This window comes from Phocoena phocoena, chromosome 2 (genome assembly GCF_963924675.1).
Source record: "Phocoena phocoena chromosome 2, mPhoPho1.1, whole genome shotgun sequence".
NCBI lineage: Eukaryota > Metazoa > Chordata > Mammalia > Artiodactyla > Phocoenidae > Phocoena > Phocoena phocoena.
Window position 1 is genome coordinate 102,738,621 of NC_089220.1, and position 72,089 is coordinate 102,810,709.

General features: G+C 37.8%; 1 protein-coding gene and 1 non-coding gene across 6 annotated transcripts; both read right to left on the reverse strand.

Moving 5' to 3' along the window:
* Window positions 1–6,553: 6,553 nt before the first annotated feature.
* BNIP2 (BCL2 interacting protein 2) lies at window positions 6,554–27,100 on the reverse strand. 5 transcript variants are annotated; one of them, XM_065871212.1, is made up of 10 exons: window positions 26,920–27,100; window positions 20,387–20,493; window positions 19,194–19,261; window positions 18,535–18,711; window positions 16,556–16,732; window positions 12,873–12,975; window positions 12,067–12,198; window positions 10,624–10,710; window positions 10,408–10,506; window positions 6,554–7,034 (listed from the first exon to the last, which is right to left on the reverse strand). In XM_065871212.1, exons 2-10 carry the CDS (start codon window positions 20,434–20,436, stop codon window positions 6,983–6,985), a joined length of 945 nt encoding a protein of 314 aa, XP_065727284.1. In that variant the 5' UTR covers window positions 20,437–20,493; window positions 26,920–27,100; the 3' UTR covers window positions 6,554–6,982. The 5 variants fall into 5 exon arrangements, with proteins under 5 accessions (XP_065727284.1, XP_065727283.1, XP_065727285.1 ...); XM_065871211.1 differs by lacking the exon at window positions 26,920–27,100 and adding an exon at window positions 9,646–9,681 and having other exon boundaries at window positions 6,983–7,034; window positions 20,387–20,436; XM_065871213.1 differs by lacking the exons at window positions 12,067–12,198; window positions 26,920–27,100 and adding an exon at window positions 9,646–9,681 and having other exon boundaries at window positions 6,983–7,034; window positions 20,387–20,436.
* A 34,640-nt stretch (window positions 27,101–61,740) lies between these two features.
* LOC136119491 (U6 spliceosomal RNA) lies at window positions 61,741–61,847 on the reverse strand. Its single transcript, XR_010655491.1, has one exon. It is a non-coding gene; the product is annotated as a U6 spliceosomal RNA (small nuclear RNA).
* Between the last annotated feature and the right edge of the window lie 10,242 nt (window positions 61,848–72,089).

The following is a 72,089-nucleotide window of genomic DNA, read 5'->3' on the forward strand; positions in this document are numbered from 1 at the left end:
ACTCTGTAATGACCTATATGGGAAAAGAATCTTAAAAAAAAAAAGTGGATATATGTATAACTGATTCACTTTGCTATACACCTAAAAGTAACATTGTAAATCAACTATATCTCCCCCCCCAAAAAAAACCCCAAGAAGATACATGCATTTTTCTTTCACTGCAGCATTATTTACAATAGCCAAGCTACACAAACAATCAAAGTGTCCATCCAGGGATGAATGGATAAAAACAATGCGGTAAATACAATGGAATATTATTCAGACATTTAGAAAAATGAAATCCTGCCATTTGGGGCAATGTGAATGGGCTTTGAGGTCATTACACCAAGTGAAATAAGTCAGAGAAAAAAAACACCACGTGATCTCACTTACATGTGGAAACTAAAAAACAAAATAGAAGAAAATTAAGCTCATAGATAGAAGATTGGGGGTTGGGGAAAAGGATGGGTGAAACTACAAACTTGCAATTATAAAATAAGTCATGGGGATATAATGTACAGGATGGTGACCAGAGTTACTAATACTGCATTGCATATTTGAAAGTTGCTAAGAGAGTAGATCTTAAAAGTCCTCATCACATGAAAAAAAATTTTTTTGCAACTATGGTGACGGTTGTTAACTAGACTTATTGTGGTGATCTTTTCACAAGGTGTGCAAACATTGAATCATTATGCTGTACACCTGAAAGTAATGTAGTCAAGTTATATGTCAATTACACCTCAATAAAAAATTTTAGAAATAGCTGTTATTTAAATGTTTGTTTAAATTACTTGCTTTAATAATCTCAGATTTCTAAAAATTCCCTGTGAAATGTTAAATTCTTTCAGATGTGGTATGAGCCACGTAAATTTAGTACTACTACATTTTGCAGTTTAGAAAATTGAAGTAGAAGGCTCCACATTCGGAAGTAACCTCACAGTCCTAGTCTTTCTTGAGCAAACCATCCAGTTTAAATTCATTCCGGTACGAGTTCACATGAGGTTGGAAAGCGGACTTCAAGCACCGAAGACACACAAGAATGAGACACTTAAGAAACGGGCCGCCCGCCCCCGCAAGCCCGCCCCGATACTGTGGGGAAAAATCACCATGTAAGCTTTAAGACGTTCATCTGGCTAAAAATATGGTGCTGGGCTGAGGACCCCTGCCCCCCAACCCCTCACCCTCCGGACTGTTCACAGGGCGCTCCGAGTACAACAAGCCGCCTCCCGGCCGCCTCCCTTTCCTTCCCTTCCCACCCCGGGAAGCGCCGCGAGGCCATCCCGGCAGCGAAGTCGGTAACGGGCCGAACCCAGGCCGGAAAGGCCCTCGCAGAAGACCCAACGGACGCAATGCTTGCTCTGAATGGTGGCAGGGAGCGCGGGCAGGCTCACCCAGTACCTGTGGAAAAGGCGCTTCCCGCCTCGGAGGCAACAGAAGTGGTTCGGCCAGGAACCCAGGAAGAGATACCTACTTCGCCAAAGTACCTCTCGTTCCGCCGCACATAAAGCGGCGCTGGGTCGACGTCCCGGAAGCACTCGCAGAAGCTGGAAATGACGTAGGCCCGTGAGCCCCGCCCATTCCTGCTCCCGCCAGCCACTCAAGTCTTGTGAGAGGGGAGGGATGTGGAGAAAGGAGCGTGCGGCCGCAGCTTTCAAGCCTCAGACCGCTAAACAGGTTTAGCTCCCAAGTAATTCACCAGGTTCAGTAAATCGTTAATAAGAGAATTACAATTTTACAGACTCTTCTCCACTGTTAGACGCACAATTAGAAAATGTAAGGCAGTCACATTTTATGCCGCAAGTGTGTTCAGCGTAATACTGTTGAAGACCCAGTAATACAGAATTGAAGCCAAATTCTGAGAAGTTTATAGCCAAGTATTTCTTAACGAACCAGGGCGGCAATTCATTTAACTCTGCAAGCGTTTAGTTTGTGAATCACAGAATTTCAATTCGGGAGAATCTGTATTTAAAATTTATGCTTAATGCAAGACAAATACTTCAGTTTGTATTTGCGTTTACGTAATCCCAAACGGTATCCTAACTGGATTAAAGGCAGCAGTAATGTGCACAGCTGTTTGCCGTTAAGCAGTTGAACAGTGATTAAGGAGTAAATGCAAAACAACTGCAACCAACTTGAACCTCTGCGCAGGTCCACAGAGTAAACAGGTTATTTTTTTATGCCATGTTTTCAGCCACTTATTGAACTGATTTCACTGGTGGATTCCCCATAACTAAAATAATTCTAAACTATGAAATACAAAGTGTGCTTATAGTTAAGATAATGTTTAAAATTGAAGCAGGGTGAACTCTTCACCCCCTTGAATAGGAAGCAGCACCCAAACTACAGAAACAAAAGGTTTAAAACTATCTGAAAATCTTACAAGATAAACTTTGTAAAAATTCAGTAGTGAAATGGGAGACAGAAAAATGTGACAAATGAGTCAAAACCAAAACTTTCCAATTAATTTATTTAAATTCATTAACCTTGCAAAAATACGATGCGCAACAAATCAGGACACAAGTTATTCCTAACAAGTCAGAGAAAAAGAAAATATTACATCTTCTTAGTAAATCAAGACCAACCTTAGTATTTCTTACAGGGACCACATCAACATCTTGCACACACAGTCTTCAGAACTGAATTTCTCTCACTGTAAAAGGAGAGCACTAGGCTATGCAACATTATCTGTCAACAGTGATAAAATGATCACAGTACATTAACTGTGTCTAAATGACAGCATGTGAATTTATGGTAAGAAAAATGTATTAATCTTTGAAACATATATCAAAGTGCATTAGTGTCTAACGAACTCTGAATTGTGTTCCATGTGCCCCAAGGGCTGTGCAAGTCAGTGCCCTGAACACCACAAATATTTACTAGCTAGTTTATGTAAATAAACTGTTTAAGGGACATAACTTCAGAAAATTCAAATACAAAAAGTGCAGTAGAGTAGCTAATTAACATTATTTTCCAAGTTCCTCCTTAGCTACACTGAATGTGAGAAAGCATAAAAATTTCAAAATGCAAATGTTTTAACCTCTTGTAGAATGTCTTATAAAATAGAATGAGACAGATATTATAATAATTCTTTAGTAACATGAAAGCATTAAACTTTGATTTTCTTCTGGTGTTTGATGTGTTATATTAAGTGCTTCATGTAAACTTTTCATAAAAGTAGTTCTCAAAACATAAGAAATTAAGTAGATCTATCATATATAGCTGCAACAAAGTAACAGTTCTGTTCAAATTTTAGTGTCACTCCTTGCTGGTCAACACATTATTTTCAATTACCATTGAGAATTTTAAAGGATCACATTACTGGGACTCACCACTGATATGATTCTAATTCATTCTGAATCTTGGGATGGGAAGAGGGGGATGAAAGACTCTCCAGGTAATTCTTCCTTACTATTAGAACATTGAGAATCTCCCACTTCTCTTACCAGCTGACCTTCTCATGCAAGTCTAAGTCCTTAACTCTTTCTCCCAGCAACTCAAATTACACAATCCCTGTTCCTACAAGATAAACTCTAATGGAATAGTTGGTCTAACTTTTAAGTACATTAATTCCTCTAGCTATCCCACCCTTCTGACATTTGTGATCCACTTCTCAAATAGCTATACAGGATGAGAAAAAATAGGCATGAAAACAAAACAGAATGTGGTAGCCATATCTACCTATTTTCAGTCTATTTCCTCCTCCTCCTGTAGGAGCAATGTTAGCAATTTTCCACATATCACATGGGGAAAAGGATGAAGCTACTGTCACCTTATATACAACTTTACCAATCTCATTAGGAAACTGGACATATCCTAATGCTAATTTTTAACTATCAATTGAAGAAATCTAAAAAGCCCCTTCTCCTTTAATTCAAACACTTTCAAATTCCCTGAGCAATCACGTAAAAACAGCCAGAGTAACACAGTCATTTAAAAGAAGACTCTCAAAAAAGCAGATTCCTTACCTTTTTAAATTCTGGAATTGCAGTTGAAGAAAGTCTAGCAACCTATATATACCTGTCAATCAGCAAATTTCAGTATTCAGTATAGTTACTAAAGAGTGATGTCCATTTTGGAACAATACATTAAATGTTTACCAGCTATGAATGTCAAAAGTAACGTAACCCTACACTTTAATTTGAGCATTGTAATTGCTGACCCTCCCTGTTTAAACTTGCTTTTGTATGAAGAGACAAAGCAGAGGAAAATATGAATTTTCATGGTAAGTATTACCAGCCTTTGCCCCCTTCACTCCACAGTCTTATTCACATATTCTGTATGTAGCCTGCAGGTTTTCCTGATTGATACAAGAAATGGTACCAACTGCTGCCATATACAGCACTCCCCTTAACAAGGACACATTCAGTGGAATCTTAGCTAACTCACTATCCCTTTATAGTTTTCTTTCTCTTACTTCCTTGTTTTGTTATCTTCCTTTCCAGGTCCTGCTAGGCCCTACTTGGAATCATATTTCTTTACACTCCCCCCACCTGCAGTTAAAGACTATTAAGCTTAAACTGTGGGATCAATAAAGTATCTTCCCTTGGTGCTAATAAGGAATATGACCAAGGAGAACACAATCAGATTAGTTTATAAAAGAAACTTTTGACTAAAAAGAGGCACTCAGAACCTAAACACAACAAAAAATAGTGGCATAAGCATCAAATTAAACAAGTTAGAACCATGATCCCAGCAGAAAGATAAAATAACACAATTATATGTACTTTCACCTCAATCACTAATGGAAAATTAAAACTGAATATGGGGAAAATGTCACATAGCTAGTAATTACAAATAACCAGTTTAATAAATGCTTTTCCTCTGACCTACTTGTTATGATCTTAAGTCTCACAGCTATGAAACATTACGGGGCATGTCCCTATACCAGATTTCATCAAGGTATAGGTTAGAACAGGTATTCTTTTAAATCTAGTGATTCACAGCACATCCCTTTGGTTATATCCCAAATGGTATCACTGTTCCCTCTAAATTTTAATGTTCTGATAGAATATAGGCTATCTCTACTTTAAAAAAATATGTAGGAAAATGCACCACTTTTGCAACGAGTTGTATCTATAATCAGGGACAATGCTTGGAAATGCGAAAGTCAATAAACAGTAACGTGTTGAAACTGAAGAACTGGGTATTTAATGTGGAGGAAAGCCACCTATTTAAAAAGCTCAGCCAGGTTTGACTGAGACACAAATTTATAGATGAAAGACTACTTTTACTGATGAAAGGTCACTTAAAGCACTCTACAAATATAGACTCTAATCACAATTAAATTCAATATGATCTTTTATTCGTAAATTCAGAAGGAATGCCTAAACTGTTACTGTTAATTTGCTTTTTGAACACAAAGTATTTCTAAGATCTGAGCAAGCAATAATGGTTTTAGCTTTATTGACTATAATGACATTAGTTCAGGATCTGCCTACAGCAGCTGGATCCAAGTGAAGTCAGGAGGCTGCTAAAGAAAGTCTCATCCTGGGAATCCTCCAGCATCTGCCATAATTGGACTTAGGTTACTGTGTCAAGTGTATGACTGAGGAGGACAAAAAGTAAAGGAAATTCTCTTTTGTAATAGAAAACTTTACACTAAAAACAGCAATGATAAAAGCCAGTCTAGGATAGAATAAATCCTAGAGGTTTAGCTCCTGCACTTCAATTTTAGTACTCTGTTGTAAATTACCTTATAAGAAGGGCTGGAGTGTGGTGTGACCCTTAAATCAGGCAGGTACTAAGTTTACCAAATGTATAAGCCACACAAGTATATGACACAGTATTAGACCAACCTGTTGTTTTTGAGTGATTTTGTGGGTAATTAAGTTCTATCTGGGGCATAAATACAATTTCAACGCAGAGTCAAGGTACTTACCAAATTAAACAAGGAGTTCATATGCTGACACCAAACGCAAAACACCATAATATGATGATGCTCTCAGACTTACAAAGTAACTTAATTTACAGTACTGTCAACGTAATTCAACAGAAAATGGGAAAACACACCTTATCTGACTGGGTCAAACACCTGATATGAAAGTATTTTGGTAAAGTGCCCACATTGAAAGTAGTTAAAAAAGCAGCCCCTATTTTCTAAAGAAAAGTAGTGACAGTGAATAACTCGTCACATTCTCTGAATATTACACTGCACTCACACAAATTCAGGAGAGTGATACCCTGGACACACAGCTTATTTCACATTAGTGAACAAACCTACAATTTTTATGAAGTTCTGGCTTTTGGCCAGAAGATAAAATGTCTGATATATACATATATACAAGCCCCAATTCTTAACCTCTTAAATTCTCTAATTCTAAAAATGGCTTTTTGACTTGTCTTTATGTTTAAAAAAAAAGTGTGCAATACACTTGTATTTGTGTCTGAATTAAGAAATAAATGTTAAGTGAGAAAAAAACTCAGAATGGTACTAATCTACTTAGATTATGTATATGACCTTTGGGTATTCATGAGAACCAGTTTAACTGTCCCTCACCTTATGAGCATATTTTCTAAGTGACCCAGGAAGTGTATTTAACCATTTAAAAAACAAATATTTTAACATGCACTTTACAAAATCATGGTCTTATTTACCTGCATATTCTTCCATAAGAAAGATATACATTAAAAAATACTGCTCAAAAACATAAAAATATATATTATCTCTTTCCTTTTCCATTTAGGCATATAAATATTTTACTGAAGAAAATGCATCATTTAATAAACAAATGCAAAAACTGCTTTATATAAAGTGTGGTTCTCTGCTATTTAGCAATATAAAATATAAAATGATTACAATATAATTAGCTAGTAAAGAGCTAAATTCAAGAGATCTGCAAACCAGTACAGCAGTGAACAGTCCCTTATACAAAAGTCCATTAAGAAAAAGTCAAGTCAGTTTTGTAACAGGTTACATAAAAATCAGGACCAATAAATGCATTATAAATGCAAAAAAGCACTGCTTCATCAGCACATTCTTCAGTGTTTGGACTAGATGCCAAACTTACTGTTCACTTTTCGGCTCATCTTGTTTTCCATTAAGCTCTTGATCAACTCTATTTAATGAAAAACAATATAGATAATAAGATATCAGCAAATGAACAATTCTCTTTCTAAAAATAATGGCTGATTTTACCATACATTATTATTCTGTTATAAACAAAGCTTTGCAAAGAAGCAGACATAGTAAAAGGGTTACCAAACATTTTCCCAACCAGGAAAGATAATTTTTAAAGGTAAGAGGACACTGGCAAGAATGTGATTACTGTTTTTTTTTAAAGATTGTATGATACTTTATATACAAACGCATATAAACTTTATTAAAAGTTCAAATCACAACAGGCATATTAAAATGTTGAACTGTAGCATGGCTGAGGCAGGGAGCTAAGTGATCTGAGTGGCAGGAAAAATAATTCCCTCAAAAATGATGTTGTTAACTGAAATATTTAAATGCCACTAATGCCATCAACTGATCAACTTTTAAGTTCAGTGGTAAAAGTACATATTTATGGATGCCATAATTATTCTCCAAAATTTATTGGTACACTTAGAATGTGAATACTTTTTATTTATCTTGATAGTAAGAAGCCACAGAATTTAATAATCAGAAGTATCTAGATGTAGATTAAAAATATGACTGGATCAGGAGTGGGATGCATAGAGATCACATCAAAATTTAGGCAAGTGGGGATTAGAAGAATTATGTAATTACCACACAAAAATTATAGACAACCCTTCACAGATAATGTACAACAATCTCTTACTATTATATTTGTATATTTATATTTGTAGTAGTTTGAATCAGATGGAGGAGAGTTTAAAACAACTTGGTATGATATATGAAGATACTTTTCACACTTGTTTCCATTACTACAATCACCTGAACATTAGTGAGTCAGACCTAAAAGCCTTGGCCTGTGTGGTAAAGCCAGATTAACAACATTTTAAAATATTTTTTATATTGGTAACAAAAATCTGAAAGGTACATATTCTTGATAAGGCATGCAAAACACATCAATCTTTTCAACATGTGAAATATCGGTATGAACTAATTTCATAATCACTTTATTTTTAAACTCTGTTCAAATATTTTAACAATCAACATCTACCTGGCTACACTTGCACTGAGTTATTTGAAACAAACATCTAAAACATTTAAAACTGCTATATTTCAGCACACTCAGTTTTGAATCCTTATCACCAGTACTCATAGAAATTTCACCTTGGGTAATAAGCTCCCCCATGCAGTTTCTGTTAACTTGGTTTTAAAAACATGCCCTTCTATTTTTAAAACTTGAGTGTTACCCTTTTCAAGCTGACAAGGATTTATTATTTTTCAAGGCTAAAGAAACTCTGTACAAAAACTCAGAAGTGCCTAAAAGATATATGTAATGATTCTATTTAAGATTAAATGAAACGAAAATTTTTTAAAAATCAAGATAAAATAATATTGGTAGGTTTCAAACAATACATTTAAATAAAAAGTACAATTCTACTTTTTTTCTGATGCCTAAGTTACTTAACTAAGAATTTTGTAAAAAGGCACAACATAGCAGATTTCATCAACAAAGGCAATTCATTTTGAAATCCATGAAGCAGCTGGCTTCAAAATACCCTACAATTATAGACTACATTTTAAACTTCAGCCTCGTCTGGCAAATTCACACCAATGTCTTGAGAGGAACGAGAAATTAGCAAGATTTAAAATCACTGTCCTTATCTCTATCTTAAAATGTTTAGCTGTAAAGTGTCACATAGAAATGTAAAGCTATGACTCTATCACATGGTCAACTGAATTCTTGCTCATCAACAGAGCCAAAATGTGTTCGAAGTTAAGAATATTCCAGCTCCAGTTCCTTACAATGGTCCAAATGATAACTACATACAGATCTCTCACCTCAACTCTTATGAGACTGTATCAATCTGTTTTGCTAATTTAGTTGTTAATATTTTAAAAATCCATTAACAAGTTAGATCTAAATCCTGTAATTTTCTAAATTACTATATAAAATGGTAACTATTTTATACACTTGCCTTTCATCTTCTATGCAAAGATATTAACAGATGACAGTTTGTTATGCTCAAAGCAGAAGTATTCAAAATTAAATTAAAGATGGAAAGCAGAGTGTTTAACTATTAAATGGTACATTGAACTTTTAGGTATTTTATCACATGTAGAATTTGACTAGTTAGCAGGCCATTTAAGCATACAAGAAAATCAATGTTGGTTAGCCAAAGAACATGTGCATTGCAAATATAATCATCAACCCCAGGGGGAAAAACTGATACATTAAAAAAGTGCACAAATATTTCAAAAGCGCAAGTTAGAGATTTAAAGTATGGTGAAACTGATAAGGTATTATAAATAATTGGTTTTCCAAATAGTATTCTTAGGAATTTACTGTCAGTATTTATACCAAAAGCAGGGAGGAGGAGGTGTGGTCTTTATTTTGTAACTGGCATTATTATGGTGTTAAAACAGAGTGAATCCAAGCCATACTCAGCATCAGGAACTTTGGATTCACTCTACATTTGAATCCTGGGGTATATTTATATTTACAAATGCTATTATCTTTGTTTACGAGCTAACCAACCAATAAGGAAGAGTTAGTCTGTGCAATGCAAATGGACTAGTCTAGATGCAACCCAGTCAAGGTGTGCATATACCTTTTCTGTTTCTTTTTAAACTTTTCTTCTTCATACCTTGGTAGGGAAGAGTTATTTTAGTAAACATACATGTTATGAAGATGAACAAAAACTCAAAAAAAGGCACTAAAAATAAACTCAAAAGTTTGCAGGCAAACCCAAAAATATTTAACATACTGCACAGGAAGTCAGAACTGACTTAAGAAATGTGGTTTTGACACATTCAACAGACTAAAACATCACATTAATAGAACAAAGAAACATTTTTCTATATTATAGCACTATGATACTCAAGTATTTATGTTAACAGTCTTCTACCAATTCCTTTTAGAAGTTAGATAAGTGAATTTGGTAAACAGAACAAACTCCAGCCACTGGAAAGTATTAAGATTAGACAGATATAAATATTTTACTTCCCTAATAATATTATTTGATGCCGTGACAAGCTTACTCAAATTTGGAGACCAGCATGTTCAAGTCTGGAGAATGTTCCTTAGTACTAACCAATCAAGAGACCATCTCTTAAGACTGTAACTATCTTTAAAAATATAAATGAACCAAACCAGAAACAATTCCTCCTACTCAACTGATAGCCTAAAGAAAATGGTGACTTATGGGGAAAGTGTTGGAAAGTGTCTTCTTCCCCCTTTTGTTATATAAACAAGAGCAGTTATAAAATAATTATAATATATGAAGGGAGAAAGAATGAGTACTGAAATATTTACCTCTTGCACATCAAAATATAAAGATCCAATACAATTAAAGAAATGAAACAAAACATACTGTTTTATGCATTCTGGTATTCCAACATATTCCATGGGGACAAGTTCCGCTAGTTCTGCCAAATTAAAGACGTATCTAATTTTTTGGCTGAATTTTGAGCTATGGAAAGAAATAAAGATAATTACCTTAATATTTCTGACCAACAGAACGGACAAGAAATTCATACAAGGAGTCTGTGGGGGTTTCTTTAAGAGTCAATAGTTCTCAGAAAATTACCTAATAAATGGTCTTGTAACAGCCAGAAGTGTTCTGATAAACCAAGAGGGATGTACAATAATGAGAGACTTTAGGTTTTTCCGTAACCTGGAGTTTAAAAGAAAAAGAAAAACTTATAAGTTCTACAAATTCTAATGCTAGAAGAAAAGCTAGGATATCAGTAAGTATGTGCAAATCTATACAAAAAATTGAAAAAATCCTCATTCAAGAGCTGTCATTTGGATATGATATTCCTAAAGACAACAAAAGATAACAAACAAAAGGAAATGCACTCCTGAATTCCAATGGTCCTTCCCACTGCCACAAAATGAACTCTACTTCATTTGCCTAAATTTATGTTCACAGTGTAGCCTGTTATTAAATGTCTCCTAATATACATTCACTTGTCTTCAAGACTGTCAACCAGGGGTAGAAGCCAATACTGAATATAAAAGTAAGCTCTTTTCATTTTTCAGGATGGAGGGGAAACTGTTATTAATTTCTTCAACACCATGAAAGGCACTGGGCAGGCAGAAAGGTGAGAGGAGAGATCACCACAGGAACAGGCAACATGAATCAGATCTAATGTATTCTTATGGAGTCTAAAATTTTGATTAAAAGTTAAAAGCATTATTCTAGGGCTTCCCAGGTGGCGCAGTGGTTGAGAGTCCGCCTGCTGATGCAGGGGACACGGGTTCATGCCCTGGTCCGGGAAAATCCCACATGCCGCAGAGCGGCTGGGCCCGTGAGCCATGGCCGCTGAGCCTGCGCGTCCAGAGCCTGTGCTCCGCAACGGGAGAGGCCGCAACAGTGAGAGGCCCGCGTACCACAAAAAAAAATAAATTAATTAAAAAAAAGGATTATCCTAGACAACTTAAAATGATGAAATAAAAACTGCTGTTTTTATCATCATATTTCACACTTACAGTGATGACTAAGTATTAAAAAAAAAAAAAAATCACAAGAACCAGCCAATGTCATGTTCAGGTATGAAGAGAAACCTGTTACTGGATCTGAGTTGATTAAACCTAGTTTGAATTAGCTGTGGTCAAATCAAACCAAATAGAGGATCAAAATTCCTTTCATTAGCATGGATGACTAACTCCCAAGAGTACATTTCTAGAACTCATTCCAAAGAAAGATTACAGCTAAATAAGCATCTTAACTAACAAAATATACTAAGCACTATAAATGAGGCAAAATCCAGAATGTAATAAAATAGGAAATGTACTAAATTCTCTATCCTTTCCCAAAATGTAAATTATAGGAAAATGTTTGATGTGGTACAAACGAGAAATAAAGAGCTATTTTATAAGTTTGAAAATAGAAACTTGTTATGAAATTAATAAATGTAATTTCTGAAGAAATACATGGTGACTTCAAGTGGCAACAGAAATAAAATTTAATCTAATAAGGACATAATAAACATTATTCAGACTAGCTTTCCACTTGCATTTACAATACCTTCTATCAATTTGTTGATAGCATTTCCTGAGCCATCCCAGACTGGGCATTTTTCTTCGAGTTGTTGCACCATTTAAATAAACGATCATGTAGTTTTCTGCTACTAACAGCTCCAAAGTGCCAATAACATACCTGTAAAAATAAAGTCTTAGAAACATTGCTATGCAGAACCAAACCAGGTTATCCAAATAACACAATTCCCTTCCCTCCCCTTCAGTGAGAGCAAAAATTTAAAACAGCATTAGTTGGTACTATGGTTATTTAAAGAAAAAAAGTTCTTTTCTTTTAGAAATACATCTTAAAATGTTTATAAATGATATGATGTCTGGGATTTGCTTCAAAATTATGCCATGGGGAGGTATTTGTGGGAATAAAGTATAAACTGATAATTGTGGAACTGGGTGATTGTTGTTACACAAAGATTTAATATACTTTTCTCTGCCTTTGTATATGTTTGAAATTTTCCCCAACAAAGCACTTAATGTGTCCTCAAGTGTAAAATGAAGTTGGAACACATAATCTGTAATATCTCTTCCAGTTTTAAAATGACAATTCTTCTGTTGAGTTGGAAAATGGATAGTTTTTATAATGCCAAGGGACAGACGTAAGGAATTAGAACTAGGATTATTTATATTGAGTTGGCCAAAAAGTTCCCTCAGGTTTTTCTGTAACATCTTACGGAAAAACCCGAATGAACTTTTTGGCCAAGGCAATAATTTCTACCCAGCTAAATAAAGTTCTCTTCCTTAAACTGGAGATCTAATGTACTCAATTCTGTCCAAACATTTTTGTGATGATCTACTTACTTGAAGAGATTGTCCATCAGGTATCTATAGTTAGGTTGACCACTTTCAGGCATAAAACAGACAGCAAACACAACAATGGCATTTAATCCATCCCCATAATATCCTGAAAAAGACACCAGCATGATTATACTCTGAAGATGTTTCAGGGGATATCATTTATGGTTGATAAATTATAGTGGTGCATGTTCCACACATTTCTGAATCAAAAAGTATGGTTTTTTTTGTTCTGACCCTGTATAGTCTTACAGAGCTCTTTAAATCCTCTTTTCTCAAAAAGAGAACAATAAAATTTAAAGAGGAAAGAGTGGGCATAAAAACCAGAAACCCACTTAAATTAGCATACTCAGAAAGCTGCCTTATTTTAGCAAGTAGATAGATAATAATCCAACCAGATACAACATCTGCAATAAAACATTCTTATGCAACTTCTGCTTAAAGTAGTTGCTCTTTAAAAAATAGTTTTACATTCGATGATGTCTAGCATTTTGTAGCTTTTAGGGTATTAAAAAGAAAAGATTATGTCTGACCTAAGTCTAAGTGAAGAAAAAGAGCACTAAAATATATGTTTTAATTACAATCTCTAAAATATAAATGTTTTAATTCTCATATAGATATTAAGCTGTAACCAGCAACAAATACTTCTGCTTTAATTTTCATTCCTATTGTTTACAAACATGCACTAAAAAGGAACATTTCAAGTACATTAGAATATTCACTACCTTTCTTAATCCCTTAGTCACAAAACACCTTGTGGTAACTCAATAGGATAAAATGGCCCTAATTATGTTCTCCTAAAAAAATAAAGTGCTATTTCTCAAAAATATTAGGTTTAAACAATGAGGCAGGTCTCACAACTTGCTTCCAATGAACTAGATGAATTAATACATGTCTGTGGACTTCGTGATCCATATTATCCTGTTTTCTTCACTGAGTAAGACTAAATTAGGCAGAATAATGTAACTGCAAATATTCAAGAGATCTGCTTTCAGATGAATGAAGACTACAGAAATAAACAGAATGCATTTGGCAGAGAGTAAATTAAGCAGAAACGACTATGTGAAAAAACCAATCTGCTTGACCTATGTGGCCCCCTGTCCTGAATTAGGAGGATTTCAGGTAGTATGACATGCTCTATAGAGTTGTAGTTTGACTACCACTAACATTCTGGTGCTATTTACACAGTGACTATGTAAACTTCTACATACAAGACAGTCAGACTGATAGATGTTATAACCGCACTTCATAGCTTTTCCTATTTGACTTGTAAATTTCTTAAGGAACAAAGCCTTATTTTTATATATTCCATAAATATGCAAAGTGGGTGTTCCAAAAAAAAAAATGTGGAATGAACTAACTGTCTACTTTGTGGTAAAGCTAAATGATTTGTTCAGGGTTTTTAGGCAAATTAAGATTCATATTTTAAAGGGCCAGGTTGTATTTATAAGCGCAAAAGAGTATAACAACGTTCACAGGGGACTTCCCTGGTGGTGCAGTGGTTAAGAATCCGTCTGCCAATGCAGGGGACACGGGTTTGATCCCTGGTCCTGGAAGATCCCACATGCTGCAGAGCAACTAAGCCCGTGCGCCACAACTACTGAGCCTGCGCTCTAGAGCCCGCGAGCCGCAACTACTGAAGCCCCCGTGCCAAGAGCCCGTGCTCCACAACAAGAGAAGCCACCACAGCGAAAAGCCTGTGCACTGTAACGAAGAGTAGCCCCCACTCGCTGCAACTAGAGAAAGCCTGCGCACAGCAACGAAAGAAACCTGTGTGCAACCCAACACAGCTCCCCGACCCCCCGCCAAAAACGAATGGCAAAGCCAAAAAAAAAAAGTGTTCACAGCAGTTTTAATCATAATAGCTCAAACTGGAAAATAACTCACAAGGCCATCAAAATAGTGATGGATAAGCAAACCGGCAGTAACAAGGAATGAACTATGGATACATGCAACAACATGGATAAATGTCAAAATCATTATGCTGAGTGAAAGTAGACAGAGTGTAAACTATGATTCCAGTTACATGAAATTCTTTAACAAGCAAAACTAATCACGGGGTAGGCATGAGAATAGTGGTTATTGGAGAGAGGGTATTCATTGAGAGGGAGAACCAGAGAATTTTCTGGGGCAATGAAAATGTTCTGTCTGTCTGGGGGTGTAGATTTTAAGTGTATATACTTTATATGGGCATTCATCAAAATTCAGTGAACTGTACACTTAAGATTAGAGCATTTCTTGTGAAGTAAGTCAGACAGAAGAATGACAAATACTGTATGTCACTTGTATCTGAAATCTAAAAGAGCTGAACTCACAGAAACCGAGACTAAAATGGTGGTTACCAGGGGCTGGGGTTAAAGGGGAGATGTTGATCAAAGTAAAAACTTCGAGTTAGAAGATGAATAATTTCTGGGGATTAATGTACCACATAGTGACTATAGTTAACAATACTGAATTATGTACTTGAAAGTTGCTAAAAGAGTAGACTAGACCTTAAATGTTCCCAACACAAAAAAGAAATGGTAATTATGTGATGTGATACAGGTGTTAGCAAATGCTATGGTAGCAATCACTCGCAGTATATAATGTATCAAGGACTTTCCTGATGGTCCACTGGTTAAGAATACGCCTTCCAGGGACTTCCCTGGTGGTCCAGTGGTAAAGAATCCGCCTTACAATTCAGGGGACTCGGGTTTGATCCCTGGTCAGTGAACTAGGATCCCACATGCTGCAGGCCAATCCGCGTGCCTCAACTAGAGAGTCTGCGTGCCGCAAACTACAGAGCCCATGTGCTCTGGAACCTGCGCGCCACAACTACAGAGCCCAGGCGCCCTGGAGCCTGCTCACCACAACTAGAGAAGAGAAAACCTGCACGCCACTGCTAGAGAGAAGCCCACGCACTGCAACGAATGATCCCACATGCCACAACTAAGACCCAACGCAGCCAAAAATAAACAAAATAAATAATACAACTTTTTTAAAAAAAAAGAAAGAAAAAGAAAAAAGAGAATCCACCTTCCAATGCAGGGGACGCATTTTCGATCCCTGGTTGGGGAATTAAGATCCCACATGCCGTGGGGCAACTAAGCCTGCGCGCTCTAAAGCCCACATGCCACAACTGAGCCCGAGGGCCACAACTAAAGGGAAGCCCACGTTGCAACGAAAGAGCCCACGTGCTGCAACAAAAGATCCCACGTGCCACAAGTAAGACCTGAGGTAGCCAAATAACTAAATAAATATTAAAATTAAAAGAAAAAATATATATAACGTATCAAATCAACATATTTTACACCTCAAACTTACACACTTTGTCAGTTTTATCTCAATGAAGGTGGAAAAAAAAGGAATATACAAATGCTACAAAAAAAGGATTAGAGTAGTTCACTGTATATAAATTATAAATGGAGAAAAAAGGGAGAAAGTCCCAGTTTAGGGGTGTCTAGGGATAAGGGTGGAAGGAGACAGTTTTCACCGTACACTCTTACACCTTTTGAACTTACTGTATGCACATGTTAACAATTTTTAAATGTTGGCTTTAGCCTTTTACTTCAAACCTGTTACATTTCTAAAAGAACATGATGTTTATTATGCTTTCAAAATTATGTAATACCTCAAAGGAGAGATTCTCTTAAGCATTCAGATTTCTGATATTGTATTAAAAAATCTAAAAAAACTTTGGTAACCGTTACCTCCATGGCTAATAACTTTTTTATAGGGTTCAATTGCTTTCATATCAACCCTGTGGTCCTGTTCTCCAATTCTGAACATACGCCAGCGTCGTCCATCTTCTTTTTCCTCTGCTGCTGTATATTCAGTAATTGAGCCTTTCCTAATAACTTCAGTAGTCTTGGGTTTTGGAAGATCATCTGTCAAAATAAAAGGTTTTTGAATCACAGATTGTTATTTATAAAATAAAAATCAAATTACATGTTAACCACTTTACTATTGAATTAGATTGTTCAGAGAATTTTTTTATTATACCTTCTGTGGAATTTTATTTATTTTTTAACTTTTTATTTTATATTGAAGTATAGTTGATTAACAATGTTGCGATAGTTTCAGGTGTACAGCAAAGTGATTCTTTTCCCATTTAGGTTGTTACATAATACTGAGCAAAGTTCCCTGTGTGTGGAATTTTAAATATTTCTTCTGTAATAGAGGAAAAGGCTTATTCTTGATATAAGGCCATTTTGTTTTTTGGAAATCATGGTTCTTTAACTTTTTTTGAATCGCTTAATTCAGAAAGGACCTAATTGCAGTACAACGTACATCCACAAATTCAGAAACGATAATTCACACAGCCATCAAAATCTTAGTACACTGGCCCTACAATGCCTTTCCAGATTCTATTTACAACACTGTCCTTGACAGACAGTTACCACTATAGGTTACTTAAAGCTCTGGGAGCCAATGTTTTTTGTTGTTGAGCACATAAATTATTCCCCAAACATTATAATACCAGATAGAAAGTGGTTAACGAGTCAATGATTATTTCTCATTTGATCAGTCTTATAAAGCAGAAAATTACTGATAATATTCTGAAGTGTACATGCAAAAGTCTATTTTAAATTGACATTAGTCAAAGCACAAGCACCAATGATTAGGTATAATTTACATTTTAAGATTGCACTTTAGCTGATTTTTAATGAAGCAATGATTTTCGAAATTTTAGTATCATAGTCCTTACCAAAAGATGGGGGAAGGGGAAACCTACTGTATGTTAGTTGTTTGTTTCCAAGACAAAGCTGTTAACGGAAAATATCCTTCCAGGAAATGACTACAGCAGCATTAAAGAAAGAAGAGACAAAACACATAGGCAGAAAACTATTTCAGTATCTTTATAAAATATTGCTTATTACCGGATTGCATATTGAACGAGTGAAACAGGGAAGAAAAAAGGAACAGAAGATAACAGCACATTAAGGATCTTACTCTTTACTGCAGATAACATACCTAGTGATAAACACTGCTTTGAAATAAAAATCACTTTAAAGATGAACTAAACATATATAAATTATTAACAACTATAAAGACACTGTAGACAGCAATTATCTAATTAAAGAAAGCATGCAAAGCAAAACACATGCCAATTCCTTTCAATTCCAAATAACTAATGATAAAGAATATAAGGCTGGAGGCTAGGAGAACACATTAATTCAAGGTAGTTGTTTACAAAGTGCAGCACTATCAGGCAAACCTATTTTTAAAAAAAAACACCCTCAAAAAAAACCCACTCCCTTCAGAACTCCCTCTCTGCAAAGTCTTAACTACTTTTAGCACATTCCCTAAAGCATAAGTTTCTTCAAAGCTTTTCTTCTTAGTTATCTACTGAATAAAAGAACATGCCATAATTATCAAGCAATATCGGGAGCTACATGGAAAAACATAAGTTTACAGCATTGGGCAATTAAGAAAAAAATAAAGCCACATGTGTAATCTACTATAAACGGTTTTGAAAGCCATCATATTCAGTGTTTAGCCGAATTTCATATCTTTGCAACAAATATATGAACTTTAGAAAGTGTAACATTTCAACAAAATCCCTTAGCTGGTTTCATGATCAAGTTTTAAGTTTTTCCAATTATCCTAATATGAAAATGCTACTATGTATGTATATAAACACGAACATTCATTAATAAAAGTCAGGTAAAAATAATGAAACACTTACCTTCCCACTCAAATTCATTACTGTCCTCCGATGGTGTATCTAAGTCATCTAAGTCAATCTCCCCACTTTCACCCAAATCATCTGACCACACAGAGCCATCACTAGGATCCAGGGTTAGGCTAATGTCAGGAGCCATTAGTTTCTTTCTCACTTTATTGCCATTAACTTCTAGTGAGCCTGAAATGGGTTAAAAAAAAAAAAAAAAAGTGAAAGATATATTTAGAAAAAATGCTTAGATGTATAAACTGAATAAGAGAAAAACTTTAATCACTTTATTCTTGAGAAAATAACATTAATTAAACACAATTCCAAAGCACTTATTTACAAACTTTGGATTTTGATCACTATTGCTTCTGTATCACAGCAAGATGACACATCCCAGCAAGGATATGCCTTTTTAAATAACAGCAGCAGACCTCATAGTCACCTTTTACTATTAAAAACAATCTCCTCTCACCCCTTTATGGTTGAAATTTCTAAAACCCAAAGGTATGTTTCTGAAAAGTATTCCACAGCAATCCAAAAACGCTTTCCTAAACATTCAAATTACCCTCTGGCACCCTATGATGTAATAAAAACTGAGTATATTTTTTATCTTGACAAAGAAATGTGTTCAAAAAATAGCACAGTTAGTCTATTGCTAAGTGTCAAGTTCTTACCAGGCTGACTCTCTGGTCCAGTTACAGCTAATATATCTGCTTCAATACTATCATCTTCCGGTAAAGGTCTAGAACACACAGACACAATTTTTAACCCAGAAATTAAAAAAAATTTTTTTTGAAGTTCAAAGATCTATTAAAATAGCTTATAGAAACAATTATGTGGAAAACTGAATAAACCAATGTTTCTTAAGGTTTACTAATTTATAAACCACTGTCAAAGAAAATTTTCAGACTGTCTGAATTGACTTACATATTTACATAAGCAACACATAAAAGTAGATATATATTCCTTATGTAACTGCTCTTAAATACAACTACAAAACAAATTAAGAAATCATTAATCTACAGAACAAATATATTTCAAATGCATGAATTTAATGCGATGCATGATACAATGTATAATGAAGCTGAATTGTCACTCACAATGGGGATATGGTAATGATGATTACATATTTTGAGCTCTGCATTTCTTTATTACTATTATCATGCTATGCTATGCAATGACTCAGTACTCTCACCAGCTGTCCATATTCCAAATGCTAAGGAACCTTCTTATGCACTGGGATGGTCTTCTGACCAAGATGGCATGGAAGCATCACTTAAATATAAAGTCTGCCTTTGCTCTTTTTCTGTTAACCCAACTGGTGCCAATACAATTGTAAACACAAATGCAAATGTGTCAAGGTAGCTCGCCAGATAACCTAGAAAGCTCTTCCTTGTTTACTTAACAAGCTTTTTCTCAAAATAAAAGCATACAACTTACCAATTCCTATAGACTTCTAAAGACCACCTTCCCCTAGAAACCCCTCGGACTCTATTACCAGCATTAAATGAATACTTTGCAACACTGGGTTTCTTTAAGAAGCCTGATATTCATTTAGTAAGTCAGCAATCCCCAACCTTTTCTGCACCAGGGACCGGTTTCGTGGAAGACAATTCTTCCACAGACAGAGGGGCAGTGGGGGGATGGTTCAGGCGGGAATGCGAGTGATGGAGCGGCACTGAAGCGGCAGATGAAGCTTCACTCACTCGCCCTCCGCTCACCTCCTGCTGTGTGGCCGGGTTCCTAACAGGCCACAGACCGGTAGTGGTCCATGGCCTGGGGGTTGGCGACCCCTGTAGTAAGTGACATCTCAATAAAGAAACTGTGAAGTTTTGTTTACTTGTTTTCATTTAAAAGCATTGCTCACATTGGAAAATCTTCATCTTGCCATTCTTCCTTAAGCTCAACACCTTCCATCCTCAGCCTGGACTCAATGTCAACTACAAGCTCCCGATAATCCAGAGAGCCAAGGTCCTGTAAAAAACGAAAAAAAATTTTATAGGCTTATTTTTCACTTTATCTGCTGAAAAGATGCAATAATCTTATACCTTAGTTCATACTTCCATCCTGATCATGAAATAAATTTAGTTGGTTGCAACTACAACTTTTTTCCCCCAAGAATTAGAACAGGAAACAGAGTGTATATATTCCAGTAATTACTGTTTGTAATAAGGGTATTGTGCAGTGAAGTACCTGCTTTCATTTGCATATATGCATGTGTGCCCCAGGACACGATTTAAAATTTATTAGGTACTGTAAATTATGTAAAAGCAATTTGCGGGATGGGGGGCACAAATAATAAAAGTAAATAAATATATGCTCTATTCTACACCCATAATTAAATTTTCTGTCGTTTGGAGAGAGGTTAATTCTAGAAATTGAACACTAGGTAAATAGCATTTACACTCGCTTGATTCAGCAGAGTCCAAGTGGTGTGCTGTCTCTTATATTACTTCTCTATAGTTCCAATGACATAACTCCTGAGCCACTTAAAGAAGGCTATTCAGTACCTGTCCAGTAAATGAATTATGCTACGTTCTGATTTGCTTCATATCTGTAACAAGCTTTTCTCATGTAGTTTAGCATGAGTTTTCAGACACTGAATTTGGTGAATGTTTCTTTTCACGCAACTCCATGTTTTAACTTAGTTTCAGTTTTTCCAAGAAAGGATATGAGTGTTACTATCCTTAGTTTATAAAATGAAGGATCTAGAGTTTGGTATGGTTGATGGAATAAGAAATACAGGTTTAAGTATATTATTTAAGAAGTCATTAAGATCAACTGGTTAACAGTGCAACAAAAATCGTGGCAACTTTAGGGGGCAAGAGGTATAAACGGAATATTTAGTTCACTTACATTAGAGTAAGTCAATAGATGTCTAAAGTTATCTTTTAAAAAAGAAGTAAAACATAGATGTCTTAAGAGATAGAAAGTATTACTAGTTATCACTAGCAGTTTTAAAACAAAGTTAAAAGTGGTTGACACCAGTGGAAGAAGAAATAAGGTGGGAGGGGGAGAAGATGCTATTCATGGTAAATCCTTCTAAATTATTTAACTTTAAAACCATGTATGTATAACTTGTGGTCATATTTTATGGTTGCCTTATCTGCTGTGTCATTACAACATTCAAAAGATACACAAAGTTGTACCAAAAAACCATTATGTTCCAGAACAACAACAAGAACAAAATTACATTGGAAATTTTCTAAAGTGTTAGATTTCACATAATAAACTACATTCATATCTCTGCCAAGACTGGGAGGCTCTTTTCCCAGTTTGAATTCTTACTTATGCTCAAGAGATTTCAAACATTCTCAAAAGGTCTTGCAAATAGAAAAAAGCAAATGCTGTCTTTTCTTCACCAACATGTTTGCTGGGAAAAGTCAGTTAATTTATACATAGTAGAAGTAAGGCATTTTTAATTCTCCGGGAAAAACTGAGCCAGGCAAGTTTGAGAAATGAATGGAAAACACACTTAAAATATAATAATCTTGACTTATTTAGCAGTTTCTCTGTTTCTGATACATAACCTATAAAGTAATCTGACACACCTTCAAGGACCACTTCATAGACTGTTCTCTGACAGCAACTCTTCCTCTCTGTAGAGAGGAAAACAAACAAAAAAGGGATACCTACTTTAACAAATAATTTTCTATTTAGAACACAGAATTATTAGAAAAGACCCCCAAATTATGATCAATAAAACCCAAATACTTAATATTTATTACTCTAGAATTCATGTTCAAGTGAGAGTGCAGCATTCTATTACTTAAGGTTGAAAACTGAGTCTATTCCAACTTCTATAACTTTTTTTCTTTTTTGGCTGCATTGGGTCTTCATTCCTGCGCACTGGCTCTCTCCAGTTGCAGCAAGCGGGGGCTACTCTTCGTTGAGGTGTGCAGGCTTCTCATTGCAGTGCCTTTTCTTGTTGCAGAGCACGGCCTTCAGGAGTTGTGGCTCACGGGCTCTAGGGTGCAGGCTCAGTACTTGCGGCACACGGGCTTGGTTACTCCGCGGCATGTGGGATCTTCCCAGACCAGGGACCGAACCCATGTCCCCTGCACTGGCAGGCGGATTCTTAACCACTGTGCCACCAGGGAAGTCCCTCAACTTTTAAATTCATTACACTTCTCAGTGTTTTTTCAAATCTTTGATACTCACTATGAAGTGAATTAATGTTTTTTCCTAGATTTAATAATCAGAGCTTTCATTATTTAGTTTCACATTTTTACTGGGTGTTGGAAAAATAATAGGATGTTCTGAGTGTTTTTTTCAAATATCCCACATACTCAGAAAAACATTTAATATTTCAAAAATATAAGCGGTGACTGGAAGTTGCTACCACTATACTCCCAGCATCTAGCACAGTGTCCGGCACAGAATGGGTCTTTAAACATTAGTTAAATTTAAAAATAAACATTTAATTGTAAGGTTTAACACTGAATAGTAACCATTTGTTTTGCTCAACCTGTTACGTTTTTTTTCCTAATTAAACTACATAAATAGTCTTCCTGTTAAGTTTTACCCCTCAAAAAGAGTAGTGAAAATATCTGGGGCAACCTACACACAAGCAGTGTCTATTTCCGTTGGTAAAATTATTCCTTGTTTGTAAGAGAAAATCCATACCTTGTGAAATTCTAAAAGATAAACCATGTCTTTTAGCTGCTTTACCACTTGAACAAGTCAACCACATGAAAATACTTCTCTAGACACAGGCAGCCAGAGTCTGTTAGCTCATTTAGCTGATTCATTCAACTTTTACTTTAATATCATTGAGTCATGTGATGTTAATACACCCCGGCATATGGACATGGATATTTAGTTTGGGCATAATTAATTAAGCTAGTTAAACGAAACCTAGGAGGAGAGAGAAATACAGATTCACTCTTAACCATTTCATCACAAATTTTAGGGGAAAAGTACACTAGGTAAACGACAGAGAGGACTGTTCTTAGAAGCACAGCAGCTGTAAGAACAGGAAACAAGACAGGAGCAATATAAGCACAACTACTCTGAAGGAAATCAGGATACTGCTGATTCACAAGTTAATCGTGGCTGTTTCCCGTTTTTTGTTCATTGATTTGGTAAGTCAGAATGGGGAAGTAATACTTTAAGATGCCAACTGTTAAAATAACCAAATGCAAGAGGAATACCCTGATTTCTCAACAAATGTGTGGTAGTGGTGGTACATCATTACTTATGCCAGTTAGCAGTGGAGGTCACAGAGACAAATTCAAAAACAGTAGCTGACCTCAGTGAGGTGTGGTGGTAAATTCAACCAAGATGAAAACGGGGATTTCCCCATGCAGCCTAACAATATAAGCAAAAATTAAATATTAAGATCATATTTAGAACTGCCTGAATTATAACTTACAATTTTACATGACAACTTTACTATTATGTAGTTTAACCTAGATGCTGGAATAGGTGCTAATAACCAACATGTATGCTGAAATCAATCTGGCAAAAGGAAATGCTTAGGCAAGGCTTTCACATCCCCATTTAAAGGAAAGGGCTTCATTCTAAATATTTATGTTCACTTTTTCCTGTGAAGCTGGCAATGCTGGTAGCACTACAAGAAAATACTTTAGGCCCAGCCTACGTGTTTAGGAAGGTCACCAAAACACCTGTAAAAATCCTATATGCTTGTCATTGTTTCCTTGAGAGCAGAGTCATGCAGGTTTTTAAAAATGAAATGACACGAAGATATCATATCGCCTCACACCTTAAGACGGCTATTATCAAAAAGACCAGAAATAACAAACGTTAGCGAGGATGAGGAGAAAAGGGAATCCTTGATGGGAATGTAAACTGGTGCAGCCACTACACAAAACAGTAAGGAGGTTCCTCAAAAAATTAAAAACAGAACTCCCATATGATCCAGCAATTCCACTTTTGAGTATTTATCGGAAGAAAATGAAAACGTTAACTGGAAAAGATATCTGTACCCTCACATTCACAGCAGCATTATTTACAATAACCAACATATGCAAGTAACCTAAGTGTCCATCGATGAATAAACACACACACACACACACACACACACACGCACACAAAGGAATATTATTCAGCTATTTAAAAAAAAACTCTGCCATTTGCAACAACACGTATGGACCCTGAGGGCATTATGCTAAGTAACATAAGTCAGACAGAGAAAGATGAACACCATATGATCTCACTTATGTGTAAAATCTTAAAAAAAAAAAAACCAAAAAACAGAAAAAAACCCAAACCCCCCGAAACCAAGCTCATAGATACAGAGAACATACTGGTGGTTGCCAGAGGTCGTGGGGTGGGAGGTGGGTGAAACGGATGAAGGGGGTCAAAAGGTACAAACTTCCAGCTATAAAATAAGTCTGTCCTGGAAATATAATGTACAGCATAGTGACTATAGTTAATAAAACTGTATTAGATATATGCAACCTGCTAAGAGAGTAAATATTAAAAGTCCTCATCACAAGAAAAAAAATTTGTAACTAAGTGTGGATGTTAAGTAGACATATTGTGGTGATCATTTTGCAATATATTCAAATATCGAATCATGATGTTGTACACCTGAAACTAAAAAGTCATGTCAATTATATATCTCAATTAAATGTGACACCCTATCAGAAATGCTAACACAAAATTCAAGAGAAATTACAATAGTGCTGTTTCTCAAAATTGTGACGATAAAGCACAGGGTAATTATGCCAACTATACAAGGTACATTATATTATCAGTATGCAGAACGTACTGGAAATGCTCTGAGACCTTTAAGAAGATTAAAGTCTAAAAACTGATCTGTAACACTTTGCTGTGGAGTTACAAATACTGGATGTAACATAAAATTATAACTTTGGAATATTATTATCATCACATTATACTAGCACTCTGCTTTATAGGATGCAAACTTCACATGGCATCTTTTGATCCACTATCAGCCAAGGTTAAATTATCGGATCTGGCTATATATATACTTCCTTTCTTAGATGCCTTTCTCCACCACTGCTCCTTCTACGAGCATTACACCAGGAGAAGGAAGAGAACTACTTTCCCAAAGAGGGCTTTTCCCCTTTACTAACCACTTGTACATCCATCATCTCATGCATTCCACCCAAAAACTTTGTGCCGTATAAAACACTGATGTTATTACCCCCATTTTATCTTATATATGAGGCAAATAACACTACATTCTGGTTTCCAGATTAGACCTAGACTGTTTCTAATACAGCACACCGTCTCCAGTTCGCTGGCAACTTTCTACAGAATAAGCCTGCAATGCCAGATATGGCTACACTTAGCTTCAAAGGTCCTGTAATGCCTAAAGACTACAATAGCACGGACTTATGATGATCTAGTTCAAGCCCCATGTTTGCAGAAGTGGACCTGTCATACTTCCCGTCTAAACCCAACAATATTAGGCTGCAATAGAGGAGATCATAAAAATCAAAAAGATTGTGTGGAGAAAATGTAAAATGATAAGAACTAAGGAGAAGATATGCAAAATCATAAGAAAATAGTCTGTAGGGTAACTAGACACGGTAACTTCAGTTATAATTTTGAGGAAACAACACCCATTTACAAATGGCAGAAATCCTTATATAATTTTAGAGAAAAAATACGTTTAATTTTAAAAATTAAGTAAGCATTGGGAGAAATAGCCTGATTTTTTTTAAAAGGGCGAAAAAAAAAAAACCCCACCAAAACACAATCACACTTCATTAAACTAACTATATGCAAGGCGCTACGACTACCTAGATGACAAAAGCCGTGGTCTCAAAGAGCTGCCCAGAACAGGGAAGACCAAGGGGGTTTCAAAGCAATGTAACAGACTCCAATACATTTCTGATTTAATAGAAGTTGCTCTAGTAGATCTCCAATGGCATCAAAAAACTCAAACCACTTTTGCCAGGTACGGAAGTAAAAGGCAGTGTCTGAATCCACGCAGGAATTGGGCTTTTCACCTATCAAGGTCCATTAAAGCCCTGATTACGGATGCCGCTTCCGTGTCTATATTCCCGGAGGATGTGGAGCACATTAGACGTCCAAGTTTCTTTGTTCTGCACCAGGACCAACGCTGGTGACAAACAAGGGACCAACGTGCCCCCAGAGCGGGGAATGTGCAGAGGGGCAGAGAAGAGAGCACCACCCCTACAAACGGAAAAGGGGTGGGAGAAGGGGGGACGCAAGGGTGGCAAAAAGCAATCAGAAGACTGGCCAAGGGCGGGGGCCTAAGCGGGGCGGGGATCCGGGAAGCGCCTCCGGGCAGTTTCCGCGGCGCCTCCTACAGCGGATACCGCTCTGGGCTTCCCTTGTCGGGCGGTCCGGGATACGTGCCCCTCGGACGTCCCCCCGGTCCACCCCAGGACTGTTCCCAGCTCAGACCCGCCGTGCCCAGCCTTCCCGAGTCTCACTGACCCCGGAGGAACCCTTGGCCTCCTCGTCTTCTTCGCCCCTCCAGGCCGGCGACGCAGGGCTGACGGCCAGGTCGCAGAAGGTAGCGCCGAGCGGAGCCCGCTCCCCTCCGACGGTGAGACCCGGGCCCAGTCCCTCAGCCACAGCGGCAACAGCCGACCCGGATGCAGAGAGCGGCTCCGGAGGAAGTGACAACATCCCGACCTTCTCCAGGCGCCGCAGCTGGCGGAAGCCGAGGCGGAGCCGTGGCGTCTTCGGAAAGCCTCAGGGCTCCTTCTCCCGACCACACCCTCAGCCGTGGGGTGGGAGGAAGGGAGGGAGGAGCTAATGCCTGCGCGCAGGCGCCCGCGACTTGGCCCGCGGGGCTGTCAAGCGTTTCTGTCCGGCGGGCGACCTGTTAAACACCCCTGCGGCCCTTGAGAGGCTACAGGCGCTTCCTCGCCCGGCTCAGGACCGCCGCCCTCGAGTCTCAAGGAGCCATTTTTATATTCTTTATGTTTGCTTTACTGATCATTATGATAGCGCTATATAATAAAATAGATGCAAAAAGAGGAGGAAAAATATCAAATGTCTCACTGGGGAAGTTAACCTCAGAAGAAATCCTTAGAGTTTGGTAAAATTGTCCCGGGCGAACAGCTTTATAACAGTGCTTTTCAAATTGTTACCAGAAAATTGGGTTCACCTCTTAGAGGGAGTTGAGCCAAAAGACAACCAAGGTAAAGATCAGGAGAAGGAAGGATTTATTACTGGCACCAAATAAGGAGGAAGCTGGGGAATCTTTCCCAAAGCAGTGTCTGCCAAGCAGAGAACTTAGGGAAGTTTTAAGCTAAAGGTTCATGCACAGTCATGAAGGGGCTTGAGCAGAGGAGACTGCGGCATAGAATTGGGGTAAAGGTTGACGGAGTCCAAGCTTTAGTTGATTGAAGTCACTTGAGGCTGAGAAAAGGTCAACATCATCATCTCTTAGGTTCCAGTTGATCTGGTGGTTGAGTGCTTCCGGCTAATCTTCACCATTGAAACGGAGCTGGGAAGCTGGGAGTCTTCACAACTGACATATTATCTTTGCTATTGTTTCTTCTCTTGCCAGATAACAGTCATTTGTTCTTTTGTTCCTGTAAGATCCTTATTACTGACACCTGTTCAATGGCAAGCATTGTGGCCAGGCTTGGATCACAAAAGGGCTTAGGCCTAAAATGGCTTCTCTCATGTCAAAAAAGCTGGATCTAGTTCTTTTTCTCCGGGGACCCACTACCCTATCTGCTTACAAAAATATATGTAGAGAACGATCAACTTATTATTTTTACAAATTTCCAATTAGTTGTGGACCATGCTTTGGTAAGATAAAAAATTAGAAACATTTCATCATTAGAGTCAACAGCCATAAAATTACCTGCAAAATCACCGTAAAGTTTCCTAAGCACTTATTCTCAATTTCTGTACTACCTGTCTCGCCGTGGACCAGTAACAAACAGTTCTCTGAAGGGTTCAGGTCAATGGGCCATATTTTGAGTAGCAACACTGCTCTACAGCTTCAAGGAACTAAGATTAATTTGGAGAATGTAATGATCCCTCTTAAATCCCAAACACTAAATCCCTGCAAAGGCCCAGTAGTCAACCCTTTGGGCAAGGCATTATGGAATGGTGGGGTTTGAGGGAACTGAAAAGCTCAAAATTTTAAATCATTGACGCAAAATGCAGCTCGTGGGTTTACATTGCTTTGGCAACATTTACTGCTAGCAGGGGGTTAAACTCTCTGTGTCTCATCTATAAAATGGGGAAAAAGTAATACCTACTTCATAGGATCTTTGTGAGATAAAGTCCTATGTATATTGGAACAGTGCACGGCATTGGAATTATACATGTGTTAGGTATTATTATTTTCCTCCTATCAATTTTGTTAAGTAGCTGGCAGAGTGAACAAACAAAACTGATCATAATAGAGGGTTTTTAAAAATAAATTTATTTATTTTATTTATTTATTTTTGGATGCATTGGGTCTTCGTTGTGCCCAGGCTTTCTCTAGTCGCGGCGAGCGGGGGCTACTCTTCGCTGAGGTGCGTGGGCTTCTCATTGCGGTGGCTTCTCTTGTTTCGGAGCAGGGTTCTAGGCGTGCGCGCTTCAGTAGTTGTAGCATGCGGGCTCAGTAGTTGTTGCTTGCGGGCTCTAGAGCGCAGACTAAGTAGTTGCGGCGCATGGGCTTAGGTGCTCTGTGGCACGTAGGATCTTCCTGGACCAGGGCTTGAACCCGTTGTGCCCTACACTAGCAAGCAGATTCGTAACCACTGCGCCACCAGGGAAACCCTAATAAATCGACCTTTAAACAACTTCTTGGGCCATGCCCCTAGGCAATTTCATCCTCAGTTATATTTTTAATAGTTCCATGTCCTGCAATGAGTAGTATTCTCCACAGGGTGGCAGAAAATCATTTGAAATCGTATACAGTTATGTGGTTTTGCAATCTTTAGTTTCTTCTTCATTTCACTAACTTTATTGTTTAAATAAGTTTGGTCAGTATTTGCTTTGGTTTTGAGTAAGCCATTCTACTATTTGACTTTTTATCCCCATCTCATGAATTATCTATTCTTATTGCTGAAACATTAGAAACTCAGATAAGGCAAGAAGGGTAGTCACTATTATCACATTTATGTATATCCTTTCAGATTTTTGTATACATATAACTATAAAAATAGCATATATTTTATAAAAATAAAATAATTTACCTAACAGTTTATAATCTCATATTTTCTTTTCATTTAAAAATATATCCTGGGGACTTCCCTGGTGGTCCAGTGGTTAAGAATCCGCCTGCCAATGCAGGGGACACAGGTTCAAGCCATGGTCTGCGAAGACACCACATGCCACGGAGCAACTAAGCCCATGTGCCACAACTACTGAGCCTGTGCTCTAGAGCCCGAGAGCCACAGCTACTGAGCCCGTGTGCCACAACTACTGAAACTCGCGTGCCTAGAGCCCGTGCTCCACAACAAAGAGAAGCCACTGCAATGAGAAGCCCGTGCACCGCAATGAAGAGGAGCCCCCGCTCGCCGCAACTAGAGAAAGCCCGCGTGCAGCAATGAAGACCCAACACAGCCAAAAATAAATAAATTAAAAAAAAAAAAAAAGAATCTGGCTTGCAATGCAGGGGACACCAGTTTGATCCCTGGTCAGGGAACTAAGATCCCACATGCCGCGAGGCAACTAAGCCCGTGCGCTGCAACTACTGAGCCTGTGCTCCACAACTAGAGAGAAGCCCTGCACCGCAACAAAAGACCCTGCATGCCACAACAAAGGCCCAATGCAGCCAAAAAATAAACAAATAAATATTTTAAAAATATGTCCTGAATTCCTTTTCAGGTCAATACGTGTATTTCAACACCATAATTTTTATTATGGATAATTTATGTACTAACAAGTCCGCATTGAACATTTAGGTTGCTCAATTTTGGATACTCTATGCACTGTTAAAGACAACACTGCATGGAGTATCCAAAAGGTCAGAAACATAGGACTCACTTATTTTCAAACAATATACTAGTTATATTTTCAAATAATATGCTCAATATATTTTCCTTCAACCTTTACGTGAAATACCTTGAAGCAACGGGTTCAATTATTAATCTGAAAAAAGAATAATAGACACTATTTTCCCTGTGTTTCCAAAATTTTGGACAACGTTTAGTGTATTGTTACAATCACTTATTTTTCCTACGTGGCTCCTTGAATAGGCAGATATTTAGACTCTTAACAATTGGAAAATAATTCAGAGGTGCCAACTAAAGAATGTTGCTAGCCATGTGGTCCTACAAGGATTGAGTCATTAGCCATTGCAGTTGCTGACTTTTAACAGACTCTGAAAGGAGTTCAGGGCAGAGATCAGGAATGAGGCGCTCTGTGCTAAAAAGCTAGCAGAACAGACCTTTAGATAATTAGGTATTTTCAGGAGAAATTTTTTATGAACCTGGATTGTTGCATCTGCCCATACTTAGAAAAGCACTAAAACCTTTAAGATGTGTGTTCCTCGTGATTAGCAGCAAACTTCTCCCAAGATGTGTGCTTGGTTGCACATACCCCCTTTGCCAGACTCACATGTATACTGACCTCCCCCTTTACCTCTTTGGAGCAGCTTCTCAGAGCTATCTGAAAGGCTGTCTCCCAGGCTATAGTCTTCAGGAAGACACTGAATAAACTCTACTAGCAACTTTTACATTGTGAGTTTTTTTAAGTCCACAAAGGAAAAAAGTATGTCTTCCAGACCCTAAGCAGAAAGTGATACATTTGGAAAAGTGATACATTAGCTCAGAGCCACCATCAATCTTTTCCTTTGTGGTTTTTGGTTTTGGTGCTATGTTTAAATAGGCCCTCCTCACCCTAAAATTATACAAGTAGTCATAGTTGTTTAGAGTTCATTTTTTAAAAAATACGAACATTAAATCCAATTGAAATTTTGTACATATGCTTATGATATGAGGTAGGGAATCTGATTTTTACTTTACTGACAAAATATTCCACCTAACATCATTTATTAAATAATCCAGTAATTTTTTAAACTTGACTAGGACTCAATCAAGTGAATGTTTACCTTCAAAGTTATCATCTAAGGCAATGGTCCCCAGCCTTTTTGGCACCAGGGACTGGTTTCATCAAAGACAATTTTTCCACAGACCGGGGTGGGGCAGGGATAGTTCAGGCGGTAATGCGAGCAATGGGGGGTGGCAGATGAAGCTTCGCTCATAGGTCATTCACCTCCTGCTGTGTGGCCCGGTTCCTAACAGGCCGTGGACCAGTACCGGTCTGCAGCCCAGGGGTTGGGGACCCCTGATCTAAGGTTACCAACTTCGTTCAAGTATCCATTCACAAACATTTTGACAAACCTTTGTATCCATTCACAAACCATCATTGGACAAACCTTTACTGGACAATATTGTGAGTCCTGAGGGTTGGGCCCTGAGGGTACAGATGAAAAAGACACAATGTTTGTCTTCAAGAAACTCATAGACTAGTCAGGGAGAAGGGCAAATGAAGACCTTAAACAATTTGGTGGATTGAGGTGATGTTGGTACTTCCAAGGTACAGCTAAATAGAAGGGAGCTAAACAGATTGGGGGTGGGGGAGTGGAAGGTAGGGTCAGGAAAGGAAGACTTTCTGAAAGAAATGATATTGACCTTAAGAATAAAAGGAGGCTCTTCCAAGCAGAGGGAATGGCATATGCAAATGCATGGAGTCTTCTAGGAAGTGCCCACCGTTCATCATGACTAGAGCACAAGCAGTGAGATAAGCAGGTATGAATGGCTAGTAACACTAATAAGTAATTAAAGGCCAGATTAAAAAGGGACTTTTTGGACTTCCCTGGTGGTCCAGGAGTTAAGACTCCACCCTTCCAATGCAGGGAGCACGGGTTTGATCCCTGGTCAGGGAAGTTCTGCATACCGCAGGGTGTGGCCATAAATAAATAAGTAAATTTTTTAAAAAGGGATTTTTACCTAAAAATAGGAATAGCATATGATCCTGCAATCTTACATCTGGGTGTATATCTGAAGAAGAACATAATTCGAAAAGATACATGCACCCCCATGTTCATAGCAGCACTATTTACAATAGCCAGGACGTGGAAGCAACCTAAATGTCCATCGACAGAGAAATGGATAAAGAATATGTGGTACATATATACAATGGAATATTACCCAGCCATTAAAAAGAATGAAATAGTGCTATTTGCAGCAACATGGATTATCATACTAAGTGAAGTAAGCCAGACAAAGACAAATATCATATGATATCACTTATATGTGGAATCTAAAAAAATGATGCAAATGAACTTATTTATAAAACAGAAACAAACTCACAGACATAGTAAACGAACTTATGGTTACCAAAGGGGAGAGGGGGAAGGATAAATTAGGAGTTTGGGATTAAAATATACACACTACTATATGTAAAATAGATAACCAAGAAGGACCTACTGTATAGCACAGGAAATTATACTCAACATCTTGTAATAACCTATAATTAAAAAAAGATATATATGTATAAAAAACTGAATCACTTTGCTGCATACCTGAAACTAACACAACATTGTGAATCAACTATATTTCAATAAAAATATTTTTTTTAAAGTAAAAAGGGATTTTTTTAATACTAAGGATTTTTTCAAGCCAATATAATGAATGACAGAGAAAAGCAATCAATTATCACTTTATAATTACCCTCCAAAAGAAGAAATTGAAAGATGTCCTACAGGACGGCAGCCTCGTTAGGATAAGTCCTAAGAGAACAACTCTGAGAGGGATAACACTCATTGGAATATATACTGTAGTATGTGTGTTACTTTGTCATACTTCATACATCAAAACAAAAGCACTCAGTCAAGATGGACTTAAGAGGTGCTGTCCTGTTCCACCCCCACCCCAACCTTGGACCAGAGGTCAGATGAGGGGTGATGAAGAAGAAGACATCTGAGACAATGCTAAGACAATGCTTGTGTAAATTCAAATTTCAGAAGACATAATGTACATTAAACAAAATTCCTGAATGCTGCTGCACTCTCCAGTGTATAATTTTATAGAGAGATTGTTGTTCTTGCTTATGAGCATACAAATTCAGTGATGTTTGGCAGCTCACTCACAATTTTGAAAAAAAATGAAGTATCCTTTTTACATGGGCTGAAGATGTCTCTGCTGGTTGAGCTTGAGGGTAAAACCGGATACAATTATATATTCAGTTAATTATTCATAACTTGAGTCTGAAATGAATGTGTATATATTTCTCACTTATTCACTTCATAAAATTCAAAACTAAACCCAGCAGCAGTTTTGTCTTTGGCATGGTGACAAGTTTCTTTTCTACAGTGAATCAGTAAAAGAAATTGTTCCAGAGAGAATTTCTGCTTCCCTATTTCAGAAAATTCAAACTGGACTGCATACATATATTACACTTCACTCCTGAGTGATGCATCCACATCCCACAGGATAGGTACGGGGACGCAGCAGCACACATTCCTATGAAATATTTTCACACGCAGAGTTAGGTTATGGCCATTTTAGAGGAAAACTAGGCTTATTTACTGGATAATTTAAGTCCGCAGGATTTTAAGGATTCAACTCATACAGGGAAATAGCTAGGTTATGGGTTAAAGTCATGTGAGAATAAGAGTTCAGATCTAGACACGGTCATGTTTGTTGGGGATGACAGGAGATGTGCATTTCATCCAGCAGAAGTTAGGAAAGACTAGTACTACCTCAGATTACTGATCAAAACTAATAGTGTGAACAAAGCTTCAAGTCCATATTCAAGTCCTCTGTGAAGATGTTAATGCAGTGTCATAAAAGAAATGGCAAGTATGAGTTAAAAACTATCTGACAGTATACATTTTATAATATAAAAGCACAAAATTTGGCAAAATCATGGCAACAAACAGATTGGAGATCGTGATTCTCGTTTGGAAAGAAGATGATGGACAGAGATCCATCTACCCTGAGTAGGGGTCGTTACCAAAAAATCACTCCACTTATTAATTAATGCTCTTGCAAAAGTATGAGACATAGTATTACCATGCTTGGTTTATTACTAAAATAAACATTAATTTTGAAGAGGGAAGTTGATTTTACTCTTCCTTCTCTCCTTTAAGATATGAAATGTTAATAGCAGTATGACCATCTATAATTAGAAACATACAAATAAGTAATAGCCTCCAATTACAAAAAGCAGAGTTGGATTGATGATGATGGTGATGGTGTTCATTTTTACCAATGACAATGCTTTTCTAATTCTTTATGGGCTGGGTAAAGAAAAGTGAGAATTGATAACTAAAGTGAACTGTCCCACAGCCAATTACAGTTCCTGCATCCAGATTAGCACAAAATTAGATATAGCATTGTCATTCAACAAAGCATTAACAATTTGTTCTGCACCTTTAGAATCAAAGTACAATTTTACTTGCTTCAAGAAGACAAGTAAGTGCATTTTAAAATACACAAACAATTACTGGGTCAACTGGGAATTTCATTCTATTTAACAAAATGAAGTGCTAACATGGCTCTATGTAAGGCAAATGCACTTTTTTTTAATTTTTAAATTTTATTTTTTTATACAGCAGGTTCTTATTAGTCATCAAATTTATACGCATCAGTGTATACATGCTAATCCCAGTCGCCCAATTCATCACACCACCACCCCTACCCCCCAGTGGCATTCCCCCCTTGGTGTCCATACGTTTGTTCTCTACAACTGTGTCTCAATTTCTGCCCTGCAAACCAGTTCATCTGTACAATTTTTCTAGGTTCCACATATATGTGTTAATATACGATATTTGTTTTTCTTTTTCTGACTTATTTTACTCCGTATGACAGTCTCTAGATCCATCCACGTCTCAACAAATGACTCAATTTCGTTCCTTTTTATGGCTGAGTAATATTCCATTGTATATATGTACCACATATTCTTTATCCATTCGTCTGACAATGGGCATTTAGGTTGCCCATTGACAACCTAATGAACATTGGGGTGCATGTGTCTTTTTGAATTATGGTTTTCTCTGGGTATATGCCCAGGAGTGGGATTGCTGGGTCATACGATAATTCAATTTTTTGTTTTTTAAGGAGCCTCCATACTGTTCTCCACAGTGGCTGTTTCAATTTACATTCCCACCAACAGTGCAAGAGGGTTCCCTTTTCTCCACACCCTCTCCAGCATTTGTTGTTTGTAGATTTTCTGATGATGCCCATTCTAACTGGTGTGAGGTGATACCTCATTGTACTTTTGATTTGCATTTCTCTAATAATTTGTGATGTTGAGCAGCTTTTCATGTGCTTCTTGGCCATCTGTATGTCTTCTTTGGAGAAATGTCTACTTAGGTCTTCTGCCCATGTTTGGATTGGGTTGTTTGTTTTTTTAATATTGAGCTGCACTAGCTGTTTATATATTTTGGAGATTAATCCTTTGTCTGTTGATTCGTTTGCAAATATTTTCTCCCATTCTGAGGGTTGTCTTTTCATCTTGTTTATGGTTTCCTTTGCTGTGCAAAAGCTCTGAAGTTTTATTAGGTCCCATTTGTTTATTATTGTTTTTATTTCCATTACTCTAGGAGGTGGATCAAAAAAGATCTTGCTGTGATATATGTCAAAGAGTGTTCTTCCTATGTTTTCCTCTAAGAGTTTTATAGTGTCTGGTCTGACATTTAGGACTCTAATCCTTTTTGAGTTTATTTTTGTGTATGGTGTTAGGGAGTGTTCTAATTTCATTCTTTTACATGTAGCTGTCCAGTTTTCCCAGCACCACTTATTGAAGAGACTGTCTTTTCTCCATTGTATATCTTTGCCTCCTTTGTCATAGATTAGTTGACCATAGGTGCGTGGGTTTATCTCTGGGCTTTCTATCTTGTTCCATTGATCTGTGTTTCTGTTTTTGTGCCAGTACCATACTGTTTTGATTACTGTACCTTTGTAGAAGAGTCTGAAGTCAGGGGGTCTGATTCCTCCAGCTCTGTTTTGTTCCCTCAAGACTGCTGTGGCTATTCGGGGTCTTTTGTGTCTCCATACAAACTTTAGGATTTTTTGTTCTATTCTGTAAAAAATGCCATTGGTAATTTGATAGGGGTTGCATTGAATCTGTAGATTGCTTTGGGTAGTACAGTCATTTTCACAATATTGATTCTTCCACTCCAAGAACATGGTATATCTCTCCATCTGTTGGTATCATCTTTAATTTCTTTCATCAGTGTCTTATAGTTTTCTGCATACAGGTCTCTTGTCTCCTTAAGTAGGTTTATTCCTAGGTATTTTATTCTTTTTGTTGCAATGGTAAATGGGAGTGTTTCCTTAATTTCTCTTTCAGATTTTTCATCATTAGTGTATAGGAATGCAAGAGATTTCTGCATTAATTTTGTATCCTGCAACTTTACCAAATTCATTGATTAGCTCTAGTAGTTTTCTGGTGGCATCTATAGGACTCTCTATGTATAGTATCAGGTCATCTGCAAACAGTGACAGTTTTACTTCTTCTTTGCCAATTTGTATTCCCTTTATTTCTTTTTCTTCTCTGATTGCCATGGCTAGGACTTCCAAAACTAAGTTGAATAATAGTGGTGAGAGTGGACATCCTTGTCTCGTTCCTGATCTTAGAGGAAACGCTTTCAGTTTTTCACCATTAAGAATGATGTTTACTGTGGGTTTGTTGTATGTGGCCTTTATTACGTTGAGGTCGGTTCCCTCTCTGCCCACTTTCTGGAGAGTTTTTATCATAAATCGGTGTTGAATTTTGTCAAAAGCGTTTTCTGCATCTATTGAGATTATCATATGGCTTTTCTTCTTCAATTTGTTGATGTGGTGTATCACATTGATTGTTTTGCGTATACTGAAGAATCCTTGCACCCCTGGGATAAATCCCACTTGATCATGGTATAAGATCCCTTCAATGTGTTGTTGGATTCTGTTTGCTAGTATTTTGTTGAGGATTCTGGCATCTATATTCATTAGTGATATTGGTCTGTAATTTTCTTTTTTTGTAGTATCTTTGTCTGGTTTTGGTATCAGGGTGATGGTGGCCTCATAGAATGAGTTTGGGAGTGTTCCTTTCTCTGCAATTTTTTGGAAGAGTTTGAGAAGGATGGGTGTTAGCTCTTCTCTATATGTTTGATAGAATTCACCTGTGAAGCCATCTGGTCCTGGACTTTTGTTTGACGGAAATTTTTAATGACAGTTTCAATTTCATTACTTGTGATTGGTCTGTTCATATTTTCTATTTCTTCCTGGTTCAGTCTTGGAAGGTTATATCTTTCTAAGGATTTGTCCATTTCTTCCAGGTTGTCCATTTTATTAGCATAGAGTTGCTTGTAGTAGTCTTTTAGGATGCTTTGTATTTCTGCGGTGTCTGTTGTAACTTCTCCTTTTTCATTTCTAATTTTATTGATTTGAGTCCTCTACCTCTTTTTCCTGATGTGTCTGGTTAATGGTTTATCAATTTTGTTTATCTTCTCAAAGAACCAGCTTTTAGTTTTATTGATCTTTGCTATTGTTTTCTTTGTTTCTATTTCATTTATTTCTGCTCTGATCTTTATGATTTCTTTCCTTCTGCTAACTTTGGGTTTTGTTTGCTCTTCTTTCTCTAGTTCCTTTAGGTGTAAGATTAGACTGTTTATTTGAGATTTTTCTTGTTTCTTGAGGTAGGCTTGTATTGCTGTAAACTTCCCTCTTAGAACTGCTTTTGCTGCATCCCATAGGTTTTGGATCATTGTGTTTTCATTGTCATTTGTCTCTAGGTATTTTTTGATTTCCTCTTTGCTTTCTTCAGTGATCTCTTGGTTATTTAGTAACATATTGTTTAGCCTCCATGTGTTTGTGTTTTTTACGTTTTTCACCCTGTAATAGATTTCTAATCTCATAGCGCTGTGGTCCGAAAAGATGCTTGATATGACTTCAATTTTCTTAAATTTTCCTTTTTTTTTTTTTTTTTTTCCGGTATGCGGGCCTCTCACTGTTGTGGCCTCTCCCATTGCACAGCACAGGCTCCGGACGCGCAGGCTCAGCGGCCATGGCTCACGGGCCCAGCCGTTCTGCCGCATGTGGGATCTTCCCGGACCGGGGCACGAACCCGTGTCCCCTGCACCGGCAGGTGGACTCTCAACCACTGCGCCACCAGGGAAGCCCTCTTAAATTTACTGAGGCTTGATTTGTGACCCAAGATGTGATCTATCCTGGAGAATGTTCCGTGTGCAGTTGAGAAGTGTAATCTGCTGTTTTTGGATGGAATGTCCTATAAATACCAATTAAATCTATCTGGTCTATTGTGTCATTTAAAGCTTGTGTTTCCTTATTAATTTTCATATTGGATGATATGTCCATTTGTGTAAGTGAGGTGTTAAAGTCCCCTACTATTATTGGGTTACTGTCAATTTCCTCCTTTATAGCTGTTAGCAGTTGCCTTATGTATTGAGGTGCTCCTATGTTGGATGCATATATAATTGTTATATCTTCTTCTTGGATTGATCCCTTGATCACTATGTAGTGTCCTTCCTTGTCTCCTGAAACATTCTTTATTTTAAAGTCTATTATATCTGATATGAGTATTGCTACTCCAGCTTTCTTTTGATTTCCATTTGCATGGAATATCTTCTTCCATTCCCTCACTTTCAGTCTGTGTGTGTCCCTAGGCCTGAAGTGGGTCTCTAGTAGACAGCATATATATGGGTCTTGTTTTTGTATCCATTCAGCGAGCCTGTGTCTTTTGGTTGGAGCATTTAATCCATTCACGCTTAAGGTAATTATCGATATGTATGTTCCTATGACCATTTTCTTAATTGTTTTGGGTTTGTTTTTGTAGGTCCTTTTCTTCTCTTGTGTTTCCCACTTAGAGACGTTCCTTTAGCATTTGTTGTAGAGCTGGTTTGGTAGTGCTGAATTCTCTTAGCTTTTGCTTGTCTGTAAAGCTTTTGATTTCTCCATTGAATCTGAATGAGACCCTTGCTGGTAGAGTAATCTTGGTTGTAGGTTCTTCCCTTTCAGCACTTTAAGTAGGTCATGCCACTCCCTTCTGGCTTGTAGAGTTTCTGCTGAGAAATCAGCTGTTAACCTTATGGGAGTTCCCTTGTATGTTATTTGTCATTTTTCCCTTGCTGCTTTCAATAATTTTTCCTTGTCTTTAATTTTTTGTCAATTTGATTACTATGTGTCTCAGCATGTTTCTCCTTGGGTTTATCCTGTATGGGACTCTCTGTGCTTCCCAGACTTGGGTGGCTATTTCCTTTCCCATGTTAGGGAAGTTTTTGACTATAATCTCCTCAAATATTTTCTCTGGTCCTTTCTCTCTGTCTTCTCCTTCTGGGACCCCTCTAACGTGAATGTTGCTGTGCTTAATGTTGTCCCAAAGGTCTCTTAGGCTGTCTTCATTCCTTTTCATTCTTTTTTCTTTATTCTGTTCCACAGTAGTGAATTCCACCATCTGTCTCCCAGGTCACTTATCCGTTCATCTGCCTCAGTTATTCTGCTATTGATTTCTTCTAGTGTAGTTTTCATTTCAGTTATTGTATTGTTCATCTCTGTTTGCTTGTTCTTTAATTCTTCTAGGTCTTTGTTAAACATTTCTTGCATCCTCTCGTTTTGCCTCCATTGTTTTTCCGAGGCCCTGGATCATCTTCACTATCATTATTCTGAATTCTTTTTGTGGAAGGTTGCCTATCTCCACTTCATTTAGTTGTTTTTACGGGGTTTTACCTTGTTCCTTCATCTGGTACATAGCCCTCTCCCTTTTTATCTTGTCTATCTTTCTGTGAATGTGGTTTTTGTTTCACAGTCTGCAGGACTGTTGTTCTTCTTGCTTCTGCTGTCTGCCCTCTGGTGGATGAGGCTATCTAGGCAAATGCATTTTTATTTCATACAAATATAAAAATGAAAAGGCTGTATTATCTAACTCACTATTGTGATGCGCTAAATGTTCTGGAAACATATTTCCCAAAATACTTTACCTCCTAAAAGTACCTCAACTGAGGGAATCTAGGTGATTATTTATATTCTGAAACATTGGAACTCTGTAAATACGTAAAAATTTCTAACTCAATTTTTTAAATGAATTTCAGTAAAACCGAGGAGACAATATTAATATTGTAACATTCTTTTTCACTTACACAGTTCCCTTATACTTAAAGACAAATACCTTTCTTCTCATATAATTACTAAAGCACCAAATTAAGAAAAAGAACGCTTTCTAAGATGGACCTAGAGTCTGTGACACAGAGTGAAGTAAGTCAGAAAGAGAAAAACAAATGCCATATGCTAACACATATATGTGGAATCTAAGAAAAAAATAAAATAAAGGTTCTGAAGAACCCAACGGCAGGACAGGAATACAGACGCAGATGTAGAGAATGGACTTGAGGACACAGGGAGCGGGAAGGGTAAGCTGGGACGAAGTGAGAGAGTGGCATGGACATATATACACTACCAAATGTAAAATAGATAGCTAGTGGGAAGCAGCTGCATAGCACAGGGAGATCAACCGGGTGCTCTGTGACCACCTAGAGGGGTGGGATAGGGAGGGTGGGAGGGAGATGCAAGAGGGAGGAGATATGGGGATATATGTATATGTATAGCTGATTCACTTTGTTATAAAGCAGAAACTAACACACCATTGTAAAGCAATTATACCCCAATAAAAAGTTTTTAAAAAAGAACACTTTGTAGTTTCAGGTAGTTATAGAATGGGGAGAGATGAAATGACAGAAGTTTAGCAAGAATTGTCATCTTTAAAAGATCCTTAATCTCTAAAATTCTAGAGTATTAACCCTTCAGCAGGTAACCCATTAATATGAGGACCTTTACATATATATATATATATATATATATATATATATATATATATATATATGAGGTGCTATTCCATCTGACAATGACCTTACCCAGGCACTATGTACAAATACTGTATCTAATATGCCTTGTGTGTAGTCTGGGATATGAGAGAGTGTAGGGGTGAATTTGAATCAATATGATGACTAATGCCTGAAATTGCATTATTAGTCTTTCCTTAATTAGCTAATGGCACTGATTCATGTTAGAATGCAATTATTTTTCATAGAATGGCTTAATACATAAACCTTATGCTAAAATGGAAGGCTAGGACTGGATTGGGATTAGGAGAGGCATTTTAGTCCTTATTCCAGTACAGTCTCTGTGACCTTGGGCAAGTTACCCATTTCCCCTAGAACTTCAGTTTCCTTGTCAGTAATTTATGAGGTACCAGAGACTCATTTTTACCTAATTTAGCATTTTGTCTGAAGCTGGGCTTATCATTTCATTAAATTTTAGGGATTCACTAAAATGTTAAGTGGATATTTAAGTACAAACATCTGAAAATGACACGCCTTACATGTTATCATCTATCTTTTCTAAAATTGGCATAACAAAAGAAGACAATCAAAATACATACATAAAATCCATGCCAGGTGATAGGAAAGATACTGTAAAGAATCTGAATATTTACCAGGGATATCGGTATTTACAGTTTGCAGGTTTGCACAATACAGTAGACAGAGCCTTGAACTCAGAATCAGCAAATTTCCATTGAAATTCCAACCTGACCATTGAATTTGTAAGTCTCCCCCCTTCTCTACCCACCGCGCCCCATGTAATATGCATTCTCTAAAACTAGGAAACAGGCAACAGCAAATGAAGAAATAGAAGGTAGTCTCAGGGAGTCTTAGGAATTGCCTTGAATTGATATTTATTGTTTAAGGACCATTCTGAAAATGAGGAGTTGCTTCAAAGTTTAGTTTATAGGCATGCCTCTTCTTATAATAGTTTTTGCTTCAGTTCTTTATTTGATTGGAGGTACAGAAAACACATGCTGCAATGAAATCACTTGAAACTTGTTTCTCTTTTTGATCTTAATAATTCGTTCTGTGTTTTGCCTACTAAAAAAGCCGTTCTCTAGCAAACCAATATCATGGCATAGCTATCTATTTTAAAAGTATTAATAAAAATGTATATATTTTTAGGTTCTTATAGCTAGGGTATATTTTCTAAAGGTGTCCCAGGGGCCACCTCAAGAAGGGATCCTTTTGTTAAATTAATAAATCTATCCAAAGATAAGATTCTCATTTCAATCTATTTTAGAAAAAACAAAAAACTCACAGGTTGAGGTCTTTACTGCCCATCTTCCCTCACATCCTCATAAATTGGTTTGGTGTTTAATTTTTGATCTAGGAAAGAATAATTCATTTTTATCTTCATTTAATTTAAGTAGTCAAGGAGTAGTCTATAGAGATTGAATAAATTTAATCCTTCTGCAGTTAGTGTCAAATTAATTCATTCTGGATGTGGATAACTAAAGAAATACAGACCCTCCCACACACTGACAGAAACCTTTATCAGGTTTAATGTTTTATGTAAATGATACTACTTCAACGGAAGCTTGTCGTGTTTCTCCCTCCTCCCTTTCTGTCCTTGTTAATTGTTTATTTTTAAACTAAACTTTCTTTTTCAGCGTCCTCTGAGGACTGTAGTCTTCACTGGATCAACTGTGTGATACTACAAGGATAATATTCTGCCACTGATTTGGCTCCTTTGGGTAGAGAAATTAAATTTTCTCCCCTAATAAAGTTCATAGCTACATAACTTCTGTGGGATGCTCCAGCGAGGATGACCTCACGAGGACGATCTGGCTATGTCTTGTGTGCAGCAAGCAGATAGGGTCATTGTAAAGAGCCACTGGTTTCACAGGACACGATCCATCTGGCTCATTCCAGGCTTGTCACAAAGGATGATTTCTGAGGACTGTTGTCCCTCCTATCGAGAAGCCCAGACACAAAAAGCTACCAAGTAGGTCAGCATCCAAAACATTTAAAGCACCCTTTCTTCTTTCTTTCCTTTAAGGTTAGCATTTGGGGTTATATGGTTAATGTCCATATAGGTTTTATAATTAATCATCTTAATAGATGAAGAATATAACAATTTAATACACTTCTTTTAATTACTCGTACAGCTATAAGTGCATAGTGGCGATTGCTAAGCATGACGCTTCAAGATTTCTTTTAAAAAGATAATTTAGTTATCTCTTGTCAAGTCACTATTTAATGTTACTTTCTATATTTGCTGTGATAAGCATTAAAATCTGTATATTGGTTGATAAATCATTGTTTAGGAGTGTCTAAAGGGTAGAGTAAATGGTATGAAATTGCCATAGTGTAATAAATGGTTATTTGATAATGAATGAAATTGTTTGAAAATACTGTTAAAATGTCAGGTTTAAACATATACATCATTACTCAAAAGGAAGGCAAACATGGAAACCACAGTGACATCATAAATATACTGCAATAAACACATTTATTTATACTGGGCAAGTTGTAGGTACTTTGTATAAATGGGTACAAATTGATATATGAAGTTAATTTCAATCTGTAAAAGTAATTGCATTGGTTTAACTTATTTAACTCTCCTTACAATAATATTTATTGCAGAAAGAGAAGGTAAAGAAATAAATGATGATAAATAGATAAAATACATAGGAAATGGGAATTGTTTTACAATTTAATTACACTGTCACATAAAATTATCACACAAATACACCAACCTGACAGCAGAAATACATTAAAATTCTATTATCTAATGCAGAGAACAGTTTTTTGTTGGCTGTTATTTCACTTGCACATTTAAAATACTTTTATTTTTTTCCACCAACATGAAATGTCAAACGATCTCAAAAGCAAAAAGGGTAAGCTGGGAACAAAAACTGTCTAAAAGAAATGTTCTGCTTTGTCCCATATTGTGAAGATTGAAACACAGTCTAAGAAAAGGGCAACAAAAGCACCCCGTCCCTCATGATTGGTATATGGAAGCACTGTAAACTCCGAAACTCACAATAGAAAATGAAGTTAATCGATTTGTTAGACTTGTGCAGAACTCACAGGATGTGCAAATAACTTACTAGTTGTACATCTTAAATAGCATAACATTTCATTTGGGGATAAGTAAATATACACGGCCAAAGCTTCATTGGTCTTATAAAACCAACTTGGGCTTCCCTGGTGGCGCAGTGGTTGGGAGTCTGCCTGCCAATGCAGGGGATGAGGGTTCAAGCCCTGGTTTGGGAGGATCCCACATGCCACAGAGCAACTAAGCCCGTGCACCACAACTACTGAGCCTGCACTCTAGAGCCCGCAGGCCGCAACTACCAAGCCCACGTGCCACAACTACTGAAGCCCGCACGCCAAGAGCCCGTGCTCCACAACAAGAGAAACCACTGCAATGACAAGCCCACACACCACAACAACGAGCAGACTCTGCTCACTGCAACTAGAGAAAGTCCGCACGCAGCAACGAAGACCCAACACAGCCAAACTAATAATAATAACAAATAAGTTAATTAATTAATTTTTTAAAAAGTAAAACCAACTCAAATATTTATTTCCTAATACTTTCTAGGTATACGCTAGATGCTGGGGCATTATTTTGACTCTGTCTTTAAAAACTAACCATATAATAAGGGAGATGAGACATGTTCATATGAAATAAGGCATTTATGTCAGTGTTGGTTATTTATTTGTTGATCTGTATATGTAGAGTTATTCTGCTCTAAGTTTCTAAGCCATAAGTTGCGACCAGAATATAGTGTCAAAAAACTCTCCATTAAAAATCTTCAACCTTGTTGTCACAATTTCTGTCTCTGATATCTAATCCTAAAAATTCTGCAACACACTTAATAATATCTAATCTTGTAACATATTTAGGTCATTAGGCCAAGAATAATGTTACCTAGTTTATGGAAATACAAAATTTATAAAGGAAAGTACAAAATTTAGTTTGAGAAAAGTGAACATGATAATTAAACTACTCAAAGGGGAAAAGTAATTGAAGGAATGGGTGAGAATTAAAAATAATTATGGGAGTGAAAACTTAAAGGTTTAATGCAATTAATAATATAAAGTGATTCAAAAGCATATCGTGCAATTTCTTCATGAGCGTCAAATATTTAACCATGGCCAGTAAACTAACTTTTTAGATGATATTTACCATTTATGAAACAAAGCCATATTTCTCTTTCTCTTTCATTTCTCTTAATATCCATTCAAATAGAAGGCAAATGGATCTTTTATAGTCTGGGGGGTTAAATAAGACACTGCAAACACAATACTTGAATCTTAACAAATTGGACTTCTGATTTGTTATAAAATGACTAATGGGGAATCACAGGTGATGAATGAAAAACAAGAAGACAGTTTTCATGGACTTAACTGGCCAGTCAGGGCTTATCTAAAGAAATACAGACCCTCCCACACACTGACAGACTTCTTCTTTCGTAAAGAAATCTCTGATAATTCTCTTATCACTGTATTTGAAGCATTTTTAATAGCAGAAGTTTTACGGAGTCATTTTACAGTTTTGTCTGATATGCATATGTATATACATTCTATGTATATTTATTTATGTATAGGTTCTATCACATGTACGTTTTCAATGGGAACATTTTTTTCTTAAGTAAAACAAGCAGAGGGAATGACGAAAATACAGTTGCAACAGCATCCAAATAGTTTTAAAATTTTAAAATAATAAAATAAGAATACAAACTTTTAATGTTACTTCCATTTTTATTGCTGTTAAAAGATTATTTTTAATGTCAGATTTAATGATGAGATAAATGTAAACATAATTCTTATTAGAGAGAGAGAGAGAGAGAGAGAGATCTGATTTTTCTTAATGGCATGATATATGATAATTAAAGTGTGTTTTAAATCTTAAGGGTTTCTAGGCTCATTTTGGCTCCAACTGGTGAATTCATTTATAAAAGAAAAGAAGTAGACAGTGAAATAGGTAAAATACAATAATTAAAGTAATTCAGACATGACAATGGAAAATGGAGATGCTTAAAAAGAAGATTTAGAGTATCAGATATCGATGAGAGTAGAATCGTAAAATGTTATTCCTAGAATGGTTTTCATATTCCTATAAATTAAATAAATTGACTCACTTCTGAACATTAGGTCTTCAAAAGGATATGTATATACTGAAAATATGATCTGTTTTTTATTGGCTACTACTATAGAAAGGGTCATAAGTAATCCCAGCCATTATTAGAATTTAGAAGACATCATTTATTATACTTCAGAATGGCCTGTTAAATACAATCATTATCTAAGAAAATATTGAACATGGGTTGTAGTTAACTTTTAACATATTGGAAATACTGTTAATATAAAATTCAAATTCCTCTATTCTCAAAGGGTACAGTATTTAACCATTGTAAAAATTTATACCCCATCTTAAATTTAAAGACACAACTCAAGAAAGATAACCAATGTAGTAAAACAGAAATGCCTACAACTCTCTGACCACATAAGATGCTATCATGCTAACACAGAACTCTTTTGCCTTTCTTTTCTAATGTCATCCCAGCATTAATGCTTTCACTAATCCTAGTACACCACTTTCTCATTTGACACACTTTCCTAAACTGTGTCATTTGGGTGCCTGTTTTGTGTGATTGTGTATGAAATTGCAAGAAGAGAATAGGGAAATAGGAGAAATTCTCCTCCTCTTCCCTAAGATTAGAGGTGGTCTTATAATAGTCCACTCCCCCTGTTTACACAGAAATTACATTCAAGTCAGGTCAGATAAAAATAGAAAATTACCAGTTGTGTCTGCCTATTATGTCAGTAGAAGTATGAACTCTGAAATGCTGCACAGATCTTCCTAAGACTTGACCTGTCATAGATGCCTGTGGAAGTCTATAGGCAGAGACTTCTCTAAGATGTGGAAAGTAGGGGTTAAAAAATTGCCTAGAGTCTTATGTTTGGAGTGGTTCTAAACTCTTTCAGGATTTAAGCAGCTGTTGCTACATGGTGCCAAAGAAAGTAGAGGATGGAGGAGGCTACCAATTGGTGCTAAAAAGAGATTGAAAGTCCAGGTACACATTTGATTGATATGCTGTCCCAGCTTGGCAGGGCTTCCTTGCTTTCAGACCTCTTCCTCACCTTGAACATGACCTGTGGAAATATTTTGTTTTCTTCCTTCCCCCCTTAGTATATCCATTGTTGTTTTTGTCAATTTCTCTGTGTAAAAATAAATTATTTTACTTAATTTAATAAATATATATTTCTTGCTGAGGTTGAGGGGTAGAGCTAGGAAGAGGATATTACATATGTCAATGAAAAATTAATCAGTTGATCTAAGAAAGAAGCTCTCAGCCCAAAATTTTTAAATTTTGCCTTTAAAAACTCTTCCCTGAAAACCATCAGGGAGTTTGGGTCTTTTGAGCTTGAGCTGCCTGTCCTCCTTGCTTGGCCCCCACAATAAACTTTTCTCTGCTCCAAACTCTAATACTTTTGTTTGTTTGGCCTCACTATGTGCTGGGCACATGAATTTGGGTTCAATAACAGCTGTACCATTTTTCATTCCCCCTGCAATGCATGTCAGTTACAGTTGCTCTGCATCCTTGCCAGCACTTGACATTGTCAGCTCCTTCTGATCTGAGCCAGTCTAACAGACGTGGTAAAATATGTTGTAATTTAATTAAACCATTTCATACCTATGACATTTGTTTCCATGGGGGAATTCAGTAAAGTTTAAACAATTCTGTCCACAAGGAGCTTGTCTTCTAGTTGAGAAGCTAATACAAACACACAAAAATCAAATGGAATAGTAGTCCAATATAATAGCATGGTTACCCAAAAACTGGGTTCACCTCTTGGTTGGTGTTGAGCCAAAAGACACAATCAAGCCAAAGATTTGGAGAAGGAAGGATTTATCACTTGCAGCAAGTAAGGAAAACACTGGGATCTTTCCCAAAGCAGTGTCTCCCTGCAAAATTGGGGAATTTTTAAGCTAAGGGTATATGCATATTCATGAAGGGTGTCAACAGAGTCCAACCTTTAGTTGATTGAAGTCACTGAAGGTCAGAAAAGGTCAGTCAACATCACCATCCCTTAGGTTCCAGTTGATCTGGCAGTTGAGGCGTCAGGCTAATCTTTACCATTGAAACAGAACAGGGAATCTTCACAACTGATTTATTATCATTTCTATTGTTACTTCTCTTGCCTGATAATAGAATTTGTTCCTGAATTCTTTTGTTCCATTGAGATCATTAATTACTGAGACATGTTCAAGGGCAAGCACTGTGGTCAGGCTTAGGTCACATAATGGCTTAGGCCAAAAATAACCTCTTTTCTGTCAAGAAAGCCACGCCTGGTTCTCTTTCTCTGGGGACCTTCTACCCTATCTTCTTACAGCAGGAAAGCCAACAAAAGAAAGTTCATGATTGATTCCAATGAATTCTTTGATTAATCATTGCTATAGTAGTTAACTATCCCTGAACGTTTTTGAGGACACCAAGTCTAAAGGACTCTTCCTTCACAATGTTTCTAGTTTTTTCTTTCTCGTATCATCTCATCGTAGATTACTACAGCAATTTCTAACCTGTTTTGTTTCCTCGAGATTCTTTCTACTACAATCAGTCCTAATTTAGCCATTGAACTAATGTACCTAAAACAGTTTTCTATTGCTGCCTAACAAATTACCACAAATTTAGTGGCTGAAAACAATACTCTTTTAAATGTTCACAGTTCTGTGGGTCAGGAGTCTGGACATAGTGTGACTGGGTTCTCTGCTTAGGGTCTCACAAAGCTAAAATCAAGTTGTTGCCTGGGCTGCATTCCCATCTGGAACTGGGGCCCTCTTCCAAGCTTATGTGGAAAGTTCAGTTCTTGTGGTTGTAGGACTCAGGTTCCCATTTCTTACTGGCTAACAACTGGGAGATGCTTTCAGTTCCTTAAGGCCATTCTCATTCTCTGATAGGTGACCCTCTTTATCTTCAAAGAGCAATCTTCCATCAAATTCTTCTCATACTTCAAGTATTTCTCTCTAAGGACTGATCAATCCCATTTAAGGGCTCATTGGATTAGGTCAGGTCCACCCAGGATAATCTACTTTCCTTAGAATCAACTATTCTATAAAACATAACCTAATCATGGTTGTAATGTCCCATTCACACTCAAGGATAGGAAGTAGACTAAGGAGAGGGAATCTTGGGGCCATCTTATAATTCTATCTACCGTATACAGTAAACAGCTATTTAAACTTAGCAGCATTAAAAACAAACCTAATTTCAATGCTCACCGTTTATTGCATCTTACTTCTTTCCTCTGGGTTCACTTTTCTCTTTGACAAGATTATTTATGATTTGACATTGATTATATTATTATTTGACAAGATTCTTCAGTGATTATTTTATTGAGGGTCAGTAACAGGTAAACAATTTTAGTTGCCAGAAAATGTCTTCATTTTATTCCCACTCTTAAATTACAGTTCAGACTTGTGTGGAATTCTAATTGACATTTACAGCTACTTCTCCATTGCCTTCTGGCATCTGAAGACTGAAGTTGGATATTAGTTTAATTGTACTTCCTTTGTCACTAATGTTTTCCCCTCCTCGATAGCATTTAAATTTTTAACAGTGATATTTTCCAGTTCCACTAGAACAAGTCTAAGTGTGTACTTATTTATTTTCCTCTTGGTTTCTAGAGTACATTTTCAGTTTAAGGATGCCTGTCTCTCTCAAATTTTGCAAAATTCTTTATTTTTTTCAAATATTGCTATTCCCGTATTCTTTTCATCTTTTTTCCAGGAACTCTTAATAGAATTACATCCAAAACAATTTATTCTCCATGTACATTAACTGTTCTTTCATATTTTTATGTCTTTGTATCTAAGTACTGCATACTCAGGGAATCCCCCAGTGTTGTCCTCTAGTTCAGTAATTCTCTCTTCAACTCTTATCCAGAGTTTGTCCCTTCTACTGATTTTTTTAAAAAGTCCAGTCAGTATAATACTCCATTTGAACACTTTCTAATTAGTTTGCTTTATTAGCCATGAATTTTATTTTTTTTAACCTATTCTATACTTTAAAAAAATTTTGTATTTCTTTGCAGAAACAAACTATATTTGTTAGATTTTTTAAAAATTACTTTCTTTTGTCTCAAGTAAATTTGCTTTTTGACCATAGTTTTGTTTGGCTCCCCTTCTTAGAATTAGTTTCCTTCTTATGTTTTAGAATTTAGGTTTTCAGATTCTGGGGTGGGAGGTTTTTATTTTTCTCTCTTTTTTTTGTGTGTTTACCTCCTGCTGTCTAGTGATTTTACAGTTGCCTTCACAGGATCTCCCCTAGAGGCCTTAGGTGAGAACTCAGTGTAGTGGCAGCTGTTCCCAGCTCCCATCCTAGGGGATATTATTAATATACAAGGCAATATTGGATCAGGTCCAGGTAAAGAGGATGTGTCTGTGTCCTTTCACCTCTCTAGATGCTGATTTTCTCATAAATCATATTCCTTGGCCAAAGCATCCTTGAACTTGACAGAGGAGCTCCACCCCTAGTCATGGCTTCAAGCAGTGAGAGGGGCTTAATTCCCCAACTCTTCATGAGCACTTTACTCCCTGTTATCCCACAGAAGCTGATCTGCTGACCTCCTCTATATGCTTCCAGACCCAGAACATGTTCCACAGCTTTAGCCCTAGACATCTGCTCAAGATTTTCAGCAGAGGACTGACATAATATCATGCACATTTTAAGGAATTATACCAGCTTCTGCATTGAGAATAGACTTTGGCGATCAGTGGTGTGGCTGAGGGGAGCAAGAATGGAAGCAGAGAGGCTAGTGAGGAGGCTGTTGCAATGATCAGAGACGATGGTGGCTCAGACTGACACAAGGGAAAGCAAAGAATCAAGGATGACTGCTAGAGTTCTGCTTGGGGCAGCTGGGTGGATGCAATGATCTTCACTGAAATAGGGAAAAAACTAGATCTTTTCCCAAACAAGTGAGGTGGTTGTCCAAACCCAGATGATTAGGGTTTGTTGCAGGCCCCTCAACTCCAGATGTGAAGCCAAGAGTCAGAGGAAATTTTGTCTCCAACATAAAGGTCAGACATCTATTGGACCAAAGGATCAGAGATCCCAAAAGGATCAGCCCCTCTAAAATTGGGATGGGTCACCCTGATAAAGGAGCTCTTTGGTATTGACAGTTAATGGCTAATTTACCCTAGACCCAGCTTAGCTTCTGTTTCTGTATATTCACTGCCGCCTACTTGCCTGAAACAGCCTGTGTCCAGTCTGATTTTTGGGAGTGGGGCTATCTTCTTTCTCTGTGATACCTCAGGTTTAATCCTGTTACCCTGGCAGTTAGCCTTGGCATCCATACCACCAATGAAAAATCAAAAGATAATTTAGATTCATTACCAAAGTATCATTTAGGGTATGTCTCTGTGTATAGAAAGTGAAGTCAAATGTTGAGGCATTATGAGAATTATTCAGGCAAAGACATTTCTTCCTCCCTTATATGGATATTGCATGAAAATTTTCTAGGCTTGTCATTAACTAGCTCATTACCTTAATTAACCAGTTCATTATGTAATTGTAGACACAGCCTTAAAATTATTTGTACTGTTTCTTTCTGTGTGTAAATAACTGTGAAGTAAAAATATTAATTTATGAATGTAATTGTGTAGGTGATCTCTCCACATTTACTCAGAATTAGCAATTAGTGCATGCAAATCAGCTAAGACAAAAGTCTCTCAGATCCTGTTCAGAATACAGGAAGAGTTAATTTGCAAGGACGCCTGCTTCTGGCCCATCTGATTCTCAAAAGTCACGTTCTTGCTTCTGAAAATCAGAAACCGACCATATTTGTTGTGAGCTTTATGATCAGTGTTAATTCCCTTGCAAACACAAGAAATAAAATGCTAACAAATCATCATCCATTACCTAATTATATTTACCTAGACAGATAAAGTTGGAGGGAAAAGAGTGGATCATATTTTTTTTAAAGGCGTTTCTCATTTTGCAAACAAAGATGAAATTTATAGCTTAATTATTCCTCATAGTACCATACAGAGCCTTTGCTGTTAATCACACCCAAGTCCTGAGATTTTGCTCCCAAAGAAGTATAAAATGTGTATTGACTCCCAATTAAATCAATTCTCCCGCCAGTGTGGGTAGTAGTGCTAATGGGATTTAATGTTCCTGAGGTTTCACTGGGGTCCACAGTAGAAAAAACTCTGATGTAGATGGAGTATCATTCCTTCAGCAACACAAATATCAACTAACACAGAATAGTACATCTGTCTCTGACACCTTGAATTGTGGAAGTTATAAGAATTAGTCATCTTCATTAAAAATCATGCTTGTGGATATCGTAGGGAAGATGGCGGGAGAGTAAGACAATGAGATCACCTTCCTCCCCACAGATACACCAGAAATACGTCTACACATGGAACAACTCCTACAGAACACCTACTGAATGCTGGCAGAAGACCTCTGACCTCCCAAAAGGCAAGAAACTCCCCACGTACCTGGGTAGGGCAAAAGAAAAAAGAATAAACAGAGACAAAAGGATAGGGATGGGACCTGCACCAGTGGGAGGGAGCCGTGAAGGAGGAAATGTTTCCACACATTAGAAGCCCCTTCGCGGGCAGAGACTGCGGGTGGCAGAGGGGGAAAGCTTCGGAGCCGCGGAGGAGAGCACAGCAACAGGGCTGCGGAGAGCAAAGCGGAGAGATTTCCGCACAGAGGATCGGTGCCGACCAGCACTCACCAGCCCGGGCGGGGCTGGGAGCTGAGGCTCGGGCTTCGGTCGGAGCACAGGGAGAGCACTGGGGTTGGCGGCGTGAACACAGCCTGAAGGGGCTAGTGCGCCACGGCTAGCCGGGAGGGAGTCTGGGGGAAAGTCTGGACCTGCCAAAGAGGCAAGAGACTTTTTCTTCCCTCTGTTTCCTGGTGCTCGAGGAGAGGAGATTAAGAGTGCTGCTTAAAGGAGCTCCAGAGACAGGCGCCAGCCGCAGCTAAAAGCCTGGACCCCAGAGACGGGCATGAGACGCTAAGGCTGCTGCCGCTGCCACCAAGAAGCCTGTGGGTGAGCACAGGTCACTCTCCACACCCCTCTTCCGGGGAGCCTGTGCAGCCCGTCACTGCCAGGGTCCCGGGATCCAGGGACAACTTCCCCGGGAGAACGCACTGCGCGCCTCAGGCTGGTGCAACGTCACGCCGGCCTCTGCCGCCGCAGGCCCGCCCCGCACTCCGTACTCCTCCCTCCCCTCGGCCTGAGTGAGCCAGAGTCCCCAAAGCAGCTGCTCCTTTAACCCCGTCCTGTCTGAGCGAAGTACAGACAACCAACAGCGACCTACACGCAGAGACGGGGCCAAATCCAAAGCTGAACCCCGGGAGCTGTGAGAACAAAGAAGAGAAAGGGAAATCTCTCCCAGCAGCCTCAGGAGTAGCGGATTAAATATCCACAATCAACTTGATGTACCCTGCATCTGTGAAATACCTGAATAGACAACGAATCATCCCAAATTGAGGAGGTGGACTTTGAGAGCAAGATTTATTATTTTTTCCCCTTTTTTGTGAGTGTGTATGTGTATGCTTCTGTGTGACATTTTGGCTGTATAGCTTTGCTTCCACCATTTGTCCTAGGGTTCTATCAGTCCATTTTTCTTTTGTTGTTGTTTTTCTTAAAAAATTTTTTTTGTTAATAATTATTTTTTATTTTAATAACTTTTATTTTATCTTATTTATTTTACTTTTTCTTTCTTTCTTTGCTTCCTTCCTTCCCTCCTTCCTCCCTCCCTCCCTCCTTTTTCTTTCTTTCTTTCTTATTTACTTTCTTACTACTTTTTCTCCCTTTTATTCTGAGCCGTGTGGATGACAGGCTCTTGGTGCTGCAACCAGGAGTCAGTGCTGTGCCTCTGAGGTGGGAGAGCCAACTTCAGGACACTGGTCCACAAGAGACCTCCCAGCTCCACGTAATATCAAATGGTGAAAATCTCCCAGAGATCTCCATCTCAACACCAGCACCCAGCTTCACTCAATGACCAGCAAGCTACAGTGCTGGACACCCTATGCCAAACAACTAGCAAGACAGGAACACAACCCCACCCATTAGCAGAGAGGCTGCCTAAAATCATAATAAGTCCACAGGCACCCCAAAACACACCACCAGACATGGACCTGCCCACCAGAAAGACAAAATCCAGCCTCATCCACCAGAACACAGGCACTAGTCCCCTCCACAAGGAAGCCTACACAACCCACTGAACCAACTTTAGCCACTGGGGACAGACACCAGAAACAACGGGAACTACGAACCTAAAGCCTGCAAAAAGGAGACCCCAAACACAGTAAGATAAGCAAAATGAGAAGACAGAAAAACACACAGCAGATGAAGGAGCAAGATAAAAACCCACCAGACCTAACAAGTGAAGAGGAAATAGGCAGTCTACCTGAAAAAGAATTCAGAATAATGATAGTAAAGATGATCCAAAATCTTGGAAATAGACAAAATGCAAGAAACATTTAACAAGGACCTAGAAGAACTAAACATGAAACAAACAACGATGAACACCACAATAAATGAAATTAAAAATACTCTAGATGGGATCAATAGCAGAATAACTGAGGCAGAAGAACGGATAAGTGACCTGGAAGATAAAATAGTGGAAAAAACTACTGCAGAGCAGAATAAAGAAAAAAGAATGAAAAGAACGAGGACAGTCTCAGAGACCTTTGGGAGAACATTAAACGCACCAACATTCAAATCATAGGGTTTCCAGAAGAAGAAAGGGACTGAGAAAATATTTGGAGAGTTTATACTTGAAAACTTCCCTAATATGGGAAAGGAAATAGTTAACCAAGTCCAGGAAGCACAGAGAGTCCCATACAGGATAAATCCAAGAGAATTACGCCAAGACATATATTAGTCACACTGTCAAAAATTAAATAAAAAAAATTAAATACAAAGAAAACATATTAAAAGCAGCAAGGGAAAAACAACACACAAGGGAATCCCCATAAGGTTAACAGCTGATCTTTCAGCAGAAACTCTGCAAGCCAGAAGGGACTGGCAGGACATATTTAAAGTGATGAAGGAGAAAAACCTGCAACCAAGATTACTCTACCCAGCAAGGATCTCATTCAGATTTGGTGGAGAAATTAAAAACTTTACAGACAAGCAAAAGCTGAGAGTTCAGCACCACCAAACCAGCTTTACAACAAATGCTAAAGGAACTTCTCTAGGCAAGAAACACAAGAGAAGGAAAGGACCTACAATAACAAACCCAAAACAATTAAGAAAATGGGAATAGGAACATACATATCAATAATTACCTTAAATGTAAATGGACTAAATGCTCCCACCAAAAGACACAGGTTGGCTGAATGGATACAAAAACAAGACCCATATATATGCTGTCTACAAAAGACCCACTTCAGACCTAGAGACACATACAGACTGAAAGTAAGGGTATGGAAAAAGATATTCCATGCAAATGGAAACCAAAAGAAAGCTGGAGTAGCAATCCTCATATCAGACAAAATAGGCTTTAAAATAATGACTATTAGAAGAGACAAAGAAGGACACTACATAATGATCAAGGGATCTATCCAAGAAGAAGATGTAACAATTGTAAATATTTATGCACCCAACGTAGGAGCACCTCAATACATAAGTCATAACAGCCATAAATACATAACAGCCATAAAAGGGGAAATCGACAGTAACACATTCATAGTAGGGGACTTCAACACCCCACTCGCACCAATAGACAGAACTTCCAAAATGAAAATAAATAAGGAAACACAAGCTTTAAATGATACATTAAACAAGATGGACTTAATTGATATTTATAGGACATTCCATCTAAAAACAACAGAATACACATTTTTTCTCAAGTGCTCATGGAACATTCTCCAGGACAGATCATATCTTGGGTCACAAATCAGCCTTGATAAATTTAAGGAAACTGAAATTGTATCAAGTATCTTTCCCGACCACAACGCTATGAGACTAGATATCAATTATAGGAAAAGATCTGTAAAAAATACAAACACATGGAGGCTAAACAATACACTACTTAATAACGAAGTGATCACTGAAGAAATCTAAGAGGAAATTAAAAAATACCTAGAAACAAATGACAATGGAGACACGACAACCCAAAACCTATAGGATGCAGCAAAAGTAGTTCTAACAGGGAAGTTTATAGCAATACAATAATACCTTAAGAAACAGGAAACATCTCGAATAAACAACCTAAGCTTGCACCTAAAGCAATTAGAGAAAGAAGAACGAAAAAACCAAAAGTCAGCAGAAGGAAAGAAGTCAAGAAAATCAGATCAGAAATAAATGAAAAAGAAATGAAGGAAACGATAGCACAGATCAATAAAACTAAAATCTGGTTCTTTGAGAAGATAAACAAAATTGATAAACCATTAGCCAGACTCATCAAGAAAAAAAGGGAGAAGACTCAAATCAATAGAATTAGAAATGAAAAAGGAGAAGTAACAACTGACACTGCAGAAATACAAAAGATCATGAGAGAGTACTACAAGCAACTCTATGCCAATAAAATGGACAACCTGGAAGAAATGGACAAATTCTTAGAAATGCACAACCTGCCAAGACTGAATCAGGAAGAGATAGAAAATATGAACAGACCAATCACAAGCACTGAAATTGAAACTGTGATTAAAAATCTTCAACAAACAAAAGCCCAGGACCAGATGGCTTCGCAGGAGAATTCTTTCAAACATTTAGAGAAGAGCTAACACCTATCCTTCTCAAACTCCTCCAAAATATAGCAGACGGAGGAACACTCCCAAACTCATTCTAAGAGGCCACCATCACCCTGATACCAACACCAGACAAGGATGTCACAAAGAAAGAAACTACAGGCCAATATCACTGATGAACGTAGATGCAAAAATCCTCAACAAAATACTAGCAAACAGAATCCAACAGCACATTAAAAGGATCATACACCAGGATCAAGTGGCGTTTATTCCAGGAATGCAAGGATTCTTCAATATACGCAAATCAATCAACGTGTTACACCATATTAACAAACTGAAGGATAAAAACCATATGATCACCTCAATAGATGCAGAGACAGCTTTTGACAAAATTCAACACCCATTTATGATAAAAACCCTCCAGAAAGGAGGCATAGAGGGAACCTTCCTCAACATAATAAAGGCCATATATGACAAACCCACAGCCAACATCGTCCTCAATGGTGAAAAACTGAAAGCATTTCCACTAAGATCAGGAAGAAGACAAGGTTGCCCACTCTCACCACTCTTATTCAACATAGTTTTGGAAGTTTTAGCCACAGCAATCAGAGAAGAAAAGGAAATAAAAGGAATCCAAATCGGAAAAGAAGAAGTAAAGCTGTCACTGATTGCAGATGACATGATACTATACATAGAGAATCCTAAAGATGCTACCGGAAAACTACTAGAGCTAATCAATGAATTTGGTAAAGTAGCAGGATACAAAATTAATGCACAGAAATCTCTGGCATTCCTATACACTAATGATGAAAAATCTGAAAGTGAAATCAAGAAAACACTCCCATTTACCACTGCAGCAAAAAGAATAAAATATCTAGGAATAAACCTACTTAAGGAGACAAAAGACCTGTATGCAGAAAATTATAAGACACTGATGAAAGAAATTAAAGATGATATAAATAGATTGAGAGATATACCATGTTCTTGGATTGGAAGAATCAACATTGCGAAAATGACTGTACTACCCAAAGCAATCTACAGATTCAATGCAATCCCTATTGAACTACCACTGGCATTTTTCACAGAACTAGAACAAAAAAACTTCACAATTTGTATGGAAACACAAAAGACCCTGAATAGCCAAAGCAATCTTGAGAACGAAAAACGGAGCTGGAGGAATCAGGCTCCCTGACTTCAGACTATGCTACAAAGCTGCAGTAATCAAGACAGTATGGTACTGGCACAAAAACAGAAAGATAGATCAATGGAACAGGACAGAAAGCCCAGAGATAAACCCACGCACATATGGTCACCTTAGCTTTGATAAAGGAGGCAGGAATGTACAGTGGAGAAAGGACAGCCTCTTCAATAAGTGGTTCTGGGAAAACTGGGCAGGTACATGTAAAAGTATGAGATTAGATCACTCCCTAACACCATACACAAAAATAAGCTCAAAATGGATTAAAGACCTAAATGTAAGGCCAGACACTATAAAACTCTTAGAGGAAAACATAGGCAGAACACTCTATGACATAAATCACAGCAAGATCCTTTCTGACCCACCTCCTAGAGAAATGGAAATAAAAACAAAAATAAACAAATGGGACCTAATGAAACTTCAAAGCTTTTGCGCAGCAAAGGAAACCATAAACAAGACCAAAAGACAACCCTCAGAATGGGAGAAAATATTTGCAAATGAAGCAACCGACAAAGGATTAATCTCCAAAATTTACAAGTAGCTCATGCAGCTCAATAACAGAAAAACAAACAACTCAATCCAAAAATGGGCAGAAGACCTAAATAGACATTTCTCCAAAGAAGATATACAGATTGGCAACAAACACATGAAAGAATGCTCAACATCACTAATCACTGGAGAAATGCAAATCAAAACTACAATGAGGTATCACCTCATACCTCACACACTCAGAATGGCCATCATCAAAAAATCTAGAAACAATAAATGCTGGAGAGGGTGTGGAGAACAGGGAACACTCTTGCACTGCTGGTGGGAGTGTGAATTGGTACAGCCACTATGGAGAACAGTATGGAGGTTCCTTAAAAAACTACAAATAGAACTACCATATGATCCAGCAATCCCACTACTGGGCATATACCCTGAGAAAACCATAATTCAAAAAGAGTCATGTACCAAAATGTTCACTGCAGCTCTATTTACAATAGCCCAGAGATGGAAACAACCTAAGTGCCCATCATCAGATGAATGGATAAAGAAGATGTGGCACATACATACAATGGAATATTACTCAGCCATAAAAAGAAATGAAATTGAGCTATTTGTAATGAGGTGGATAGACCTAGAGTCTATCATACAGAGTGAAGCAAGTCAGAAAGAGAAAGACAAATACCGTATGCTAACACATATATATGGAATTTAAGAAAAAAAATGTCATGAAGAACCTAGGGGTAAGACAGGAATAACGACACAGACCTACTAGAGAAGGGACTTGAGGATATGGGGAGGGGGAAGGGTGAGCTGTGACAAAGCGAGAGAGAGGCATGGATATATATACGCTACCAAACGTAAGGTAGATAGCTAGTGGGAAGCAACTGCATAGCACAGGGAGATCAGCTCGGTGCTTTGTGACCGCCTGGAGGGGTGGGATAGGGAGGGTGGGAGTGAGGGAGATGTAAGAGGGAAGAGATATGGGAACATATGTATATGTATAACTGATTCACTTTGTTATAAAGCAGAAACTAACACACTATTGTAAAGCAATTATACTCCAATAATGGTGTTAAAAAAAAAAACAAAACTACAATGAGATATCATCTCACACCAGTCAGAATGGCCATCATCAGAAATACTAGAAACAATAAATGCTGGAGAGGGTGTGGAGAAAAGGGAACACCCTTGCACTGCTGGTGGGAATGTGAATTGGTACAGCCACTATGGAGTATAGTATGGAGGTTCCTTAAAAAACTACAATAGAACTACCATATGACCCAGCAATCCCACTACTGGGCATATACCCTGAGAAAACCATAATTCAAAGAGAGTCATGTACCAAAATGTTCATTGCAGCTCTATTTACAATAGCCCGGAGATGGAAACAACCTAAGTGTCCATCATTGGATGAATGGATAAAGAAGATGTGGCACATATATACAATGGAATATTAGCCATAAAAAGAAACAAAATTGAGCTATTTGTAATGAGGTGGATAGACCTAGAGTCTGTCATACAGAGTGAAGCAAGTCAGAAAGAGAAAGACAAATACTGTATGCTAACACATATATATGGAATTTAAGGAAAAAAATATCATGAAGAACCTAGGGGTAAGACAGGGATAACGACACAGACCTCCTAGAGAAGAGACTTGAGGATATGGGGAGGGGGAAGGGTGAGCTGTGACAAAGCGAGAGAGTGGCATGGACATATATACGCTACCAAACGTAAAATAGATAGCTAGTGGGAAGCAGCCGCATAGCACAGGGAGATCAGCTCGGGGCTTTTTGACCACCTAGAGGGGTGGGATAGGGAGGGTGGGAGGGAGGGAGACACAAGAGGGAAGAGATATGGGAACATATGTATATGTATAACTGATTCACTTTGTTATAAAGCAGAAACTAACACACCATTGTAAAGCAATTATACTCCAATAAAGATGTACAAAAAAATTACTTGCTAATTTCAAGAGTAAAAACTTTATGCCATTTATACTTAAGAAAAATCATGCTTGTGGGTGAATAATAGCAGTTGAGTTGCCTCAATCATTGGACAATATTTGGACACATTTCTAGGTTATCTATTTACAAATATACTCTCCCTGAAATGGAGCAGGACCCTATGGGGCCTTCCCAGGAGAGACACCCTCCATGTCCTCTGCCTGCCTTTTGTCTGTAGAAAAACTTTAGTCAAAAATAAATTTAATCAGAGAAATGAGAAAATGCAGAAACAAAGAAAAAGCAGTCAAACAGGACAAAATAATAATAATAGTATAGTCATTAAGCAAAGTCAAAGACTCTTAGCTCCTTGTCGAGGGCTATAGATAATGTTCTGAGCCATATTCTCTGAGCTGTTTTGTAGATACTGAAACCCCCACCAGGTGGAAGACATTAACTACATAATGACCAAACTGTAGCCATGACATAAGCTGCCACAATTCCAAGAAGTGGCCTCAAGGAAATGGGAACAAACCGACCCTGGAACTGAAGATTAACGGTAGTTAAAACAATCAAACATGATGTTGATCAAACCACCGCATGACTAATTTCAAGACGATCATCAGAGCAGACTATATCGTTCTGCATGTAGCCACCTCTCTCCATCTATACACCTCTGAAACTCTCCTTTAAAAGCTCTTGCCCGGGCTTCCCTGGTGGCACAGTGGTTGCGAGTCTGCTTGCCGTTGCAGGGGACACGGGTTCGTGCCCCGGTCTGGGAGGATCCCACGTGCCGCGGAGCGGCTGGGCCCGTGAGCCATGGCCGCTGAGCCTGCGCGTCCGGAGCCTGTCCTCCGCAACGGGAGAGGCCACAACAGTGAGAGGCCCGCGTAACGCATAAAAAAAAAAAAAAAAAGCTCTTGCCCACTGGCCGGCAGCGGGGAATTGGTCTTTGGACATGAGTCCACATTCTCTCCCAGTTGCCAGCCTCATAAATAAAGCAAACTTTCCTTTCGACCAACACCTGCCTCTTGAGTATTGGTTTTTGAGCACTGAACAGCCGGACCTGAGTTTGGTAACATCCCAAAGTTTTATAAGATGCATCCACAGGTCTGTGTAAACCGAGCTACATGTGCTGGCCACTGTGATCACATATATTCTTGTTTTTTAAATATGGAATGCTTCAGGAATTTGCATGTCATCCTTGTGCAGGAGCCATACGAACCTCCTCTGTATTGTCCCAATTTTAGTATATGTGCTGCCGAAGCGAGCACATCACATATATTCTTAACTCTTCATGTACCTTGGGGAAGCTGTCAGGTGCCAGACTCCCTAAGTTGAGAGCTACCTTGAAAATGCATGGACTGGAGTGGTTAAGGAAAATGAAGGTAGGTATCCAATCCACTTCTCATTTACTCATGAATTTGATGTTCCAACTTTTATTCTCCCGCTCAGTGCAACTCACTGGTATCACTACCAGAGGGAACAAGGTTAATGTTTGGAGAGAAAAGCAAGTAGACTTACATCACTACTCACAGCAGTGATAGATAACTTGCCTATCAGAGGCTGATATCTAAATGTCAGCCACATGCTAGGTATTTTACAACATTATTTCTTTATTTTTAATGTCTTAAGTTTAAATTATATTATCTCTTTTTAAATAGAAAATATATTTACAAGTTAAAAAAATTTTAAAGTCCCAGAGAGTATAATGTGAAAACTCTCCCCTGCCACCTTTGTCCCTCAGCCTCTCAGCTACCTTTCCCACAGGCAACTAATGTTAGCAGTTTCCTGTGATATTTCACTTCATGGGTATGTAATGTTATCTGTTTCTTTAGAGCTAACTTATGCATATATATGTAAATGAATACATTCTTTCCCTACCCTTTTAAAGATAAATGGTAGTATGCTATACACACAAATGTGCACTTAATGATATATCTTAGAGACGGTTCCATATCAATACAAAAAGAGCTTCCCCAATCTTTTTTTACGATGTCATTGTATGCATATGCTGTAATTTATTCAATCAGTTCTTTGTTTTTATTTTTTAGAAATTATTTATTTATTTTAGTTTTGGTTGCATTGGGTCTTTGTTGCTACACACGGGCTTTCTGTAGTTGTGTTGAGTGTGGGCTACTCTTTGTTGTGGTGTGCAGACTTCTCACTGCAGTGGCTTCTCTTGTTGTGGAGCATGGGCTCTAGGTGTGCGGGCTTCAGTAGTTGTGGCACATGGGCCTAGTTGCTCCGTGGCATATGGGATCTTCCTGGACCAGGGATCGAACCCGTGTCCCCTGCATTGGCAAGCGGATTCTTAACCACTGCCCCACTAGGGAAGTCCCAATCAGTTCTTTATTGATGGGCATTTAGGTTACTTAAAATCTTTTGTGATGACAAACAATGCTACAATGAATAAACCTGTAAATATACTATTTCTTAATAATGCAAGTTTACCTTCTGGAAAGAGTTGTCAGCAGTAACTTCATTTTGTACCTTAGAACTCCATCTTGTTAAACTGGGAACTCTGCTGACCTGATTCTGCTGACTTGAAAAAAAAAAAAAAGGAAAAGCTACTTGCTGAGAAAGTAATCCCTGAGAACTGCGTAGAAATGTGCCTTTACTGAAACATCCTTGACAAGCCAATAAATTCTTACAGAAAAAAAAAAAAAAAAATATATATATATATAATATATATATATGCCATCCAATCATAGTTCTTGGCAAACAACTTATGTAAACTAAATGTACTTCTCTATTTTCCTTTTAAGACCCCTACTTTTTGCTCCCCAGACAGGACATTTCATTATTCTGGTTGCTGTCAGAATCTGTGCTTCCAAATTGCAATTCTAAGACCCCAAATAAATGCATTTCTTTGTTTACAGTCTACCTCTTTTTCTGAGATGACAACCTGTAGGATACATTCTTAGAACCGGAGTAACTGGGGCAAAGAGTCTACACACCCATAGGCTGTTTCCAACCACATCACCATTTCACACACAGCAGGGCTCAGAGAAGTGACCCACTCAAGGACACACAGTTATTAAACACCGGAGCCAGAATTCAAACGTGTTTTTTCCATATCTCCACATTGCTCTTTTACTGGCTGATAAGATTTTTCCTCAACAATAAATAATAACTGAGTATGTATATGTACAATGTGTATGGTAAGTGCTTTATAGGATACAAAGGAGTAAAGACATGAATACTGTCCTCAAGGAGGTTATGATTGGGTAGTTTTAATAAAAAAATGGAAGGAAGGAAGTGGATGAAGCTATGGAATATAGATACACCCCTCACACCTATACTACACACACACAGACACACACACACACAGACACACACACATAGACACACACACACGTATACGTATGTGTATTGGGTTGGCCAAAAATTTCCTTTGGGTTTTTAAGTAAAAATAAAAGACACATTTTTCATTTTCACTAAGAACTTTAGTGAACAACGTATTCACCCTTCTGTTCCACTACCTTCTGCCATTTTTCAGGCAACTTCATAATTCCATCTTCCCAAAACTTTTTATCTTTTTGAGCAAAGAACTGTTCCAGGCGTCTTTTACAGTCTTCCAGGGAATTGAAATTTTTTCCATTAAGAGAATTCTGTAAAGACCGAAATAAATGGAAACCCGAAGGTGCAATGTCTGGTGAATACAGCAGATGAATCAGAACTTCCCAGCCAAGCTGTAAAAGTTTTTGCCTGGCCATCAAAGAAACATGCGGTCTTGCGTTATCCTGAAGGAAGATTATGAGTTTTCTGCTGACTAATTCCAGACACTTTTCGTCGAGTGCTGCTTTCAGTTGGTCTAACTGGGAGCCATACTTGTCGGAATTAATTGTTTGGTTTTCTGGAAGGAGCTCATAACAGAGGACTCCTTTCCAATCCCACCATATACACAACATCACCTTCTTTGGATGAAGACCAGCCTTTGGTGGTGGTTCATTTCACTTGCCCCACGATCTCTTCCATTCCACGTTATGGTACAGCATCCATTGTTTTAAAACCGGAACGTTTTTGTTACATTTCAGTAGAGGATCACATGTGGAAATACGGTCAAGAAGGTTTTTTTTCCCGCTTAACTTATGTGGAAACCAAACATCAAAGCCATTAACATAACCAAGCTGCTGCAAATGATTTTCAATGCTTGATTTGGATATTTTGAGTATGTCGGCTATCTCTCACGTGGAATAACGTTGATTGTTCTCAATTAATGTCTTCATTTGATCGCTATCAACTTCAACAGGTCTACCTGACCATGGAGCATCATCCAGCGAGAAATCTCCAGCACAAAACTGCACAAACCACTTTTTTTTTGGCGGTACGCGGGCCTCTCACTGTTGTGGCCTCTCCCGTTGTGGAGCACAGGCTCCGGACGCGCAGGCTCAGCGGCCATGGCTCACGGGCCCAGCCGCTCCGCGGCATGTGGGATCTTGCCGGACCGGGGCACGGACCCGTGTCCCCTGCATCAGCAGGCGGACTCTCAACCACTGCACCATCAGGGAAGCCCACAAACCACTTTTGACACATTCGATCAGTCACAACACCTTCTCCATACACTGCACAAATCTTTTTTGTGTTTCAGTTGCATTTTTACTTTTCTTGAAATAATAAAGCATAATATGCCAAAAATGTTGCTTTTTCCTTCCATCTTCAATATTAAAATGGCTACACAAAAATTCACCAATTTTGATAAGTGTTTTTTTTTTAATGCATGCTGATGTGGCAGCTGTCACAGTACAATCTAACAAAATTGTTTCGAATGAAGTTAAAGACAACTAAGCGCTACTAGAGCCACCTTACAGAAAAAACAGAATGAACCTTTTGGCCAACTCAATATATACCTATATATTTACACACATACACATACATATGTAATTTAAAGTAAATACTAATAATGGACGTGACTATTTAAGCAGTATTAAATCACCTCTGCTACAAGTCTGCTATCTCATTTATTCATTCCTTCATCAAAATGTATTGAGAACTTGCTGGATTTTTCTGTATACTCCTAAGTCTTAGGTCTTATTTGTAGATTTCTACCTTGGTCCTGATTCCCAGATCCTCATCTGCTGACCTCCTATTAGAGATGTTTCCCTTCAGACTAAAGTCTCATCTTGTCGTTGGCCTTCCTCGCATGAGACCGGAGCTCTGTTCTGAGCTCTAGGCCAGTGGCTGGAGCCCAGCTGTTTGTTGACAATGTTTCCAGAGGCTGAAACTTAAGTGTCCAGTCTCTGGCTTTCACCTAGCCCAGATCTGGAGTGCCAGGCCTAGAGCTTCCCTATTGTCCTGGCTCATTTAAAAAAAATGGACACAGCCTTTATATGGATAGTAAGGTTTGAAAGATATAATATATGAATAGGAAGTTTCTCCAATTACAAAGCGTTATACAAATGCTAATTTTTATCATGAAAGGATAGGGCCCCAGGTGTAAATTTAGGATGTTATCAGCACAGAGGTGCTGGAACGTGGCTATGTATGTTCAGCCCAATGAAAACACAGGAGACCACTAACAAACATCCACCTCATACGTGCAAAGTTAAATAGAAACAAGGGCTCGTAAATGCACCATATTCAAAAGCATTTGAATACATCTGACAGGTGTACTTAAAGCTTACTTGAAGCTTTATAAAAAGTTTTTTTTAAAGTAAAGAAAAGAAAAAGCAAAACTCTGACCAGAAGACACATAGTATAGTAGACACTATTGGCTGCCTACCCAGCGGCCCTTCCAACTTCCCCTATTTCTTGCTGGCAGAGCTGATTCTCATTTCAGAGGCTTAAATGTCAGAAAGGTAGTTTCCCAGCTTTCTTGCAGCTAGGGCATTGGCATGGGACCCAGGAAGTCTTGGCCCGTGGACCTGAGGGGAGGTCTGCTGGTGAAGTTCTGTGAAGTTTTCCTCCCCGATAAAAAGAGAAACATTACCCTTTCTGCCTTTGAACATGGTTACTAACTTGATGTCTGGAGTAGCAGCAGCCACCTTGCTACAACGAGGGAATGAGCGTGAGGACGACAGACAACACATGGAAGAGAACTGAGCATTAAGACGGAAAGAGCCTGAGTCACGGATGTCACTGTTGAGGGACTGAATTAACCTTCCCTGTAGGCTCCCTGCAGCCTCCACCTTTTGACACGTTTTATGTGAAATGGTAACTGATCTTTTATTTAAGCCACTTTCAGTTAGGTTTTCTATGCTTGCAGCTAAAATAATCCTATTTTTAAACATAATCTTTACATTAACTATCTTAATTTGTTATTGTCCTGGGTATTTGTAAGACCAGTTTCATTCACCTACCATCTTTCTCTGATTGAGACTTTGGCTTGAGGAATAGCTACAGTGTAGTAGAGGTGTTAGCAGGTAATGAGATTATGTATATTATACACCTTAATTTTTACAAGCCAAGTTCAGCTGGTTCTCCCACTGCACAGGGTAATATTGATTCTGTTTTACAGATCTGCTAAGTAAGGTAGAGTGTGCTGTAGACACCTGCCCAGAGAGAGGGTGTTAAAATTGATATAGAGAATTGTATGTCTCTGATTCGGTTCTGCTGTTAAAATTTCTGATTTACGTAGTTAAAATTACCTGCCAAAATACAATGACATGATTAAAGAATATCCTCTCCACTCAAAGCATGCTGCGAATTTTGTTTCAGTTAATTGGAGATACGTGTGTACGTCCAGGGTTTGCAAAGCCCCACTATTTATTTTCTTTTCACCTAAACTGACCCAGGAGATGTTTCTTTCAAGCTTTCATGCAAAAAGGTGAATTTAGTGTACATTTTCAGTGTTGTGTTCTATACGTTAAGCGCACAATGACCATAACTGCAAATTTACTCAAAATCTGATGAAGAATCTCATTTTTTAGATACTTGCAAGGCTCTTGTTCTGTGATCTCAGGCCCATGCTACTAAGGGCTTTGCCTTTGCAAATGATAAGAATGTTGAACACATTTCATTTCAATGAATACAATTCAACATGAATCTCAAATTCCTTTAGTAAGAAGCCCTAAGACTAATCTATTTTAAAAGTTCTATTGTAGAAATTAGAAAGGAAGTGATTCAATTATAGTAGACTATTTTTCAGGAATATGATCAATGAGCAACAGGTAATGTATTAAAGAGAAAAGATAAACAGCATTTCCCAAATATGACTATTTCCCACATTTTAGAAGTAAAATGTAATCTTGCAGTGACTTGGAAGTACGAAACTAGATATTGTGGAAGCTAACTGAATTATAAATGAAGCAATTATGCTTTATAATATAATCTTACCAGTTTAAGGCTGGAAATTACCAAAGTGCACAAATACACATTAAAAAACAAAAATTGGTCTTCCCTGGTGGTGCAGTGGTTGAGAGTCCACCTGCCGATGCAGGGGACAAGGGTTCATGCCCCGGTCCGGGAAGATCCCACATGCCACGGAGCAGCTGGGCCCGTGAGCCATGGCTGCTGAGCCTGCGCGTCCGGAGCCTGTGCTCCGAAACGGGAGAGGCCACAGCAGTGAGAGGCCCGCGTACCGCAAAAAAAAAAAAAAAAAAAATTTGCATTGCAGGGATTATATTCATTTTTAACAATTATAAAATACAGATAAAAAACAGATAAAAATATAAATAAACATAGTCCCATTACTCAGAGATTACAATGTTTTGATATATATTCTTTGACCTCTCTCTTTGTGTCATGTATATTATGATGTACAGCTTCTTAAAAATGGGATATTATAGCTTACATATTGTACTATATACTGATTTTTTAGTTTGAAATGATTTCAAACTTACAAAATTTTGAAAGTGCAATACAAAGAACTCCCTAAACCCACCATCCAAGGATCCTATTCAAGTTTTAGCAACTGTATGAATAAATGTTCTTTATACAAAAGGATCTAATCCAGAAATAGACATTGCTCTTAACTGTCAAGTCTTTTTAATATCCTTCATTGTGGGGACAGTTCCTCAGTCCTAACTTGACTTTTATGACCTTGACATATGTGAAGATTACAGGTTAGTTGTTTTCTCAACTGTCCCTCTATTTGGTTTTGTCTGATGTCTCCTCATGATTAGATTCAGTTTATGAATCTTTGGCAGGAATATCACAAAGGAATGTTGTGCTCTCTGGCTGCGTTTTATAAGACGGCATACTATTTGATTTCTCCACTACTGGTGACGTTAACTTTTGTCACTGGTAATGTATGGCAGGTTTTTCCCTATAAAATTACTTGTTTTTCCTTTGTAAGTAGTAAATATTTTGCATGGAGATACTCCGAGATGATATATATATCCCATTTTCCAACTAAATCTCTTCCACTAGTTTTAGCATTTCTTGATGTTTCTTAACTAAATTTATTATTACTATGATAGCTACCAAATGGTGATTTTCTAAATCCATTATTTCTTCTACACTTGTTAGTTGACATTCTACTATAAAGAAGAGATTTTTCTTCATTCATTTATATCAGTGTGGATCCATGGATTTCTATTGTTTCCTATTACTATCTGTTTCTATTACTGCCATTAATTATTCTGACTATGAAATTATCCCATATTTAGCCAACGGGAATCCCTGAAAGCTAGCTTCCATGTCCTAGTGACATGTCCATACTGTTCTTTGAGCACTGCCTTACTTTCTGGTACAAGATGTTCCAGGCATATTGTGTAGTTCCCTGCTCTAGCCCTGAAATCAGCCATTGCTCCAAGAAGCCCTGCTTCTTCTTTGTGGAGGTTCTTTTTAATGGAGAGGTCTTTTAAGACTTAGGAAGTGGTGTGCTTATTGCTACTGGAAGGTTGATGCTCCCAGACACTCAGGGAAAGATACATTCTGTATAATACATATACATTTACATTTATATTTGGTTCTACGCTTATGCATAGTGAAAGCCATAAATTCACAATATCGCCAATTCCAGTCCAATACTGCAGAGTTAATTCTAACCTTCCCTCTTTTCATATTTGTAACTCTCTTTTCTGATGGTGAGAAACCTCTTTCTCTTAATCCATCGCTCAATCTGCCAACCTCTGGCAGGTCAACTTGAGCCTTATTTTTTAAAAAATCTTAATATATTATCTTTCCAAGTCACTAAATAATTATCTACAAGGCCATTTTTAAAGGCTAAATGTTATTCCACTAAAGGTATACTTGACCATTTAGGTTGCTTCCCAGTAATGAATATTCTTTTATCTGAATCTTTATATAATCCATTATTATTTACTATTTCTAAAAGAGAAATTACTGGGTGAAAGGTAAACATATTTTTAAGGCTTTCAATTTACAGTGCCACACTTTATTTTATTAAATATATATTTTTTGGCTGCCCCATGCAGCACGTGGGATCCTAGCTCCCCGACTAGGGATGAAACCCATGTCCCCTGTGTTGGAAGCGTGGAGTCTTAACCACTGGTCCGCCAGGGAAGTCCCATAGTGCCACATTTTGAAGCTGAGTAAAACTGTGTGAAGTTGGATCCCACTTATCTGGAATTTATAATCACTCTTTCATGGGTTGGACTAAAACTGAACTCCGCAGTGGCTAAAAAAAGTGGCAATTATCTCATAAAATGAAAAATATGGAAGAAATATTTGCTCAAGAGAACAAATGGTTCTCAAACCCCTTACAAGCATCTATTTAGTAGCTACTTCCCGAATGTCAGATTTGTTCAAGCCACTTGCTGAGCACTACAGGTTACATAAGGTTGCATCAGATGCCAATTCCTTCCTTCAGAAGTGGCAAGGAAACCATTAAATTAGTGAATTAAAAATCCTTAATTTATTCATCAAAAGAAGCCCCTCTAGGACCTCTGTTTGGCAGGACTTCATTAAGGATTAATTTTCATTATTTAAAAAAATCTTTTAAAGGGCATTTAAAAAAAAGTCTATAGTTGAGACTAATTCAGAACAGAATTTTCCTTTATATCCTGTAGTACATTTTTCTTATTAGAACATCATAGAGTACATTTTTTTTTTTTTTTTTTTTTTTTTGCGGTATGCGGGCCTCTCACTGTTGTGGCACAGGCTCTGGACGCGCAGGCTCAGCGGCCATGGCTCACGGGCCCAGCCGCTCCGCGGCACATGGGATCCTCCCGGACCGGGCCACGAACCCGTGTCCCCTGCACCGGCAGGCGGACTCTCAACCACTGCGCCACCAGGGAAGCCCCATAGAGTACATTTTTATTATCCCTATCCTTCAAACCCCCATCACGTCCCACTTAAACCCTATGCTCTACTTGCCTATAAGGCCATGCAACCCCCCCATACAACACAAAAACATATAAATACATACATAAAATTTAATTAATCTATCCAACAAAGCATGAACATTTCAGTGCTCAAAGTAAGACAGACCTAGAAAATAAACCCTAATTATACCAATGAATTACTTAGATATATACCACTTATACAGACAGACATCTCCCTAGATCTATTGGCCATTTTTATTAAAATTTTAACACTAAATGTAACATAAATCACACAAAACTATATATACATTACTTTACTATATAAACACAACCTGCTATGGAGCTTAAAACCTTAAGCAACACACTGAAAATGCCTAGATGAGTTTATTAACTCTATAACCTTTCTATTCGTTTGTAATAAAATTACACACGCAAGTGTGTGCACCCCAGTGAGAATGCCCTCTAAATCATTAAGATTAAAAGGAGCAGGTATCAAGCACAGTAACAGTAGTAGCTCAAAATGCCATGCTTAACCACACCCCGACGGGAAACAGCAGTGATAAAAATTAAGCCATAAACGAAAGTTTCACTAAGTTATACTACCTAGGGTTGGTAAGTTTCGTGCCAGCCACCTCAGTCATACGATTGACCCAAATTAATAGGAAACCTGGGTAAAGCATGTTAAAGAGTAATAAAAAATAAAGTTAAATTCTAACTGAGCCATAAAAAGCCACAGCTAAAATAAAAATAAACTACAAAAATGACTTTAGTATTTCCTAATTACATGACAGCTAAGACCAACACTGGGATTAGATACCCCACTATGCTTAGCCCGAAACCCAAATACTTATAATAACAAAATTATTCACCAGAGTATTTACTAGCAGCAGCTTAAAACTTAAAGGACTTGGCGATGCTTCACGCCCCTCAAGAGGAGCCTGTTCTATAATCGATAAACCCCGATGAACCTCACCAACACTTGCTAATTCAGTCTATATACCGCCATCTTCAGCAAACCCTAAGAAGGAATAAAAGTAAGCATAAATATTACACATAAAAACTTTAGGGCAAGGGGTAACCTATGGGATGGGAAGAATATATTCTATTTCAAGAATATATTTCTCACACACGAAAGTTTCTATGAAAACTAAAAACCAAAGGAGGATTTAGTAGTAACTTAAGAATAGAGTGCTTAGTTGAACAAGGCCATGAAGCATGAACACTGTCCGTCACCCTCCTCAGGTATTATAACAACTTTCTATAACCTGTTAACAAACACCAACTCTATGAGAGGAGACAAGTCGTAACAAGGTAAGCACACTGGAAAGTGTGCTTGGATCAATC

What these genes read in the sequence shown, in the direction of transcription:
- BNIP2 (XM_065871211.1), bottom strand. Translation starts at nt 20,436, where the DNA reads ATGGAAGGTGTTGAGCTTAAGGAAGAATGGCAAGATGAAGATTTTCCA. An exon ending in TATCAACAAATTGATAGAAG is followed by an intron (nt 10,711 to 12,066) that starts GTATTGTAAATG and finishes TTTAAACTCCAG; the next exon opens with GTTACGGAAAAACCTAAAGT. An exon ending in ATACCAGAATGCATAAAACA is followed by an intron (nt 9,682 to 10,407) that starts GTATGTTTTGTT and finishes TTCCCTACCAAG; the next exon opens with GTATGAAGAAGAAAAGTTTA.